The sequence below is a fragment of the Microcebus murinus genome, chromosome 6, assembly GCF_040939455.1.
Source record: "Microcebus murinus isolate Inina chromosome 6, M.murinus_Inina_mat1.0, whole genome shotgun sequence".
Lineage (NCBI taxonomy): Eukaryota > Metazoa > Chordata > Mammalia > Primates > Cheirogaleidae > Microcebus > Microcebus murinus.
In genome coordinates, this window is record NC_134109.1 from 7,072,641 (window position 1) to 7,143,694 (window position 71,054).

General features: G+C 51.6%; 1 long non-coding RNA gene across 1 annotated transcript; it reads right to left on the bottom strand.

Annotated features, from left to right (window-relative positions):
• Positions 1-9,577: 9,577 nt before the first annotated feature.
• Positions 9,578-27,515, bottom strand: LOC105864079 (uncharacterized). Its single transcript, XR_012919608.1, has 5 exons — positions 27,417-27,515; positions 20,712-20,852; positions 11,759-11,902; positions 11,160-11,233; positions 9,578-9,729 (listed from the first exon to the last, which is right to left on the bottom strand). It is a non-coding gene; the product is annotated as an uncharacterized LOC105864079 (long non-coding RNA).
• Between the last annotated feature and the right edge of the window lie 43,539 nt (positions 27,516-71,054).

Consider the following 71,054-nt stretch of genomic DNA (forward strand, 5'->3'; position numbering starts at 1 on the left):
CCAGAATGCTCGGATCTGCTTCCTGGCTAGGACCCAGCTCCTGTGCTCCCTTGCTGGGTTCCTGCTGTGGCCAGACACACCTCCAGGTCCAGGCTGGCTATGGGGTTCTTGGGTGCTGCCCTGTGCTTTCAGTCTGGCCCCCCACCACCTTGACAGGCCTCCTCCAGCCTCCTGGTAGGATCTAGACCCAGCACTGACCATGGACACACAGGGGAAAGAAAACACAATATTCTTGTCCTTGGGGAGGGCACGCCAGCACACATAGGCATGGATAGGCATTACGAGTCCCTTGTTCCGGCCTCCTAAGCCATGCTGGTTCCTGTTCACAGGCTGCCGATGGGCCTTGTATCTTCGTCATCACCTGCGTTTCTAGGGATGGAGCCCACCAGCCTCCAGGGCAGCCGTTACATTTCAGACCAGCTTGCTGATCCAGGGCTTTCGCGCTGTAACGCTCTCACTGTCGTGTTTAGGTTCCCCTGAAAGCAGAGACTGGGACAAGGACTCAGGTGCAGAGAATTTATTTGGAAGGTGACCCCAGGAATCAGAAGGATGGATTGGGCAAGTGAGGAGAGAAGGGATAAAGTCAGGAGAGGGGCTTCGCCCGGCTGGCCACCACTGCAGGCAGCTGGGGTGCCATCTCTCTGGGGACTCCAGGGAAGCATGCAGGACATGCCTCGGGATGTTCCCTCAAAGGATAGCAGGCTGGGACTCCTCTCGGTTGATGGCTGTCTCCAGGGATGCCACCTCCCATGCTCTGGGCTGCACCTGCTCGAGGGCAAAGCAGCTTCTGGAGCTGCAGAGAGCTCCCCACGGCAGCGGTGTGTGGAGACCCCACCGTGCGTGCTCGTGGTGGGGCACTGGCAAAGCGCACGGAGGTAGTGACCAGAGCTGCACGCAAATCGGGGGTGAGCGTGAGGCTGGGGTGGGGGTGGGGGCTCAGTGTGTGCTCCATCTGCACAACCACCCTGGGGGGGGGCTCCGAGGGGCTGAGATTGCGGAGCGTGTGCCCGCATCAGGTGCTCCACGTGGCTTTCTCTCCATTCTTCCTCTCCAAACCACCAAGGTCAGTGCAAGACCCCCGGAGAAGAGATGTCAAAGCCATACCCGAGCAGTCTTTCTGGGCTCCCTGCCTGGGTACCGTGCCACCCAGTGTGGGGTCTCAGCCCTCCACACCCCTCACCCATGGCATTTCCTAAAGCAGAGCATCAATATCAGGAGAGAGGATTGAGTGGCCAACTAAGGCTGGGAAACCTTGCATTTCCTGAAATTCACATAGTAAAAGGCCCTGAGAAGTCCTGCAGACAAGAAAGGAGTTCCACTTTGTTCAGTCCAGTGTTGACCTCTCTTGACTGACTGAACATCAGCTTTGTAGCCTATGAGGAACACGCTTGGCAAAGCCTTGGTCTGTGGTGTAGACCCTTCGTTTTTATGTCATTGTAGTCATGATTTCCGCTTCACAGTGGAGACCTATTTTTGCCGCTCACCCTCCTGGACAAAGCTCACGTGCCGCTCGCTGCCAGATCTGACTTCACAGAGCCTGTCTGGGGTGCAAGGCCTCCTCTGAGAGCCAGGGGTGGCCTCGCGCCTGTCCAGAGGGGCCACTGTCCCTGCTCCTCTGCCAGCTGGGGCCCTGCCCCGTGGCCTTGTTTGTATTCCAACATGCTGGGGCTTTGGAAGGAACACAATGCTTGGTGAATTAAGCCTCATGCCAGCGCGCCCTCTCTCCACTGACCCGGAGCCCCTCTCTCCCGGGCCAGTGCCCGGGTGGCCCCCCGTGTCCTCCACTTCCCTCTGTCATTTCAATGAGTGACGAAAGTGCTCGAGATCAAACAGGGCTGCATTGCTAGGGGCAGAGCCACCACACTGGTGACCTCGTACAGCCGAACTCGGCAGCAGGTGCCAGCTGCCAGGCTGGGGAAAGGGGCAGGCTTTATTCAGTGCTGGAGAGTGAGGCCTGGTGACAGGCGGTTCTCTGGGACCCTGATGGTTATTCGAGATGGGCTGGCCACGGTGACCCTCTCTGCTGTTTCTGGATTTCTCTTGAGCTTCAACCGCTGCTCCAGAGCTGAACCTCCTCAGTGCTCATTGTGGCCAGTGACCCACTTTCTTCGAGCCTGTCGGGGTGACCTCCCTGCTTTTCCCCACTCCCCGGCACTCCTGAGCTGCAACCTTCGCCTCTTCTCAAGTCCTGGAGTGAACACAAGGGCAAAACCCATCCCCATGGCAAGCACGGCCTTTGCAACCCTGCAAGCTCTGGGGGTGAAAAGCTTCTGTGGAATAGGCCGGGCCTCCCTGGGAGGCGAGGATTCAGGACACAGGCGTGCAGGGTGTGTAGGAGCCCCACGCTCCCCAGGAGCCCTCTGGGCCCTGAGCCCTCCCAGCCTCTATGGCCCTCGGTCAGCCCTTTCAGGCAGTTTCCTGCCCCCAGTTTTACCCCTGCCGGGCTCTGAGCTCCTGGAGAAGTTTTGCGCCCCCAGAACTTGCTGAACGTTTTGCCCGTGACTAATGACTGAATGCCTGTTGGGTGAAGGAAGCCCTTGGGGAGAGAAAAGGGCAGGGGACGGTCTGGGGGAGCCCGTTGCTCGGCACTCGCTGCGTTCTGGACTGCCCAGGCCTTAGTCGCTCAGCACACACGACCTTGGACTGCCAAGTATCTCAACCTGGTGTCCTGAGGACTCTAGATAAATCAGTTTCAATGAAGCAACCCAGGCAGGACTTGCACCCAATTCCTAATTGCCTGGAGGTGACAGACAATGGGAGCCTGTGTGGATTAGCAGCTGGTCTGGAGGCCTCTCTAACCATCTCTTTTGGTAAGATGCTGGTTGCGTTTTCTTTCTTGCATGTGCAAAACAGGTCTCAGTTAATGAAGATGGGTCCCCTTATGGGGTGGTGCCGTCCCGACTCAGGGGCTGGGCGGGGCTACTTGTCCGAGTCACTGAGGGCCCGGAATGGTTAATGGGGCTCTGGGCCAAAAGGACTCGTTGATTTACATTCTTTGAGGAATCCCACTGTTTTTTGTTCTTTCCAGATAATTTTCTTCCTTTTTTTAATGCCACTGGCTCAAAGTGATTACTCGAAGGTTTTTGTCTTCGAAAGTCCTGAAGTCAAAAAGAAAGAACCGGGTTTGAAACTTGTCCTGTGCCCTCCGTGTTGTGATGGGCAAGTGACTCTCCTCCCAAGGGCTCCCCACGCTGAGCGGGGCTAACATAGCTTACGCTGGAAACCTATTTTGAGCATCAGATGAGACAAGCACACAAAAAGGCTTTCCAAATTAAATAAAACCAAGCAACACTATATAAATTTTCTCAAGTACTGCTAGTTAAATTGCTCAGAAATGAGCTGTCTTTTGGAAGGCGTGTCGTTTTGTCAAAAAGAGTGACTCAGCATGTTTCGTTTAGTCATTCTGCAATTATTAGGCACCATCTGTTTTCAATGAAGTGCTGTGTCTGCTGTTGAAAATAAAATGGTGTGAGATGGCATCTCATCCTCTGGTATGGGAAAGGGGACACGGCATTGACAATGGCAGTGTCCCTTCACCTTGAGCCATTTCTTCATTTGTATTTTACCTAAATGCATTTCGGTAAATCCATTTAGAATCTGTTTGGAAGAGGGCTGGGCACAAAAGAATTTGGCTCGAGTGTTTGAAATGATCAAACATCTGGAAGAAATATGGATTTTTAAAATCCGGTTGTGTGCTGTGAGGTGTGGGGCTTTCTCGGCACTGGGGAACCCTGGGGAGTCCCAGGTCTGGGGGCGGGCGGCTTGTCCATGCAACTGGTTGAGAGTCCAAGGCTGGCTTCACAGGCATGCGACCTGCGCAGTCAGTCAAAGCCCTGTGCTCAAAGGCTGTGCTTTTGATGCTCTGTTCTGGCTGTCTTGAAATCACTAATAATTTTACCTCTGAACTCATGTTTTGGAAGCGAAGTGGGGAGGCCAATGGAGCATGCACCTGAGACAGTGCAGTGTGCATGTCCCTGTTCCCTGCCGCCCCACGTAGCATTCGTGATGCCTCCTTGCGCGGAATGCCAGTGAACGCACGATGCGTAGAAGTTCAGCAAGATTTGGAACAAGAACAAGATGAGCATGTTATGAGAGCTACTGGTTTCCACGGAGCATTGGTGGAATGTGTGCATATCAAGGTGTGAAATAAAAACAGTGCAGTTAGTTTTCTGCAGTGCTTCCGCTTTTCTGGTAAGAATGAAACATACATGCATGTACACGCTGGGAAGTACGAACTGTGCAATTTTGATTATTCTGCACATGAATTAAATGCTGTTATATTTGTGTTTAAACTGGAATTGCATGACATAAAGATGAAGGATAAAATTCATGCTAATAATTTAAAATTTTAATTTTTCTTTACTTAGAATGACAATACTTAGCAAACGAAACACCGTGACAAGCAGAGTGAGAGACACTGTGGAAAAAAAGAACAACAAGCAAGCTTATATTTGGGTACCTTGTAGAGCATGCTTTTCCTGTTTTTTTTTTTTTTTCAATCAGTGTCTCTGCTTCTACATTATACTGGGCCCCACAGATTGTGTAGCCACCTCTGGCCAAGTCTTTTGTTGGGATTGTGATGAAACAATATTAAATTATGTCCTACTAGGATAAGGGCTCATAGAAGCTCACACAGTGGAGTTCAGAACTGAAGTTGAGCCTGCTCTGCTAATGGTTCATGGGAATAACCCATTGGTGAGAAGGAATCTCTTCCCTTTGGCAGGTGAATTTTCTTTGGGATTGTGCATATCTGGGATGCTTCTTCTCATGGTGCACTGAGGCCCAAAAAGACGCAGTGAGCTGCTCGAGGTCACACAACTCATCAGTGACAGAGCTTCAAGAGTTATGCTACACCCCGTTGGCCAGAGTCCCCATCCTGTCTTTTCTACACCACTCTTGGAAGTCAGGTGGGCACATTCCCTCATCTGCACCTTTTTGGCTGTGTCGTGGGTGTTCATCTGCCACGAACAGCGAGCACCACCTTATATGGGGTCGCGTGCCTGGTGCTGGGAAGAGAGCTGTGCGGGGAGGCATGTGGGCGAGTGGTTATGAGCTTGGTTTCTGGAGAGGGATGGAACTGGGGTCAGATGGCAGTTCTCCTCTCACTAGCCAAGTGACCCTGGCCACATCTGCGGGGGATCTACGGAGCACCTGCTGTGCACGAGGCCCCGAGAGTGGCAGTGAGCAGATGGATGCCCTTCCCTTCCGGAGAAGTCAATTGCAACAAGAAATAGACTTGCTGTTGCTATCTACAACACAACTACAAAATCAACAAAATGACTACAGAAATGTTTATTTACTATTTTGGAAAGGAAATGTACAGGGTGTGAGGAGAGGCTGTAATAGAGAAAGTTGCTGAATTTTCTAAGCCTTAGTTTCCCATTGGCAAAATGGGAATAATAAAACAAATCTCAGAAGGTCATGGGGTGGATTAAAAGAGATACTTCATGCATTATGCCCACTTTTTATAGGGAGCTGTTATTTGGGAAGTGCAAAGTTGCACCACTGAACAAATGTTACTTTCTTGCCTTATTTTAAGATAACCACATCCATACTTTATCTTTGAAAGAAAAAGCCAACTGTATTTACTCTTAGTAAACAAAGTTCTTCCCTTTCAATTGCTAATTATTTTTAGCCATGTTTATTATAAACAGAGTACTAGTTTTAAAGAATCTAGAAAAACTTCAACCACTCATAAAATATTTGACCTAAAAATTTAAATTGCTCAAAAGTTGGGCATGATGGGATTTACTTGGATCATTTGCCAGTTACATGTTATTTCAATTTAGCAGCATCATCTAGAGTCCTGTGTGAAGGCTGTCGCTATGAGCAATCTCACCTACATCTGATCTGATTCAAGCCTCGAGTTTGTATGTAATCTTATGACCAACGCTAATACAACGGTCTATCATAAATACATCCAATTAAAGGGTATAAAATATACAGTTTTCTTATGGATATTTAATCTTACGTTTATAGTAATATTTTTCTTCTAAGGACTATGTGCTTATAGTATTTATTCTCACTAGGAGTTATATTTTGTGTCATGGATAGTCGTAAGTTGGGAAAAAGATGAGGAAAACTCAGTCGTTATCTGAGGAATAAAAACAGAACCACATGAAACTTACCTGAAAACAAAATATACTAAAAACAAACATAAAATGTGAAAGCATACCACTTTAGAAATGACCACTTAAAAGGATTCAAAAGGAGCATTTCCTCTATTTCTTGTTGCAATATATAATTTGAATTTTGCACCTAACATTTGAAAGTAATATTCAGACTTCTTGAACAAAGATAATGGTTGTACAACTTTGTGAAAATACCGAAAACCATTAAATTGAATGAATGAATTGTGTGGCATGTTGGTATGTGAATTGCACCTCAATAAAGCTGTCCAAAAAGAAAAAAAAAAACCATGAAAAATACCTTCCAAAAAGCCAAGTGTCACTCTCCTCCCCTTTCTATAAAAACGAGCAGAGGGGCTGCTGGTGACTCTATTCTGTCCTCTGCTGAACCTCTTCTCTGAAACCAATCAGCCAAGCAACCAAACGACCAAACCTAAGCCCGTCTTCCACGACTGCTGTGGACAAGGAGGTGTAGGGCCCGTTTCCCCTGATCTTACAAGTGGGGTGAAACTTACCCTCTTCTCTGCCAGTGAGTTCAGGTATGAACATGTGACCCAGTTCTGGCCAATGAGACGTGACCTGAGGGGGCCTCTCCCTGAGGCTTCTGGGAAAAGTCTTCCTGGACGATGAGAGGAGGCTCATGGGAAGCAACAGTGGCTCCTGCCGCCATCTTGCTATCAGCCCAAGGGTGACACTCACACATCAAGCAGGACCCCGAGTGTCACAAGGAATCAGAACCAAGAGCATCTGGGATCAGTTGAGCTGCTTTTGGCAACATTTACCAGAAAATCCAGCCCAGAGAGGATGACATAATGAGAACTGCCATCCTGCGAACAAGTCTAGAGATCTGTGGGGTTCAGGTGCTGAAGATGGGGGGGTGGGCTTTTGGTTCTAATTCTTTGTGACTCTCTGGGTCCTGCTTGATGTGTGAGTGTCACCCTTGGGCTGATAGCAAGATGGCGGCAGGAGCCATTGTTGCTTCCCATGAGCCTCCTCTCATCGTCCAGGAAGACTTTTCCCAGAAGCCTCAGGGAGAGGCCCCCTCAGGTCACGTCTCATTGGCCAGAACTGGGTCACATGTTCATGCCTGAACTCACTGGCACTGGTGCAAGGATGGGGTTGCCTCAGTGACATAGACCAATCAGGATCGCCATGGGGAGCAGGGGCTTTCCCTGAACAGAGTCAGGGCTCCTGCCAGGACGGGAAGAGCAAGGGGAATACATGCCGAGAAGCCGCCTCGTGTTCTCTCGGCTGTGTCTCGTGTTGCCCCGTATACTCACTGTCCCCATTTCCAGATGCCTTAAGGTCAAGGCCAGGGTCTTGCTTATGTTTGAGTCTTCCTCACTGCCTAGCACACCAAGTGTGATCCTGGGAGTGAGATGATTAGATTGATTAGATTTCCTTTTTTTTTTTTTTTTTTTAAGAGAGGCAAAACAAAAACCCAAATGCTACAAGCACATCATGAGTTTGTAGACACTGCCATCCGCCGTTGTCGTTGGTGGTACTTTCGGATTCTTTGATGGTACTTTTAATTTTAAACCTTAACACTGACGGCATGTTCACAAGCCCGCTGTATCCACAGTGAGCAAACAATTTGATTTTGCAACAGTATAATGGGAAACTCCTGACACTAACAGCCTTCTTCCGGGAGGCACCATCTCCCCTCTGTTGCTGAAACTGGCCTCTCCTCATCTTCCTGGTATCTTCTCCCAGATTCTATATCCTGGGTGGGGGAGGGGGGAGGGGGGGTTGCCCATGGGTCTAGATCACAGCAAATTCCCTCTTTCTAACACACAAAGGAACAAACAAGAAGTTAACACTAAACCAAAACCTACTTGTATCTAGATCCGCCTTTATCTGTAGTGTTCGTCCTCAAACTTCCAAAATTAGTTTTCAACCCATCCTTGAAATCCAGAGGAACTTTCTCTGGATCATTAACGATGGAATGTCAACAGAAAGCTGGGCCTGCCACCGGGCATGAGAAATGGATGTGGAACCAAAGGGAGGCAAGAGAGGGAGAATAGAAAGCTCCTCGTCCCCTCCCTGCAAAAAGTCACATTCTACCATTTCTCTCTCATTTTCATCAATCACCGGGGCAATACCCCCTAGATCAATGCATTAACTTGTTTGTTTTTTACAATGAAGGAAAACTTCATAGCCTCATCATTCATTCCAGAGTGTGGGGGAAAAAAAAAAACAAAAGCCAGCCACCGAAATTTGCATGGTGCTCAATTATACATTAGTGAACATCACTTGGCAATCTGTTCATATCAATTTAATTGGATTTTAATACTGCCTCTGATCTTGTTTTCTAATTAACAGCAGCGCTTGGAAATAAAGCAGAACCATGCACCCAGCAACACCTTTGATCTCAACCATATGGAGCTCCACCAAGCTCTGGGAAAAATTCTCCCTTGCCTCCGCAGCCGGCCGAGAGAAGTGGAGGCCCCCAGATGGCCGGATACCACGGGCGCCCGCACCCCGTGGGCCGATGCGCCTTCCGATTGGTCCCCACGGCAGAGGCAGAGGACTCGCTTCTCTCGCTGGAGGCAGATCCACGTCCCCGACTTTGGTGGGGTCGATGCTTTTGGCAGCTCGGTTTTTGGGGACAAATATTCGAATAAACAGACCTGACCCCGTGGGGTTTGTTTCGGAGTGGGGTCTCACCACCAGGACAGAGTGGGTATGTCACGGGCGGATACAGGGGACAGAGGCTGAGCCATCGTCACATCCCTTAGGCCTGCCTGGACAGTTCCCGGAGCCGTTCTTCCAGCTGAGGCTGTGGCTGAGGGAGGGCTCGCGTCTTTTTCTCCTCTTTCGTTTACGTTTCTTACATCCCTGGGTCTCCCACTGCACTGATCACCATCTTGTGAATCAGCCACCTGGGGAGACTCGTCACACACTGAGATGACCTGAAAAGGGGAAAGTGAGACCCAGGGGGTCCAGAGGGAAGCTGCCTGGGGCAGAGGGAGCAGGGGGGACACAGCTGGGGCCAAGGACCCAAGTCTGTGTCGTCCTCCTTCCCCTGGCGTGGGGCCTGGGCAGTTAGGAGGGGCGAGTGTGGAGCCCTGGGAAGTGGACCGGCTCTCCCCAAACAGCCTGGTCCCTGGAAGCAGTCATGGGACCTTGGGGACATCCCTCCGCCTCTGTGTGTGGCAGTTTGCCCGTGGACTCTTCCTCAAGAGCCCCCAAAGCCAGCTCTTTGGTGGTTTCGTAGCACACTTAACCTGGCAGCAAGGCCCGACCGTGAGACCGCGGCCGTCTTTGCTTACCCTGCTTACTGCAGACATGCATCCGTTCCTCGGTGGAATGGACCTGTCTCGGGGGTGGAGGCTGTCCCAGACTCTGCTGGGATATCATGCATTTACCTTTGTAAAACTCCCACTATTCTGGGTTCTAAACCACACTGTGCCCCAAGAGTTGGAGACTAGGAATTGAGACCAGCCCTTTCCTGGGCATGTGAATTAATCCACCTATATAGCAGTGCAGGGTGGGTCTTTTCTCCGGGGACATTTGCCAATGTCTGGAGACAGTTTTGATGATCACACTTTGTGTGCGAGGTTGGTTGCCGCTGGGTAGAGGCAGGGGTGAGGAACCCGATCTGTAGAAGAGCAGAGATTCCAGCTGTATTCTTACCTCGAGACTCTGAGCTCCTTTTTCCTCATGTGCTCATTGCAGAGAATGAACATCCTGCCTGTGAGGGTTCTGGGGAAACAGTATGAAACCGTAGACGCACATGCACCTTCTGAACTTCTCCACTCTATGAAAACATGGAAGCCCATTTAATCACCCAAAGAATAAAGTATGTTTTCTGTAACTCTTGTCTTCATGCTAAACACTCACCTGTCTACACCATGGATGTGAGGCATGTGCGAGGCGTGTGGAGAGAGAATCATGGTGTCCACTTGTACAGAACTTGCAATGTATGTACTATCCTGTTATAGGTAACCATTTATAGGTTGCTCTATAATTTAGACTGTTCTTCTGTATTTCCCTTGGCCTGTGTTAACCTTTAGACTTCCCATTTTCCAAAGAACCCCAGCCAAAACACACACACCCCTTGTTACTAACTAGAGAACTTTGATAGGCAGGATAAAGCTCTAATAGAGAAACTAAAGTAGCAGATCCTGCCTGGCTCCTGCCTCCCTGAGCTCCTCTCCCTCTAGCTGGGACCCTTCACCCCCACTCCCAGGCCTAACTCCGATGCTGGACCCCAGGAACAGTGTTGCCTGTCTGGTGGGGGCCCTGGAGCAAGAGCTCTCTATTCTGTTAGCTCAGCTGCAAGTCTCCAGGGGGTTTCTCTGCTGGAGGTGCTTCCTGGTGACCCAGGTCACTCCGGGCCCCTTGGGCTTCGCCTTGCCCTGCTCTGGCATGGGGTCTCCCCCAGGCATGGGCACTGGCTCTAATCAACCAAGGAATGACAGACTATGCAGATGTTGCACACCTGTTCCTGGACCCCTGTCCCTTGCTCCCACAGCCCTCACCCTCTGCAGCGAGGCAGGATATTTTATGGATAGGTCATTCTGGGATGCAAAGGTCAACTCAACTCAAACTGTCAAGTGACTTCTGCTTGGAGGAATTTTTTTTTTTTTTAAGAGACAAGGTCTTGTATGTTGTTCAGACTGGTCTCAAACTTCTGGGCTCGAGCGATCCTCCAGGCCCAAGCAATCCTCCTGCCTGAGCCTCCTGAGTAGCTGGGACTACAGGCATGCAGTATGTGCCCAGAGGTAGCTTGGATTGACCACAGTCCTCACTACAGTGTCCCACACTCACTCTGGTGTCTGGCCCTTTCCACGCCACCTGTGCCCTGCAGAAGGCATGTGAGGTCTTTGGGTGTTGCCCAGCCTTGGTGCAGATGTCAGGTACACTCATCCCAAGCTCACATATACTTCCTTAAATCTCACCACCTGTATCAGTCAGTATAGGCAGTACTGGTTGCTGAAACAACCAGCCCTCAAACCAGCTCTCAGGATATTAATAGAAGTTGATTTCTTGCTTACATCTTCATCTGATGAGAGTCAGGTGTCTTACCTGGACGGCTCTTCTTCAAGCGGGGACTCAAGGCTCTGGCTCCTTCTACTGTGTGGCTCCACTGCCGTGGACTCCTTTGCTTCCAGCCCCATGGACCAGACAGAAAGAGACAGTGGAAGGTTACACGGGACTATTTAAGGACCAGGCAGAGGACTGGCCAGAATTCAGTCACATGACCCAACCTGACTACAACTGGGCTGGCAATTATCATCTTCCCATGCATCCTGGTCATTTCTGGTCATCAAATAGCCCAGCCTTTTGTCTTGGCTCAGATGTCAGATGCACTCATGCCAGGCTCACACATCACTTCTTTAAATATTACCGTGCGTATCAGTCGGTATAGGCAATACTGGTCGCTAAAACATCCAACCCTTAAACCAGCTCCTTTTTGGTTATCAAATAGCTTTCAAACTCTTCCTCCGGCACATAGAAGACAGCCACCCCCTCCCCGAGGGGAACAACCCCCATTGCCCGTCTACATATCCGGCGTAAAGACCAGGACTTCCGAGTGCCACAGAACCCTGTGCACCTGGTGCAGAGGTGGCTCCTCACGACCTGGTGGCCTATGAACTACAGAGACAAGTGCACGCCCTGCATACATGCAACATCCAGTGGTGGAACAGAGGCCGGGCAACTGCAATGGACACGTCCTGTAGGAGTATGGATCGACGGGAGATAATCGCAGTCCCTCGCTTGCAGCAAGTCTGAAATCCTCAGCCCTGAAGGCTCTCTGCACCTGAGGACTAGGGAAAGGACTGTCATTGGTCAGGTCCTGATCCTGGTCTCCCAGAGAAACTCCGTTCTCCGTGCTGGGAGCATCTCCGAGCTGGGACCATCCTTCAGGGCTCCCCCTTGCCCGTTTCTCTCCCTGGCCACCTCTGAGGTTACTGTTGAGGGGCACCCCCGCTTGGGTCTGTGCAGCCTTCAAAGCCTGCATCCTCCCCAAGGAGAGGTTGGGGCTTCAGTGTTTTTAATGCCAATTAGTTATTGATTGCCTATGGTCAGCTTTTTTTCTTCTTCATATTTTTAAATGTTGCGGTATAATTTAAGTATGGCAAAATTCACCTTTTAATAACACAATTCTGAGTTTGGACAAATACATATGATCATGTAACCACCACGACAATCAAGATTTAGGATAGTTCCATCACCGTGCAAATTTCCCTTGTTCTTCTGTTGTCAGCCCTTTCCCCCTTCCCTAGTCCCTGGCCACCTCTGGTCTGTTTTGGGGTCATATAGCAGGAGCCTTTTGAGCCTACCTTCTTTTACTTAGTGAAACGCATTTGGGATTCATCCAAGTTCTTTTGTGTGTCAACAAAATAACTTATTCCTTTTTGTTGCAAGTAGTGTTCCATTGTATGGATGTCACTCCTTGAAGGATATTTGTGTTGTTTCTGGTTTTTTTTTTTTTTTTTTTTGGCTGGAAACATGCATAAAGCTCCTATAAACATTCACATATCGGTTTTTGTGTGAACATAAGTTTTCGTTTCTTTGGGGTAAATATCTAGGAATGGAATGGTCATATGGTAAGTGTATGTTTAACTTTATGAGAAACTGCCAATGTGTTTTCCAAAGCGGCAGTAACGTTTTGTATTCCCATCAGTAATAAACAACAGTGCCAGTTTCTTTCTTTCCTTGTCAGCACTTGGTATGTCTTCTTGATTTTAGCCATTATAATAAGTGTGTAACTGTAGTTTTAATTTGCATTTCCCTAATGATTGTGCGTGTTTATGTGATTATTTGCCATCTATCTCTCTTATTTGGTGATATGTCTCTTCAACTCTTTTGCCCTTTTTGTTATTGAGTTGTTTTCTTATTTTAAGTTGTGAGTTCTTTACATATTTTGAATACAAGTCCTTTCTCTGACATGTGATTTGCAAGTATTTTCTCCGAGATTTTTGGCTTGTCTTTTAAAGTTTCTTAACACTGTCTTTTGAAGAGCAGAAGTTTTCATTTTGATGAGGTCTAATTTGTCAATTTTTTTCTTTTAAGGATTGTTACTGTCGGTGCTGTATCTAAGAACTCTCTCGCTAAGCCAAGGTCACAGTTTTTCTCCTGTTTTCTTCTAGAACAGAATGTGTTTTAAGTCTTGAACAGTGAAAGGTTTTTAAAATTCAGACTTTTGGTTTCTTTGGCAATGCGTGTTGCTTAACAATCTAATCATGACTTTCTGATCGATTTGCTTTGCCGGGCTCTGAGTCTCAGTGCCCACACCCCAAGTCCCTCCTTGGGTGAAAATTCTCACATGGGTTTCGTTTCTTTGCTTTCTCTCCTGTGCTCTCTCACTCTCTCACTCTCTTTCAACTTACTGGTGTTTCCTTGAAGTTCAACAGGTTGAACAGAAGGCCACACCCTTCATCTGATCTTTATTGTTAGTCACTTTGTCCAACCCAGACTTACTGGGTCTTTGACCCCCAAACTCTCTAAAATCCCATTTCTAACTATTGAGGATGAGAAGCAGTTGGCTTTTCCAACCCAGTCAGACCCCACATTTCTGGACTCTCTTCCCCTTCCATTTTGCAAACTGGCCAATTCTCCCCTCAGCTTCTCTTTTTCTTTTATGTTTTTCCAGCTGTACCTGACTATAGCTGATATATGCAGATTATTGACGCTGTGTTTCCCAGCCTCTTCCCTAGCGCTGTAAGCTCAGCAGGCACAAGTCCTGCCTTTCCAATGACCAGCGGCAGCAGTTCTAGAGGACGCTTGCCCCTCGATAACTCAAACATCCGTCTGTCTATGCTATCGTATTGGTTCCCTCACTGCCTGCCGCTTGACTGATAAGCTCTTTTAAATTTTTAAGAAATCTGCATTTCTTTTTTGCCTCCTATTTCTATATATCCTTCACGATAAGTAATAGTAGCCGCTAAAACAAACAACTTGGCATTTCAGTGGCTTCACATACAAAAATTTATTTTTTTACTAGTGTTAGAGTCCCTGAGGGTTGGTAGATCTTAAACTGAGCATTGACCCAGGAAAAACTGGGCTCCTTCAGTCATGTGGCGCCACTCTTTCCAGAGTCCTTCACCTTCAGTCACAAGGACAGAGGACAGAGAGCAAAAAGGATCATGTAGAGTGGGTTAGGGCTGGGTTCAGGGAGGTGTCCACATGGCCACTCACATCCCATTGGCCAGAACCAAGCACATGGCCCTAAGGTCGCTGTGAGGGATGCTGGGAAATGTAGTCTTTCCGTGAGTCCAAGAGGAGGGAGCAAATGGGAGTGGTGGGGCTCTAGCTGGATCTGCCCTGGTGTGTTTTCTTTGGTAGGGAGGTCGGGGCTATTCCTCAAGTTAGAGCTCTCCATGCTCTAAGGATTGCGTATTGAGTAAAATCTCAGCATTTTAATTGATTCCATCCGTTCAGTGATTCCTTTAAATAATCATGAGTGAGAACCTCCATGTGCTGGGTGTAGTGCCAAGCATGGGAAGGTGGGAGGGGAGAGGGTGTGGCCCTTGCATTTACCAAGTGGCTGCTATGTTTCTAGCCCTCGAAATGGCCCATTCCCACAGTGATCGAGATCCCTATTTTGTCCCCCTGATACAGATGAGAGAACTGGTTCAGAGAGGCAATCTTTCTTGTGGTCACAGAGCTACTAATCTGATCAACCGAGATCAAATCCTACATCTATTCTATGTGGCCAACCTGTATTTGTACCACAAGGAGGTTTATAACTTCCAGTTGTAGTCTGGTGAGGGAGATGGACACCACCATCCAGTGAGACAAGTGGACATGGTATTGTTGGAGCACTGGCCATTATAGCCAGGGCTGGAGGAGACACTGGGAAATCTAAGGGAAAGGACATTTGAGCTGGGGTTCTGCAGGATAGCTAAGAGCTTACCAGATGGAGGAGGACAAGGTACTTGCTACATATGGTTCCCTGTAGCCTCTGCTCCAGGCCGGGCCCCACAAGGGAGGACACCCCTCAAGTTTTACTCGGGGGGCTCTTGTTTCAATCTGCGATGCCTGTGATAGGGGCTTCTGGAGGGAGATCTGAAGGAAATCGCTGTTCTGAGCCTGCTGGGCTGTGTCCTCAGAGGTGCAGATGTTCCGATAAGGTGCGGAGATGGCAGCCGTGCAGAGCAGCCTTGCCTGGAGACAAGGGCGGAGCTGCAGAGCGAGCATCCTGCGGTGCACCGGTTGGCTGGCCCGGGAGCCGGCTGCCTCAGCTGTGGGCTGGGCCAGCCCTGCGGAAGCGGCCGACTGGGGCGGGGAAGTGCTGAGGCTGCACTTCCTGCTGCACCCTTCATGGCCGTGCCTCAGGGTCACCTACCTGGTCAATGCGGGACTCCAGCAAGACATTAGGGGCCGGGGAGTAAACAGGGTTAGGGGGAGTCCCTAGAGCTGGGTTCCCGGGACCCTTGGGAGGGTCCCGTCACCACTCGGGGCTCCCTTCCTCCCATCTGTGAGCGGTGCTGTGCGCCCCCACTTCAAAGGCCCCTTCTGGGACTCTGCAGGTGGTGAGCCCGAGTTCCTACAAGGGGGTAGATCAGATGCTCAGTGAAAGTGGCTGCGCTCTGTATCATTGTCATCATGACCATCACCACACCCTCCTGGTCTGATTTCAGCCTCTGCTTAGAGAAGCATGCATTCTAGATCTTTCTTGAGCTCTGTAGTCTTGTGCCACGATCTGGGGATGCAGCTAATGAGTCCTGTAACAGTGTCTGCCGGGGAACCTCTGGGCTAGGAGAGGAGACTGGGTTTAGCAATGACTCCAGCCCCGACGCCATTCATGGGCCGAGCTCCGTGGAGGTGAAGCCGTGGGCGGGAGGCAGCCAACAGTCTAACCCAAACCGGCCAGAGAGGGTCTGCCCGGTGTTCTCAGCCCAGTAAAAGCGGAGCAGGACTGACCCCAATCTGCCTGACCCTGAGGTTGCTGCACTCTTTGGCACCTACACAGTGAGGTCACCATGCTCGTGGAGCCAGTATTTGTCTTATTTGCTGTCACCAGAGCCCTTTGTATTCAGTCCCTGAAATAGACAAGGGTAAAGCCACCCCTTCCCTAGGTTGGTCAAAATACTGAAGGTTTTTTGCTCTTCCTTCCTGCCTTGCTTGCTTTTTGTTTGTTTGTTTGTTTTAGACAAGGTCTTGCTCTGTTACCCTGGCTGGAGTGCAGTGGTGTCACCATAGCTCACTGTAACCTCAAACTCCTGGGCTCAAGCGATGCTCCTGGCTCAGCCTCCTGAGTAGCTGGGACTTTAGGTGTGCATCACCATGCCCAACTAAAATTTTTAAAAAGAATTTTTGTAGAGATGGGGTCTTGCTACTGCTCAGGCTGGTCTTGAACTCCTGGCCTCAAGTGGTCCTCCCGTTTCTCCCTTCCTTTTGGTGCTGCTTCACAGTGTGGAACTTTGTGTCCCTGTGAGCAGGTGATTTGTGCACATTGCTGGGCGCTATGCTCGAGCTCCAATATCACCTCTCCTCCATGTGCTCCGTGAAAAACCAATTTGCTACCTAGAAAATTCCAGAAACCTCCAATGTCAATAGAAGCTTCTCTTTCTTTTTCTTTCTCCCGTTTTGTGGGAGGACCCATGGCTTGAGGAACTGGCACATTCAAAGGGACAGAGAATAGATTTTTCACTCATTTACTAAGGAGCAGCTCCAGGCCTGGCCCCGGGCCCTGCTAGAAAGAATAACCCAACATAGGCTAACAACTCTCCAGGAATTAACGTGTAATAAAATGAGGGGTGGTTATTCTCGTGGACTGGGAACAATAATAAAAACTGCTGGAATATTAATTGGTGTGCACGCTCATAAAATGAAGAGAGAGAGAGGAGCTTGAAAGGATGGGGACATTACGGTAACACAGACGGTCCCTAACAGGAAACGTTAAGCACACACACGGCAGCAGCAAATTGGAGAAGCTCGCGGGAGATTCCTACTAACACCAGTTGGCTGTCAGCCTCTGTACAGACAGCCGAGTGAGGCTGGCACCTTGGTTTGCACTAAGTGGAAAATTTTAACCCTGGCAGGGCATGTGGGTTGCTACAGACCATCCTCCCTCCCCGACAGCTGATGGATCATCTTGTAGAATGCAAAAAGCAGGCTAAGCCACCCCTAATCCCTGGTTTATCAATTCCAGTGTTCCTCCCGTCTTCTGCTCTCATTACACAAACGCCCCCTCCGCAGTACTTACTGCAAATTTTAAGTGTTGATTTATTTGACGTGACGTCTGTCTCCCAGCCAAGCTGTGGACGAGTGTTTTTGCAGACATTCTAGGAGTTGGGTGTTTGCTCCACTTCGAAACCTCTGAGATCTTCTGTTCCCACTGAATGCGGCCTTGTAGCCCTGTGGCCCAGCCCCCAAACACACTCAGCTCTGGCGTCACGTCTGGGACCATGCCCACCCATGTTCATTATCCATGCGACCCTGGGCAAGTCATTCCGCCTCTCTGCATGTCAGGTTCCTAATCTGTGCAGTGGGGGGTAGGGAACGGGTGGCACCGGGCGGCACAGGCTGCGGTAGGGTGCAGGTTTCCCGGCCAGGCCAGCACTCTGTGCCACACAGTGGAATGTGCTGTGTCTCTGGCTTCCAAAGGGGAAGTGCAGGGAGTTGTCACTGGGATGTGGAGAAAACACTAGAACTTTTATTTATATTTAATTCATCTCAATATATGTAGCAGTACTTGCTTAAGAATGCGTGTGCTAAATTTACAAATAAGTACACACGCAGAAAGTCTACACCTGAACATCCTTTCTCGGATTTGGAACCGTTTGAACGCTATGCTTGGTAGCAGAAGCTTAGCAATCTAGGCGCTGAGCACCGTTTCGTTTTAAGGACTTCAAGTGGAAAATAATTTCCTCTTACGCAGAGGCAGTGGAAACAAGGTGGCTTTGTCTGCTGAATTCTGGGTTCTGGTTGGGAACATGAGCTACTACCACACTGGATCCTGGGTGGCTGTGCTAGGGGATTGCTGATTTTCATCCATGCTAAATGGCCCCAGACTTCTGTCCCCCCCCTTTTTTTGTTTGCTTTGCTTTTTGTAGTTGCTCTCTTTCTCAAACCGGATGCATCCAGGTGAGAGCCAGAGAGATTTAGGAGATTTGAAGTATTTTGGGATTCAAGGCTCAGCGTGGCCACTAACTTCCTGGGTGACCTTGGGAAGGTCCCTTCTTCTCTGGACGGCATGGGCCGTCCAGGTCACCATCTCTAGGCCCTGCCAGCCCAGCCATGCTGTGGCCCCTTCTCTCTCCCCCTCACTGACATCTGTTGTGAGTTGGGAGAAGGAGAACACACACAAGAAGTTGCCTTAGGTCTTTATGCATGAAAAAGAAGTAAATAAGCAAGATTATTACAAAAGAGCCAAAAAGTAGGATTTGAGGAAGAATTGGAGGGCCCGCTCCCTGGGAAAAGCACATGGAGGCTCCTGCATGTGTTTTGTTTGTTCTCCATCCAATTTTTTAATTGTGTTAACATACACATAAAATTAATCATCTTAACCAATTTTTAAATATACAGTTCAGTGGTATTAAGTACATTCACAATGTGTAAGCATCACCACCATCCATCTCCATAACTCTTTTCATCTTGAAAAACTGAAATTCTGTGCCCATTAAATACTAGCTCCCCATTTCCCCCTGGCCCTCAGCCCCTGGCAACTGTTCTGCTTTCTGTCTCTGAATTGGACGACTCCAGGTACCTCATTCAAGTGGAATCATATAGCATCTGTCCTTTTGTCATGGGCTCATTTCACTTAGCATAACATCCTCAAGAGTCATCCATGTTGTAGCATGTGTCAAAATTCCCTTCCTCTTTCAGGCTGAACAATGTTCCATTGTATGTACATATCACATTTTGCTTATCCATTCATCCATTCATGCTGCGGTCCCCAACCCTGTGGCCATGGCCCAGTACTGGTCTGTGGCCTGTTAGGAAAGAGCCATGCATCACTGCCTGAGCTCTGCACCCCCTACGTCATGTCACCCCACCATCCCCAGTCCGTGGAAAAATTGTCTTCCATGAAGCCAATCCCCGGTGTCAAAAAGGTTGTGGGCTGCTGCACGAATGGACACTTGGGGTGCTTCCATGTTTCCCCTATTGTGAATAACATAGGTGTACAAATCTCCCTTCAAGAGCCTGTTTTCAATTCTTTTTGGGTCTACACCCCGTTTTAGATCATTCAGGCTGCTATAACAAAATACCTCGGACTGGGTAATTTGTAAACAATAAATTCGAAATTTATTGTTCACGGTTCTGGATGCTGAGAAGTCCAAGATCAAGGTGCCCGCAGATTTGGCATCTGGTGAGGGCCTGTTACTTACAGATGGCAACTTCTAGCCGTGTCCTCGCTCGGTAAGAGGGAGCAAACTTCCTCAGCCTCTTCTATGAGGACGCTAGCCCCATTCACCAGGGTGGATTGCTCTGTTCACCTCTCCGAGGCCTTCCCTGTACAGCATTGCACTGGGGATTAGGTTTTGACAGATGAATTTTGAGGGGACACACACATTCAGATCATAGCATACCCGGAAGTGGAATTGCTGGATCACATGATAATTCAATCTTTGATTTTTTGAGGAACTGTCACACTGTTTTCCACAGTGGCTGCACCATTTTACATTCCCACCAGCAGAGTATTAGAGTTCCATTTTCTACACATCCTTGTCAACACATGTTATTTTCTGGGATTTTTTTTTTTTTTTTTGATGGTAGCCATCCCAATGGGCATGTTAACAAAAGACCATGAGCTCTACAGAGGAAAAAGAGAGAGCTTTATTTTCTATATTAAACTATCTGCAGACTGGGGAGACACAGCCTCCCATACGAAAGGAAAGTGTGCTCCAGGGAGCAAAGGGGGCACCTGGCTTAAATAGGCACATTTCCTGCTCTGGTCCCCAATCAGGTCTGTATTTGCAAACAGAAGATTTAAACTGGTTCAGTCCAGATTGGTCGACAATAACTGAGTCCTGACTGGGTAGCTTTTCAGCCCCAAACCAGAGGTCTCTGTTGAACGCCCCTTGCAGGAGGCTGGTGGGAGGAGTTCTCCAGCCATGATGTCTCAGAGGCCCAGACAGGACCTTTTCCTGGCACTGCCCTCTCTGGGAACAAAGGGTGCGTGACCACTCTTCAGTCACCCGCCATGGCTGCCTTGTTGCTGTTATAAGAATTTGGCATCTCTACCAGTTACGGGGAGGCCATGGCATGTGGAGAGGTTTGGTTCTTACTTACGGTTTCACGTCACAGGTGTAAGTTGTTATCTTGTAGTTTTGATGTGCATTTCCTTAACGATTAGTGGTGTTGAGTCTCTTTTCGTGTGTGTTATTAGCCATTTGTTTATGTTCTTTGGAGAAATGTCTATTCAAGCCCTTTGCAATTTTTGAATCTAGTTGGTTTTTTTGTTGTTGGGCTTTAGGAGTTCTCTGTACATTCTGGGTAGTAATGCCCTAGATATATGATTTGAGAATATTTTCTCCCATTCTGTGGTCTGCCTTTTTACTCTGTTGATATTGTCTTTTGTTGTACAAAGTTTTAACATTTTCATGAAGTCCAATCTATTTTTTTCTTTTGTTGCCCACATGCATGCATGCATGTTTGTACCAACTTTGTACACAGCTGCCTTACCTGTTGGCAGGGCCGGCAGTCTGATGGATGTGGGCAGGGACAGTCTTCTTTGTGAGCAGACAGTACCAGAATGCACATGCTGCATGTGAGCCTGGAGCTGCAATTGTGTCTGAGCTCCATGTTCTGAAGAAACGTCCAGAGCTGTTTGGGCAGAAAGTGGAACGTGAGTTGCACAGAATCAGAATAGAAGGGCAGGGTTGCAAGTGAAATGTCAGAGCCAGCTGCAAGGACACTTGTCTGTGATGAGGATCTTTTTTCAACTTGTGATATAGAATGACGGGCAGAAACACCAAGACGTTCATTCATTTGGAAGTTCTCCAACGGTGTAAGACCCACGTAAGTAATTCAGGTGAAAAGGATGGGGCTGTGATTTCAAAAAGCCCGTGTACAGTATAATTTTTTTAAACAGCTTTAGTGATGTATAATGGACACATTGTAAACCATGCAAGACTAGAGTGCACAATTTAAGTTGGGACATATGTATACCTCCACGAAATCATCAGTATATCTCAGATAGCAAACATATCAATCACCTGCTAATGTTTCTTCACACTCCACTGTAATCTCTTCCTCCTGTCCCTCCCTGTCTCACTCCCTCTGCCCCAGCCTCAGGCAACCGCTGATCTGCTGTCTGTGCCTATGGATTAGTTTGCATTCTCTAGAGTTTCATTGAAATCAAGTTGTATGGTTTGTACTCTTCTACATCTGGCTTCTTTCACTTGGCATAATTATTCTGATATTTGTCAATATGGTTATGAGTGCTAGGATTACAAGCATGAGCCACCACACCTAAGCTGAAATTTATATATTTTTTGCACATAATTATTTAATTGTTCTAGTACCATTATTGAAAAGACTGTCCTTTCCCCACTAAATTACCTTTATATCTCTGTTGAAAATCAAACAACCATATATATGTGAGTTGATTTCTCAACTATAATCTAGTTGTCTATCTAAACACCAGTGCCATATTGTCTTAATTACAGTAGCTTTATAATAAGTCTTGAAGTCAGATAGTGTTAGTCTCCCAACTATGTTCTTCTTTTTAACAGTTGTGTCTGCTATTCTAGGTTCTTTTCATGTCTATACAAATTTTAGAGTTAGCTTGTTCATTTCTACAAGAAATTGGGATTTTGAATGGAATAGCATTGAATCAATTAGGAGAAAATTGCTATCTTAAAATTATACGTCTTCTGATTCATGACAGTTAGCCACATAGGCTCCTGCCTCAGTGGATGGCAGACACTTGCAGATTCCTCTATGCCCTTGTAAAATATTCTGCACAAGAGACATAATTCTAAATCCTTCCACTCCTTGCATCCTCTTAGAGTCTTGGAGTGTAGTAAAAGGGAAAAAGGGAATTGTTGACAGATTTGTTGATACTTTGAGACTGTGCTACAGTAAGTAGAGGCAAAATAAAGCCTTTTTCAGACATACAAAAGTTGAAAGAATTCATCAAAAGCAAACCTGTGCTATAAGAAATGTTAAAGGAAATCCTTCATGAAGAAGGAAAATGATACCAGATGGAAACCTATATCTCTAAAGGGATGGAGAACATCAGAAACAATAAACTATGTGGGTAAATGTAAAAGCAACTTTCTTATTTAAAACGCTAAAAAGAATTTGGCTGCTTAAAGGAAAACTAGTAACAATATATTGTTGGGTTTTAATAACACATGTTATTTTACATACATGTAAAAACAAAATGTATGGCAACAATAGCACAAATGCCAGGAGGGAAAGAAAAAAGAAGTATACCGTTATAAGCAGCTCATACTATATATAAAGTGGTAGTAGACCATAATAAATTAAAGATGCATATTAACCATAAAGGAACTACTAAAATAGCTAAACAAAAAGTTATACTAATAAACTAATAAACAAAAGGAGATAACATGGAATCATTAAAAAAATACTCAATCCAAAGGAAAGCAGAAAAGAAGATAAAAAGGACAAATAACAGATAAGAATAATAGAAAACTGATAGCAAGATTTAAACCTGATCATATCTATAATGGCATTAAAAATTAATTATTTAAACACCACCATTAAAAGGCAGAAATTGTCAGCTTAATTTTTTAAAGAAACAAATAAGACCCAACTTTATGCTGCCTACAAGAAACCCATTTTAAATATAAAGACACTAATAGTTTAAAGTAAAAGGATGGGAAAATATATCATGTTAACACTAAACAAAAGAAAGTGGGATTACATTAATAATTAGACAAAGGATATTTCAGAGCAAAGAATAACAAAGGGATACTGATGATCATTTCATAATGAAAAGGGGTTAATTCATCAAAAAACATAATAATCCTAAATATTTATGTACCTAGTAACAAAACATCAAAATACATGGAGCAAAACTGTTAGAACTGCATGAAGAAATAAACAGATTCACAAGTTTAGTTGTAGATTTCAATATCCCCTTTTCAATAATTGGCAGAACAAGTAGACAGAAAATCATTAATAATACCTGAAGAACCCTATCAACCAGTTGACCTAATTGACATTTGTAGAACATTTCACCCAATAACAGTGGAATGCTCATTCTTTTCAAGTACAAATGAAACAGTCACCTAACTAGAACATATTCTGGGTTAGGAAACAAGTCTCAACAATCCATGTCACACAAAACATTTTCACTCACCACATGGAATTAAATTAAACGTTAATAATGCAAAGACATCTGGAAAATTGTCAAGTACAGTTGCTGCTTGGTATCTGTGGGGGATTGGTTTCAGGACCTCTCCAGCAGATACCAAAATCTGGATGCTCAAGTCTCTGACATAAAATGGCACAGTATCTGCATGTAGCCTACACAGATCCTCCCATATATCCTCCCATATACTTTAAATCATCTCTAGATTGTTTATAATACCTAAGACAATGTAAATGCCATATAGATCATTATACTGTATGGTTTAGGAAATAATGTAAAAAAAACCACTAAGTCTATACATGTTTAATACAAATGCAATCTTTTTTTCTTTTTTAAATATATTCAATCCATGGTTGGTCAAATCCATGGATGTGAACCCCCAGATACAGAGAGCCAATCGTATTTGGAAATTAAACAATACCCTTGTAATAATCCAAGAGTCAAAGAAGAAATCAAAAGGAAAATCACAAAGTATTTTAAACTGAATAAAAATAAAAATACATCAAAATTTATAGAATGCTGCTAAAGCAGCACTTAGGGGAAATTTGTAGCTTTAAATACATATAACAGAAAAAGAAGAAAGTTCTCAAGTCATTTGTCTCAGCTTCTACCTTTAAAAACTACTTAAAGAAAAAAATGAATCCAAATTTAAGCAGGAAAAAATGGAAATAAAAACAATCAGGAGCAGAAATCAAAGAAATGGAAAACCAATAGAAATAAATCTATAGGAAAAATCAGTCATACCAAAAACTTTTTATTGACAATGTCAATTGAAACTGTGGTCAGCCTGATATGGGAGAAAAGGGAGAATAAACAAATTACAAGTATCAAGAATAAGAGAGGTGACGTCACTACCAATTCTACAGATATTAAAGGGCTAACCAGGGAACATTATTATAAGTTTTTTGCCAGCAAAGCCAATGACTTAGATGAAGTGGGCAAACTACGAAAGTTCACTTGTCTAGAGGGCATCTCTGTCCTCTGCACATCAGATGCCAGCAGCTCTCATGCTTGGCCAAATGTGCACACAACTGTCCTGGTTGGGAGCCACCACTCTGAAGCAAGCCAGGTGCTTTTTCCAAATTTTATTCCGAGCTGTCAGTGTGTGGATGATTTTTATGCAGGTGGAAAAGATTTGGTGGAATGATAAAATTCAAAATAATTGTCTTCCTAGCACAGGCAAATCAGTAGGCTGTTCCCGGTAACTGGTGTGTGTGTTAACTTGAGTGTCCGCTCTCCTGGGTCCTCTGGCAGAGGCCATCCCCGCGCAGGTCTCCTTTTGCACGGCTACCTTGAGCAAGTAAAGGGCTGTCCCTTTTCGTCTCAGTGTGACCCTGCCCTGGGAATGGCCACGGGCTCAGCTCTCGGCTCCTGCAGCTCCCCGAGCCCCCAGGCTTCGGACCTGACCGTGTGCAGCTTTGAGTGCGCGAGGGCCAGCGGGAGGTGCCTCTGCTGGTCAAAGTCGCCCTGGGCTCTGCTTCCCTCTACCAACCCACACCCTGGGGGCTCTGCCGGTGTCCCCCGGAGTGGTGGCCCCAGGACATTTTCCAGGTCCATGGTGGACGGTCCCTCTGTCTGGAGAGGCCAGCACCCAGTTGGCTTCCACCTACGGCGACAAGGGGGCAGGAGGGCGAGACCCCACTCCCTCCACTGGGTAGAGGAGGAAACGGAGATTTGGAGAGAAGTGGCTGTGTAAGGTGACACAGGTCCCCTCTTCTTTCTGCCGGTCATGAGCTCTCCATCCCTGCAAGGGTCCGGCACTGGGGACCCGGGCACGGGGCAGGGAGCGTGCTGGGCCATGCTACCGGGTCCTCTCTCTCTGGAGACCACGCTCGGCTTCCCTCCTGGGAGGCCACCCAGCTGGCTCTGGCTCTTTTCGTTTCTTCCCCCTCTCCAGGAACCTGGTCTCCGTCCTCTCTCTGAAGTGAACCTGCTTTATAAGTTCTAACAAGAAATAGGATGATCTAACTTCTTGTGGCTTCAGGAGATACAAATCTGTGGCAACACTTCAAATTAAGTGTCGTGAATGAGTAATTACTTTTTGAATCCGAGGCATTCCATTGAATGGGGATCATGATTGCGTTAATTAAAATCCCACTGATTATTAAAATTATATTCAGGTGTTTTAATAACTCCATAAGGGACACGCAGATGAAGCCCAGAGATACACGTTGGTGTGGATTCTTGTTCAACCCCAGTAAATATTGGTATTAATTCAAACATGCGCTTATCGGTTCATGAAACTCACATGGAATCTGTGCTGGAGAAGGGCCTGGGTGTCGCAATGAGGCCCCGGCCTCTTTGGAGCCTGAATGCAGGGATTTTCATAAAGTCTGAGCTTGGGGAAAGCTTCTTCAGAGTGCAGGGTGGCTGGGGAGACCAAAGAGGAGGTTCCGGGTGGTTATGACATACTCCCGTCAAATTCCTTCCGGGCTCTTGCAAGGACCAGAGTAGAATTAGAACTTGGAATCCTCTTCGACTCTGACTAGTAGTAGATCGTGGAACTGAGCACTCAGGGATGGTAGGAATTCCAAGTCATTTGTTCACCAAGCCCAGCTGCTTGTCACAGTCATCTTGGGGGCTTTGAGAACATTCGCCTTTCCTGCAGCCCCCCGGAGAGACCCTGATGGGTATGGAGGGGACCACGTCTGGCCCCCTGCGCTCTCTTCTCTCCAGGGCCTCCGTTGTCTCGGATGCTTCAGGGACATTCCCACACCTCTGTCCTACTGTCCTGCCTCTCCCTGGGGCTGTCTCCCCCAGCCTCCCTGCCACTCTGGGGGCCGCAGATGTGTTTTCCAGACGTGGGCATTCACAGTACCGGGGACATTCACACGCCCCTGCCCTCGGTAGGGACATGGGCTCCAGCGGTGCCCGGCCTGCCTTGCTATCCTGCTTCCAGAAGCTGAGTCCACCCCGGACTTCTCGGACGTCTAGGAAATTGTAACCCCGGGGGAGAGAGTGGTGCCTGGGAGCTGGATGGGGAGGCAGCGGTATCTACCTGAGTGAAGCAAGGCTTTTCAACGTGGCCATTTAACGTGTATTGGTCAGGCCCTGGCAGGACATAGGACACCCTCAAATTGGGGCATTTGGGGAGAATTTAACGGATTTGGCATCTGCAAAGGGTGAGCAGGGGAAGGGAAATCCTAAGAGACAGTGCAGTGCCCCAGGTCGCCGGGCCTGAAGTTAGGATGCGAAGAAGGTGAGATTCCTGGGACGGAGGCAGGGCCAGCTGGGGCAGGTGCAGTGTGGCCCAGGCAGGGGACTGCGGGATAAATACCCAACCACCTCTCTCCCCTTCCCTGGAACGGCCCCTCACCCTGCCCCATGTGGCCCTGGGGCCATCAGGTCAGGCTGTGGCATGCAGCGGGAGCTCACCAGTGGCAAAGGGCTGTTCCTCCGTGGGGCGTGGCCTTTGCGGTGGCCTGCGGGTGGGCCCAGTTTGCACCTGCGGAGCTGGCCACAGCAGGCCGGGGCTGGGGAAGGGGGACGCTCCAGCAGCCGAGGGTAGGAGAGGGGGAGGGTAGGAGAGGGGTGTGCAGGTGAAGAGCAGGGGTCTCCTGGACGGGAGCCTTGAGGGTGAGGGGTCTCTGACTCCAGGGACACGAGCGTCCACTGGGGGGCAGTGGGAGCTGAGCCCTGTTCTGGGAGGAGGACGGCGGCCAGGTGGGCTGCACTGGGGGGATCGGAGCTGGGGACCCGTTGGGGGTTACCGTGTTGGACTAGGCGAGGCGTGACGGAGTTTGGATCCAGGGCAGAGGAGAAGGGAGGGAGGGGCCCGGGGCTCTAGCCAGAGGAAGGACGGGCTGGCTAACTGATGGGAGGGTGGAGGGGTGGAGGGCAGATGGAGCGACGCCCCAGCCCCCAGCCCGGGGTACCGTCAGAGAGAGGCGAGGCCTGGCCTGAGCCTGAGGGGCTGCCCTGCCCCGGTGCTCTGCTGCTGGGGGGGCGCGGGGTCTTCTCCGTGTGTGCCCAGCCCGGCTTCCCACCAGGGTGTCCTGAGGGTCCATCAGCACAGCTCCAGGCCCATGCTCAGGTGGCCTCACCTGGCGTTTCTGAGCCGCCCCCGGAGAGTCTGCTGAAGCTGGGCTGTTGATGTTGCCATCTCCCTTCCTCCTCCCAGCTCTTCAGAAGGTCTGGGTGTGGAAACTGAGGCACAGGGAGGTGAGCGGCTCGCCCAGCCTCACACGGTGTGAGCTCAGGCCTGTGTCTGTGAAGCCTCTATGAGCCCTGTGCTCTCATAAAGCCAAGACCTGGCGGGGCTGGAGCGGGCGGGGGCCTGGCTTGGATTCCCTCGCTCTCACCTCTCAGGCTATGGGCGACCTGCTGGGAGGCCGTCTCCCGCGGGGCAGGGCAGGGCTGCCAGGCCCTTCCTGGTGGCCGGGACTTTGGCAGACAGGGCCGCGGGGCCTGCTCGTCCTCAGCAAGCCTCGCAGACGGGGCTGGGCTGGGGCTGGTGCAGGAGCCGGTCAGCCCCTGGGTCCCTGGAAAATCCGTGTGGAATGGGTTATGGATGATGAAAGGAGCTTCTGCACCTGGAATCCCTGCCAGGTAAAACCAGTCTTCTCGCCTTGGAGGTTTTGCTGAATTAACCGTGCTCGCCCAGGGCAAGGCACGTGACCTCAGCTTGCCCAGCCTGTGAAATGGGAACCAGTGTGGGGGTCCAGTGTCGCACAGTCAGACAGACCCGGTTCCACGTCCCCAAACCCGTGCCCTTGGGCAACTGCCTCCAACTCCTCATTTCTTCTCCTGCGAAACGCAGCGGCCGCGCCTCCCTCAGTGCGTTTGGTGGGCGTCACCTGGTGCCAGGCGTGCGGCTCGCGGAGAAGGGCACGTGGGGAGGCACAGGCAGGTGAAAGCTGCTGTCGCTGCTAGTATCACGAGCACCTGGACACAGACGATGGGCTGTGCACTCGTCGGTTGAGCGAGCACTCAGTGCGCGTCCGCCGAGTGACCGTGTGCGTGGCTGTGTGTGACGCATGGGCACGTTGGGAACGCGGCAGCCAGACCCCATCATCCAGCGGGATGGAGACAGCGGGGAGACCTGCGTTCTGAATACTCCCTGTGCCTTCAACACTGGCCCTTTGGGATCTGGGAATGTGAACGAGAGAGAGAAGAAATTTCTTAGCTTTGTGGGAGCCCTGCCCTCCCTCGTGTGCTGGGCTGCCCCATGCGGTCCGCCGCACGGGACTGCTTGGCAACCGTTTCTGAGCTCGACCCACACTCTGAATGACTGTCTCCTCGCGGCAGGGCCCCCACTGTGAGGGCTCCCGGCCCGCTGCCTGGGGAAGGTGAGGATCTGACCCCCACTGGGCCGCAGGTGCTGTTGACCTCTGAGTGCTGGTGCGCAGCCAGGACAGGGCGCCGAACCAAGGCCAGGTGCGGTAATGGGTGAACGGACACAGGGGCAAAGAGATCCCAGCCCTGCTGGAACCGGCTGGTGTGAACGGGAGTAGCTGACACGTGGGGGCGCCCAGGGCAGCGAGCGCTGTCCCCCGGGGGGCCCAGGAGGAAATCCAGAGCCCCTGAGATGGGCCCCCGAGGCCGTGGTGATGACTTGATCCTGGGTCCATTCTTCTCCGTCTCACAGGCGAGGGCCGGGAGCCCAGCTGGAGCTGGCGTGGAGGAAACGGCCCCTCTCCAGGCCGCTCCCTCTCTGTCAAGGATCAGGGGCACTTCTTGCCCAGCAGGAGAGCGGGTCCCCATCCTCCGCGGCCCCACTGGCCACAACTCACCGCTGACACAGTTGCGGGTTTACCGCCAGGAAAGGTGCAGCCGGAAGAGCCGAGGCAGGGCCAAAGGAAAACGACACCAGGCAGCAAGAGCCAGGTCTGCCCAGGCTCGGGGCTGGCCCCCACCGCTGGGGGCTGTGGGGCAGTGGGCAAGGACGGAACGTCAGGGGGTGTGGACTATCCTGGCATGGGAGCTGTTCCTGCCATCACCCCCAATCCAAGCTGCGGGGGCTCTTCCCATGGCCGGCTTGAGGGAGCAGGTGGGCGAATCACACTCCCTGCCCCTGGGAGGCCCCAGACGCAAGAGGCAGACAGGTACCGAGGTGATCCAGTGCTTGAGAGCCTCCTGGAATCTCCGGGAGTTGACTCTCCGGGGGTAGTCTACCAGGAGGGGTGGCCGACCACGCACGCGTGTGCACTGAACACTCCTATGTGCCCAGCCCTGTGGACAAACTGTTGAAGTCCTGCTCCCAAGGGGCTTACCTATCAGCAAGGGAGCCTGTCGTTAATCAGAGCACCGCTCGGAAGAGAGAGGGATGCTGGTGGGAGTGAGGTCTTCCCTGGTGGGGGAGGCCACGAGCAGAGATTTTTGAAGGTCAGAAGGCCACGCTGGGCAGCAGCATCCCCAGAGGAGAGAGCAGCATGTGCAAAGACCCTGTGGCAGGAGGGCCTGAAAGAGCACCATAGCGGCTGGAGTGGGGGTGTGGGCCAAGGGGTGCAAGGTGGGCGGGGGGCGGTGCAGAGAGGGATCGTCCCCTGTAGCAGTCACCGCAGGCCACATGGAGCCCACCTGCCACCTGCCTGCACTCCCTCTGCCAAGCTTTTGGTCGTTCTGACAGGGAAAGGCCAGGCATGTTCAGTGACTGCCGGGGCCCCTGGCTCAAGGACGTCACAGGCAGACTCAGGGACGGCGTGAGAAAGAGGGAAAAACAGAAAGGTAGCACAAGCAGGTGCCTGGACCCCGAATGCTGGGCGTCTGGCTGGCTCAAGGCTGGGTAAGGTTTCGGTCCCCACCCCAAGAGCACTGGGGGTGGGGGGACACTGGCCTGTTTGAGGTCAAGGTGTGTGACATGCCCAGACTGGCATTTGGAAGAGAGGATGCTGGTTTGGCGTGGGCTGACGGGAGGGGCAAAGCAGCAGCGGCCAGAGGCGGGGGCAGTGGCGTTTCCCGCCTGAGTTCACTTCCAGATATGTTCCGCGAAGCGCCCATTCACCCGCTCTTTACCCCCCCTAGAGGCGGGGGACGTGCTCTCTGCCTCCTGCTCAGTCCACCAGCACTGGGCGCCAGCCAAGGCCAGGACGGTGCCCGGGCTCTGGGCCAGTCTGGTCCCGGGGGCTCCCGGCCCGGCCCGGGCGGGGCACCGGCAGTGCCATGGAGCCCGCCCGTGCTCTGGGAGCCCTGCATGGCCCCGGGGGAGCCAACTGATGCTTGGGATGAGGGTGAGGACAAGATGAGGGTCTGGGGCAGCAGGCAAGGAAGGGCATGCCAAGTAGAGGGGACGGCAAACGCGGAAAGGCGGAGGCCTGTGGGAGGTGGCACCTGAGGAGGGCGGTTGGGAGTTGTTCGAAAGGGAGACGTGAGTGGGAGGTGCGGGTGGAGCGATGCCCCAGCCAAGGTGGGCTGTTTGAGAAGCCCAGGCTCTGGCAGGAGGTGGGGCTGCGGGCGCCGGGCAGGACGTGGCCTGGGCCTGCTCCAGGCGGCGGGCGCTTCCCGCAGGTGGCCCTTTGATCTCACAACAAATGGCCTATTCAGCATCTCCCAGGCTGGGCGGGCTCCTGGCAGCTGGGGTGGGAAGGTGGGAAAACACAAGGGGATTGTCTGCCCAGTTCAGAGCCGGAATCTGCTCTCGGCAGCTCCGACTGCACGCGCAGGAGTAGCCAGGTTCCAGCCGCCGCTGGGGTGGCCGCTCGCCAAGGACTCCCCTGGCGGCTTCAGGCTGGCCTTGGGGCCGGGACGCCCGGCCTCCCCTGCCTGCCTTCGCAGGTCCCGGGGCAGGAGTGGGGGTGTGGGAGGGGGTGGGGCTGCTCGGATTGGGGGGGGGGGCTGTTGCACGTGTGTGCACAGAGCCCGGAGAGACAGGCTCTTCCGAGAGGCGAGTGGGCTGCAGCCCTGGGTGGAGCCCCCGGAGGAACCGGCGGATGCAAACTCCCTTCCTGCACTGGAAACCTCTGTGTGGGCAAAGGCCCATTTGTCCAGAGAGGCAAGGGTGGGTGCTGTGGCCCTTCATACTGAGAAAGTTGGGTTCTCTTCCCCACGCTCCACCTGCAGTTAGAAATAAAGTCAATACTGAAAACCGCAAGGTACAACTGGATTTCAGTTTTTTGAAATGACCCCAAACTTGATGAATGCTGAAAACAGAGCAATTTCTTTCTAGACTTTTGGGTTCTTTATCGATTTGTTTTGGGTGTCTCTGCTCTGGGGTTCCAAGCACAGGCATATTGAGAAGTCCCACCGCACAAGGGTGGTGCTGGGGAAAAGGTCCCTTGCAGATCGCCAAGTTCAAGAGTGAAAGCTTGGTTGGGGGCTGAAGGGTGTTCAGGGCAGTGTGAGTAGGTCACGTGTGGACACACACAGTCTTGGCCTTTGACCTTCCTGGGTTCACCAAGCTGTATGCCCTCAGGCAAGTCACACAAACCACTGTGAACCTCAGTCTCCTCCTCCGCCCTCTTTTGCAGCATTACTGATCTGCACAGAAGGGTGTGTGTACATGTAGTAGCTGCTCAGTGAACATCCTTTCTCTGTCTCTTAAGAAGGAAGAGTTGGCTTGGGAATAAACTTTAATTAAGATATTTTTGTTGTGCTAAGAATGGGTCAAAAGCCACGGTATCATTTAGAGATTGTTTTCACTGAGTTCAAAAATCCAAGAGACTATTTAATCAACAGTCTGTTTTCTTCTCCATAGCCTCGCGATGGACTCATCTTTGAAAACTCAGATAAAGCAATTTAAGTTTCCAAATTCATTCTACCCATTTACTCACTCATTCATTTATTCTCCAAAGCAGCAGTCAACACCTACGTGTGAGGTCCGGCCGCTCCCAATTATTCAGAAAGAGAAGGAGGCCTAGACCTGTGGGGAAGGGGAAGCTCAGGTCCAATAGGTCCCTGCAATTTACCAAGCATGACCTCCGGCGAGTCATTTCAACTCTGCAGCCCTCGCTTTTCTCATTTGTATAATCAGGATAATAATATTTCCCTTGCAGGGCTGTTTATGAGGATTAAAGATAATGCATGTAAAATGCCTGGTGCAGGGAGCAGATGGGAGCAGCCGTGATTGCTGGGACGTGGTCCCTGCCCTGGTGGCTGGCGGTCTCTCGATGGTGACGGATGAAGGGATACAAGCGGGAGTGGTCTGTCCCGTGTAGAAGTCCATCTCTCCATCCGCATCTGTGTGTATCGGCTCCCAAAGACAGGCTTGGGGACTTTTCGAGGGAAGGTGACCCGAGAACCTCTCTTGGGTGGGCCTTTTGTCCTGTCCATTTGTAAAAGACCACTGAAAAGGAGCCACGTCCTCGACGCCCTTGCAAAGCTGTTGCCTGGAGTCGTGGCGGCATGGAGAGCTGCCCGTGGATCCCCGTCTTAAGTGAGACCCTGGAGCCCCGAGGCAGGTCCTTGGGAGTCTGGCTGTTTGGGTGCTTGGCTTGGAGCAGTGCAGCAGTTGCAGGAAAATGCAGAACGGGTTCCTCCAGAGTTTGTTTACCCTCCTTACCTGACCTCAGAGGCCAACCATCTTAATGATTTTTAATGACTCTGATGTGCCTCCCGTCTTGACCGGACGCCCTGGCGGTGCCATCCAGTAGCCTCTTTCCTGTGTGTGCTGCCCAGAGGAAGCTGGCCCAGATGCCAGGTGGGATTGCCCGGATTACACAGCTGGACTTTCTGCTAAAAAGGCTTTAACCCAGTACTCTGCCCGCACCCCGGGCGATGGCCCCAGCCAAGCCTGTCTGTTCAGCCAGGGGATGGCACCACCCTGGGAGTCAGACCTCAGGTGTGCCCCTGGCTGGCTGAGCTCTCTCAGGAAACTAACTTTGCCTCTCTGGTCTCTCCTTCCTCATCTGAGAAACGGGCACGGTCATGAGATCTTCCTCGCTGCCAGGATCCCTCGCCCTCCGCCCTCTTGGGGCCTGAGTTTTGCCTTTAGCAAAATGGACAATTTCTCAGGCGCCTCCCAATTTGTAATCCTATGACTCTCTTGCCGGCCGGCTTCTTCCTGTCTACACCCATTCCCACTCACCTGAAAAATACCTGCCCTTGGACGATGCGGACCTGGCCAAGGAAATTCTCCAAGAAGGGCTGCAATGGCCTCAGGTTGCCGCCCACCTGGGGCCTCTGGGGCCTGGGCGGAGCGCCGGGTGAATAGCGTGGACCGTCCTGGCTCCTGTCCCCACCAGACAAACTGGACCGGGAAACACCGAGGCCCCGCCTCACCCTAACAGGCATGATGTAGTAGTCACTGGTGAGTGCGGAGATTTCTAGAAAGTGAGAGCTTCTCCATTAGTCAGTGAGGGGCGGGAACCTGCGGCCTCCTGGTTTCAAGATTGTTCTTTTTGAAGCACCAAAGAGGCAAGAGAAGCTTCATCTTTCTCTGCTGCACCCCTTTTAATAAAAGGATGGGTTCTGTAAAGTTTGGATGCAGACGCAAGGCTGCACTCAAGCATCCAGAAGGTCTCATGTGGCCCCAAGGCCCCGAGTCCCCACCCCTGCCGGGGGATCGCTCAGATCAGCTCTCTGCCATCCATTCGGGCTCCAGCTCTTGCATCACTGGAATCCACCCTCTTTTGTAAGGAAGAGCATCACTACCAGCTGAGTCACTGAGCCCGGGGACTCCAGCCAGAAAGGGGTAGCGGCCTGTGGCCCAGACCCCTGCCTGAGGAAGGGCCTTGCAGCTTCAGGACCGGCCACGGGGCGGGAGCCCCTTCTCCCTGGGGCAGTTCCCCCCTTTCTGCAGATGGACACCCTCGGGGTGGGGGAGGGTTTTGTGCACGTGCTTGAGGCTTCGTGGCCATTTGTGGCCAGGGACCGATGGGGCAGCTTTGCCCTGGGGTCTGACCTCACAGCCTTTGCTGTTATTATTCACATTTCTTAAAAATCTTATGAGTGTGTTAAATGAGAAAGTTGAGGATCTGAATGTGAAAGTGTCCCTTATTTCGGGATAGTGGTTTTCAACTTGGGCGATGTTGCCCCCCTGGGAGGCATTGGTGATATCTGGAGACAGGTTTGGTTGTCATAACTGGGGGTGGGAGCGTGGCTGGCATGGGGGGGGAGAGGCAGGGATGCAGCTGAACATCCTGCAGTCCACGGCAGCCCCCACCGCAAAGAATCACCTACATTGCCGAGTTGGGAATTCCTGACACCAGGTAGCCAAAGATGTCCCTTTTCTTGGAATCAGACCATGAGGTCTCTGGAGAGTCTCAAACATAGTATATAAAACCAAACCAACAACCCCCATTTTAATCATAAGACAAATAATTGTCATTTTAGAGGCTAAAGGGCTCAGGGCTCCCCTGCCCACCCTGCGCTGTCCTGATTCCTGCCCCAGGGGGCTGATGACCGGTCCCCGCTCCAGGCTCAGGGAGGCTCCCCACTCTCGATCTCCAGCTCCCATCTCTCTCTGGGGCGATTCTCCCACGTTTCCACTGCTGGTGAGGCTGTGACACCCAGGTGTCCCACCGGCAGCTCAAATGGCAGCGAGCCCTAGCCCCACCTGTGCACCTGCCCGCCCAGCCCGCTCCTCCCCTCCGGCCCGGTTTACCCAGGACCCCCGTCCCCGGCCTCCACGACCCCCTCCCCACCTCCTCACACCCCACGCTGTTCATTGTTATCCATGACCCTCTTCTGCTCATCCTGTCTTTCTGTGGCTCCTGCGCCCTGTCTCACCTGGAACCCTACGCCACCTTTGTTCTTCCCGTGTCTCCGCCTGTTGTGTCCAATCTTCTGTCGCAACCCCTGTGAAATTCATCTTTCCGAAGCGGGTTTTTACGAGTGCTGCCTTCCTGGCCCCAAATCCTTCCCGGCTCCCTTCGCTAACTCGGCGAGGTCTGTCCACCTCCTTAGCTTGGAGTCACAGCTGTGCTGTCTCTCTTCCACGCTGCTGCCTGCTCTGGGGGGCTGGGCACACTCCTGGTGGCCAGAGCTGGCTACGTGCCCTTGGCCGTGAAGTCCGTGGGGCGGGAGCACGTCTTGACCGCTCAACACGGAAGCTGCAGCTCAGAGGCCCTCAGCCCACTGTCACCAAACGCTGGAGCACATGACAGACGTACTGAGTGCACGTGAGGAAGGCACTTCCTCCCTCCTGCCGTCCTCCCTGCCCTCCTCCACCCCAGCACCTGCCCCCGCACACCTCCACCTGCGAGTCCCATGCAAAGCCAGCTCTCTGCTCAAATGCCATCTCCTCCTGCATGAACAGTTGGGTTTTTGTTCCCAGTGAAGCCCCACGGACAACACTAACCCTCTCAACAGCGCTCACTGCTCTCAGCCCTAAATTATAGCGATTTGTGATAAAATAAATAGGAACGTGGGTCGATGCTGTGTATTGCGTGCAGCCAGGCTCTCTCGTGGACAGGAAGGCGCCTCACTGAGTCCGCACAACGCCCTGGTGCACAGGGGCAGCGATGGCCACATTTCATAAAGAAGGAGAGCCACCGTGCAGAGACGCCGGAGACTTGCCCCAGGGGTACGAGGCCGGTTCATTCCAGAGGCGGCGCCCCTCTGCTGCGGGAGCTCCGCGCCGGGTCCGTGTGGCTGAGCGAGTGTCCACCTCTGTTAGAGCACCAGGCTCTGGGCATAGGACACCCATTCACTCATAAATGCACTTATCGGGGAGGAAATGCATGAAGCAGTGAAATGAATGGATGCATTCCTTCACTCAACTAATACTGAGCATTTTTCATGTGTAGGGTGCAACCTAGATGCTCAGCAAAAGACTTTCTGCTGGTTTTTTTTGAGGAGCAGGAATGAACACATGGATACTTCCTTGGATTAGGAAACAAGTGACTTAAAGACAACTTTGGACTTTTAGACCATAACACGGCATTATTGGAAGGTACGCGAGTGGTTATTCTCATCCGGTGGCCAGTGCTGGGGGCGAGAACAATGGCCCTACTCAGGGAAGCGGCTTGCTCCAAGGCACCCAGCAGCCCTGGGACCCGGCCTGGGCTGGCCCCTCTGGCTTTCGGCTTATACCTGGGTGTTTTCCTTTCATTGAATAACTGCTCTTTATCGCGTCTTCGGGGTGGACGTGCTTAATCTGGGCTGCCAGGACAGGTGTGACTCAAGTGAGACGTGGACTTGGAGGTGGAGAAGAAAAGGGAAGGGAGCAGAGATTCCTGGAGCCCTGACGAGGTCCTTGTCATCAGGGCTCCCTGATGACCGGTCCCCGCTCCAGGCTCAGGGTGGCTCCCCACTCTCGATCTCGAACTCCCATCTCTCTCTGGGGCGATTCTCCCACGTGTCCACTGCTGGTGAGGCTGTGACACCCGGGTGGGTGTCCGAGGAGGCTGAGGGAGGGAGGCGTCAGGGTCCCGTTTCGCAGACTGAGAGCTGCCGCTCAGAGAGGAGAGGTGCGCTGGCAGGAGCAGGCGGGCTGGGGAGCGCCCAAGCCCCCGTGAGGAGAGTGCTGGTGCTGCCCAGCGAGCAAGCGGGTGGGCCGTGCTTTGCTGTAGAGCCAGAGAGCTGGGGGGGTTGAGCTCTGCCCTCCCCTCTGCATGGCCTGGCCTGGGGCAGGTGTTTCACCTGGTTGCGTCTCCGTTTACTGCGCATAAAATGGTAATAATGATGCTCCCTACCTCGGCTTGCGGTGGGGATTAGATGAGTAATACCTACCGAGGACGCAAACGTGTCCTGGCCCAAGTCACTGCTCAAAGCTAGCTGACATTATTACTGTGGTTCTAGCCCAGAGCTGCCAGTCAGTCACTCCTGGGGTGACCATGGGCAAAGCCCTTTAATGTCTCTGAGCCTCGGTTTCCTCGGGCATAAAATGGGGCTGACAATGACCCCCGCCTGCACCCCAAGATGCTGGCGCTGGGGCCCGGCATCCTGCCTGGCACAAACTGCTGTTTCCGTTTCCGCTCCTCTGCGGAGGTTGTTAGAGTTAAGGGAAAGGGGTTTCGACGCTGAAGAGAGAGAGGGCTGGGGGACTGGGGTGCTGGGAGTCAGCTCCGAGGAATTCTGGCTTTTGGCAATTTTCCCCGAGCCTCTTTGGAAACGTTGGGCAGACACCAAACGTCCCTCTTGCTTCATCGGGCTGGGCGTTGCGACATCGGCACAGCGTGAAAAATACAGCTGTCCTGGGAGCCGCCTTAGTCATGGGAACCTGGGGGACCTCTCCCAGGAGTGTCCCGCAGTAGTCAGGGGCCGGTGGGGGAAGACCTGGCTGTGCAAGTAGCCACCGGGTACGAGCAGCCCTGGCCTGTGGGGGGACACAGAGGTGTGCCCCAGGGAAACCAGAGGGGTGTCCTTGGCCCCCATAATTGGAGGAGGCACAGCCAGGTCTTCCATGGCCTCTGAGCAGGCTGGGAGGCATGGACCTGGCTTCTGTTCCTTGCTCCTGGACCAACCTGCTGGGTGGACTTGGGCAAACCTGGGCCTTCGAGCTCCCCTCTGCAAAGGAAGTGATCAGACCGGGTCTCTGCCCTCCCAGCCCAAGTTCAAATTTCTCTAAGTTCAGGCCTCAGCTCCTCATCTAGCCAGAGCCTGGTGTACGGCGGGCTCCCAGTAGCTGCGATGTGAAGAAATGCATGAACAAATGATAGACCCAGACGCAAACTTCCCCACTTCTTTGCAGCCCGCAGAACGCTCGCTGCAAGACGAGCTCGGGGCAGAGCCCTGGGCACACGCACGGCGGCTGCGCGGTGAGCTTCTCTTCCAGAGCCTCCAGTCGGCGGATTAGAACAAACCAATTAAGGGCGTTTGTGTATTTAGCATTTTGCACTCAAAATACTTACAGGGGAAGGATAATCCTGTGAAATCAAACACATCTTGTTGGTTAACGTCGGTGTAAGTTTTTTTTGCAGGTAGGGCCCGGACGCGGAGGCCAGAGCTCACGTGAAAGGGCGAATTGCCGATACATGAGGTTATGCCTAATTACCTGAAATACCCTCCTCTGTTGAGTGAAAAACACGGTTTTCAGCAGTCCCGTATTAATTACGGCTGCAGAGAGCTGTAATTGGCAGGGGCGTGCTCGCAGCCCGTGACTCGGCGCTGACTCACCGCGGCGGCCCGAGCTTTCCGTGGCCTCGAGCTGGGCTCCCCTTTTTCTGGAAACGCCTGAGCTGTTCGCCAAGCCCTGCCGAGGCGTCCACCTACCCTGACCGGGCTCCCGGCTTCCCCGCCGGGGCGGGGATGGGGGTGTGGCCGTCTGCCTTCAGCCCCCATCGCGGTGGCGGGGGCTGCCCCGGCGGCCGGCCTGGCACCTGTCTGTGTCCGCCTGGACACAGCCCCGAGAGGCGGGTTTGAGCTTCTCCTTCCGGAAGGTGAGGAAACTGAGGCTGTAGCTTCAGCAGTTTTTGACCTTGAACCCTCCTTTTCCCCCTTCAGTGTCTGGAAGCGTCACTCAGATTCCCTGCAGGGCGCATGGTGGCCGTCCCAGGAGCTAAGTGGTGCCACGAAGGCAGATCTTGCCAGTAGCAGGGCTGCTCAGGTGGAACTCGCTCCTGGGTCCACCTGACGGGCTCTGAGGACACGCCAACTTATAAAACAGGGAGGATTCTCTGGGTCGGGAGACAGGACCTTGTCGTGAATGCTGGCCTTGCGTCTCGATTGGTGGATCGACTGGCTGATGGTCCGGTCGTGTTTGTGAGACCATCTTCCCAACTCACAGTTCACGCACGGTCATATCTGTTCTCGGGTTGTCTCCCTGGCCTCGGAGCGCCAGAACACCGTGAACAAACGCATCCCAGCGTGTGACATAAACGTCCGGAGAGCTCCCCGTCCAGACCCCTCAGAAAATGTCCATTTCCCTCCCGGCCGCCCTGGCTCTCTGAGAAGCCGAGTTCTCCTGGCCTGCGCTCTTGCCCCTCTCCGTGGTGGGAGGTAGGACTTATATTAAGACCCATTTGACAGATGAGGGAGCTCAGATGTAAAAGGGCAAAGTGACTTTTCCCAGCCAAGGTGAGAGACCAGGTTTTGGTTTCCCAGGTCCAGACCTGCACGGTCTTTCTGGAAAGAGTGAGGTGAGGGTTCCGTTGAGCTGGCTCCTGTCTGTGCACCGCGTACCCTGAGCAGCACTTTCCGCTGCCCTCCGGCCACGGGGGCCGGCCCAGGAGGGGATGAGCCAGGTGAGTCCCCCTCGAGATGGTGAGAGCCACACAGCCACCAGCCTCTTTGTCTCCAGGGACCCTTGGGGTTTTGTGGTTCCGTTTTGTCGGCGAGTAAACTGAGGCATAGAGGGAATGAAGGCATCTTGTTCACGATGACCCATCTCGGGGTCCCAGTCGAGACTGCAGCCCGGTCCCAGCCCCCGTGGCCGGGTTTCCCCTGTGGTGTGGGCAGAGGCTCTGGGGGGCCCTGGGGCCGGTGACGGTGCCCCTGGGTGCGTGGGGAAGGGCCGAGAAGCGCGGGATGCACGAGCAGTGCGGACGCTGCTTCCTTTTGGAGACGAGGAGGCCGGCTAGCACGTGCTGGCACGAGGGGACCTGCTGTCGAAAGGGGAATGAATTGTGCCCCCAAACCTGGCTGCCCCACTTGTCTCACCACACAAGCCTTTTCCCCTCTTCTTTTTCCTTTTCTCTTCCTTTCCTTTCCTTTCTTCTCTCTCTCTCTCTCCTTTCTCTGGTCTCCCCTTCCCTGTCTTCTCCAAAGCCCTGTGGGAAACAGAGCTCCGGGACGCCGGGGAGGGAGCAGCTGAGATTCAGCGTGCGCACCTGTGTGTTTCTGGGCCTGCTCTGGGCCTGGCGCTGGGTTACACGCTCGCTGTCCCTCACGGTGGGGGCACCCGGCTCCAGAGGCAGGTTCCTGTCCTCGCACCCCGGGCAGCGAACACACAGAGGCTGGGAAAGCGCGGGGCGGTCTGCAAGAACGCCTGGCGCTAGGCACCCCCTCCCTGGCTCCTCTCGTGACCATGGGCACTTTCATGCCATTGGCTGAACTCGGGGCTCGGCTGGCCTTGCAGCTGCAGCTTCTGCGACACCCGGGCAGCCAGGTTACCCCTTGCTCAGCTCCGTCTCCCCACGCCGAGCGCTGCCCTGGCGGGAGAGGCCCGGGAGCGGGGCGGGGAGGAGGCCGCCTGTTCCTCTCCGGTTCATTTACACAAATTAGCCGGCCAGTTGGCACTTGCATCCATTCCGACCACGCAACAGGAAAGACGAGATCCACGGCAATTGCTTTCCCATCTTCTTGTTCCTGGTCAGAGCCGTTCCCAACTGCCAGGCTGACGGAGTGCTCCCTGACACAAGAGCCGTTGCGACACCTTTTTTCCCACTGCGATTTGGAGCGCAGGCACGTTTTCAGCTCGTTAGAGAGATCTAGGGCTGACTCAGAGGCTCAGGGGCATTCAGGACACAAGGCTGCACCCCCTTTCCTCTGGCCGTGAGACCCACTGCTCTTACTTAACCTTTCTTCCTGGATCTCAAAACATCTTTTAACCAAACAGTGATGATTCACCTCTGGACAGGCCAGCAGAGCTAAAAGATTAAGATTTGGAGTTCCGTCCTGGCCCAAGCCCCTTACCTCCTCATCTCCTCCCCTTTCCTCCTCTCCCACCTGGCACACCGTCCCCCGGCCTCCTCCCCAAGCCCCAGTTAGCACACAGGGAGGGCCGCCTGGTCGAGGGCGCCATGGTGGGTGGTCCAGACCGCCAAGGGGGCTTTCCCTCCACATCTCCGGCCCTGGGGAGACGGGTGGCTGACATCAGTGGGGAAATCTTCCCAGGAGGTTTCAGAGCATTGGAAACTGAACTGTTGATGGTGAATTAAAAAGAGAAAAGAGGCAAAGTATCCCAAAGGCAGTATTTGGACAGGAGCATCTGACCTCACGCCCTCCCTGGCCCCTGCCCCGCCAACACTCAGATTCCATGATCTCAGGCTTCCCTGGCCCCGCAGAGTTTGCTGTTGGCCCAGTCTCTGCTGACGGGCAGGAGGCGCCCGGAAGGGAGGGAGAAAGACAACCGGTGTTTGTGGAGCACCACCAACTCTGTGCCGTGTCCTTTTTTATTTCCACAGATTTTGTAACTATTTGGGCCAATGATAAGCATGGTGATGATAGCAAAAGCATGGGAGGGGTGCTACGTGCTGGGCCTTATTCTCGGTGTTTTGCATGCACTACTTGTGAAGTGGAAACCATTATTATCCAGATTTTACCATTGAGGGTTTTGAAGCTCAGAGATATGAAGTAACCTGATGAAGGTCACACAGCTCAGAGGTGACAAGAAACCAGAAATCAAACCTAAACAGTCTCACTCCAGGATAATGTTATGCTGCTGTTCATTTTGTCAGCCTGCAGTTTGCTTACCGGGGAGTATTCTCCCCTAGACTCTCACAGCTGTGGGGGTGAGGCGGCGCTGACTGGGGGTGGCGGGCACGGGAGTGCTGTGCAGCCAGACCTCAACTGTACTGCCAGCAACGCACTTCTCCCTGTCGTGCCTGCACGGGCTGGACCCCGAGCTGGGATCCACCTCTCTCAAACCAGGGAAGGTAGGGGGTGGATGTGTCTACGCCACAAGTCAGCACCTTGCTCTGCTTTGAGGACGTGAAGGGGTCCCCCAAGCAAATCTCACGTGGGTGGGGATGGACCACCGTTAGTTATTGCTGCTGATACTGTTGCCATTTCTTAGCAAGGAGGCCCTAGTGCTGGATCTCAGAATCTGCAAAACGTAGTTATGTTCACGACACAGCAACTCCATGAACTGTGTCTTCCTTGCTCCGCGGGCAGCTTGCAATTTTTATTAAATCGCCCTTTGGTTGTCTGAGCTTCAGAATCCCCGCCGATGTTGTTCCCACTGGCGAGCCGGGGAGCAGATGGCAGGTCTCCGGAACGGAGGTGCAGTCATCAGCAGGGGCAAGACTTTGGCAAAATCCAATAGGTCTGTCCAGAGAGGTGCATGCCTGGCTAGGGGTGTTTCCTGACGTGCATGCACATGTACTTTGTTTCATTTTATTTCCCTCTTACTGAGTATTTCCTCTTTCCCACAGTCCGTGGGAGGGATGTTGGTTTCCATTCTCCCAAAGACGAAGCAGAGGCTGAGCATCTCGCGGCACTTTCTGTCCCACGCCTGGCGGGTCACCCGAGCGAAACCAGGACCAACACTTTCCTCCCCATTTGTCTGCGGTTCCAGGTGCGAATCACCACCTCCAGCTTGTCCCTCCTGCTCAAGCGCGCGGCTCCTCCCCCTCCTCCGCCCGCTTCCTCCTGCTCCTCCTCCTCCTCCTGCTGAGGACCAGGGCGGAGGAGCTTGGAGCTGCTTGGACGGCAAATCCTTTCTCCGCGGTGACTGCAGCGGCGGCTTTTGCCAAGCTCTACTTGGCCTTCGAGGGTCTGAGTTTGGAACTGAACACAGCAGCCCCTTTGGAGTCAAAATTTGGTTTCCTCTTGGAAAAAGGGGTACTTCCTGATTGATGGAGAAATAGAAGAAAGTCTTTAAAAGACTCTGGCATTCCTGTTGGCCTCCAAGCCATCGGCCTACAACATTTTGATGATTTAAGTGTCGATGGATTAAAAACATGTGGTCCGCGTTTCCCTTGAATTCAAATGCATGTTGAACTTAAAGGAAAGTTAAAAAAAAAAAAAGAAAGAAAAAAAGAAAAGATTCAGAGGAACAGTCTGGGTTTTAGTCAATGCCCTGACTTTGAAAACTTGGCACAAGGTATCTGCAGATCACACGCTCCAAATGGGCTCTCCTGGGCCCTCTGGAAATGTTTTCCATTGGCCGGGAGGCCGGGGGTAGGGGTGGGGGCTCAGATCCTCCCAGGGCTGGACCCAGGTCAGCTTTGTGCAGCTCCAAACGCTGAGAGGGGGCTAAGGTTGGAGGAGAAAAATAAAGCTTCAACCTCCTCTCCTCTGGAGACCTCCCCCTTTTATTGTCATTTTGCCGGAAGGATATCAGTGTCCAGCCCGCCCACAGCTACTGAGCACCTCCTCTGCACAGTGCTCTTGGTGGATGCCGTGTTCACCTGCTCTTCCTTCTCCCCAGCTCCATCCAGCCGCCCCAGCCTCCCTGTCTTTGCCTGTGCTGAGTCCCCTTACCTGGCGTGCCTTTCTCCAATCTAGGTCCGTCCAAAGCTCATCCATCCACACCCATGATGTTCGCTGCAGCACTTTGCCCGGAATCTGCGCCCATCAGGATTTGGGAGTGGTGGCTCTGCCTGCTCCAGCTCCGGGCCTGGGGGTGCGATCCGCAGTCCCTGCCCTTCGGACGGAGGGTGCAGTGCCATGCAGAGGCGCATTAGGGCTCCCTCCTGCTGCCAAGCTCCACCCATCATTTTTGCAGGGTTTTCTCGGGCCTCTTCCCTCTCGTGCCTTGTTTACTGCAGGGAGTGATTTTAGCTTAATAGAACAGGGAAGGAATTCTGCTTTCATGTGGTTGGGAAGCAGAGGCCCACTCAGATATCCGTGGAGTTTTATGGCCAAGCCGGGGAGTTGGTAAATTTGTTGGGGAGAGCCCTGATCCCAGCAGCTCACTGGGAACAAGGCCTATAAATAGTTCCTGCCAGTCAAAGCGTAATGATTTCAACATTCCCGCTGTATAAATAAACAGTATTGTTCAGGAGTTCTCCTTGGCTGCAGTTTTGGCCTGCACGCAGAGGCTTGCAGAGGTCCAGCTGGAATTTTCGGCAAAGGCGAAGGATCTGAGATTCGGGGAGTAACTACTGTGTGCCCGGCTTGTGAATAGGTCATCCTGTTAGACCCTCGTGCCAACCCCGAGAGCCGGTGCCATCCCCAAGGGACAGACGAGGAAGTGGATGGAGCTCGGAGGTGGCAAGACGGGAGCCGGGGGTCACGGCCCCGGAGAGGTTCGTGAGCCCAGGTGTGCCGGGTGGCAGGAGCCTGGCACCGTCCCCGCCGGCCTTGTCGCGGTCATCCTACAACAGCACTTACAAGAGCAGTATTTTTGTAAGGCTTGTGTTTTTCCTTCGCAATATAAATAACACATGTTCTTTTCTTTACGGCGAAGTTTGGAAATTTAGAAATGCATAAAGGAAATTAAAATCACCTGTATCCTTGCCACCCAGAAAAATACACACGAGTATGTTTTGTTTATATTCTTCCTATGTTTAGACAGATAGGAGGAGAGATGACCCTACAGAGACACATATTGAGAAATAAATTAAAAAAAAAAAAAACTGAGGTCATGGAGTCGATTCTGTTTGATAGGGTTTTTTGTTCACCTAATGTTGATGATGCAGTTATTGTCTCATTTTCCATATGAGGCCTTTGAGACCCAGAGAAGGAAATGAGTTGTCCAGGCTCACACAGGCTTTAGGCAACTCTGATTTTGGTTTCCTCCGTCCATAAAATGGGGACCCCTTGATTCAAAGCTCTAGTGAATCCGGAAGTGTTTTTTTGGGGGGTGGGTGTGCTCTACATATTGCCTCTCCAAATTCGGGCGCATGCTCGAGCTGAGGTTTGTGTTTTGAAGCCAAGTTTTGCCACTTATTTACTGCGAGAGCTTGGGAAAGTTGTCGAACCTGTGCCTCAGTTTTCTCGTCTGTAACACAAGGCATCCTTGTCCTGGCGCTGTGTAAGACATCACCACGGGAGGGGTTTACTGAGCGCTTGCCACGTGTCACGGGCCTTGTTGGGGTCTCTCCATAGATTCATGCATTTGGTCCTCACCACGACTCTGTGACGATTGAGATGGTTATTATTCCCATTGTACAGATGAGCACACTGTGACACGGAGTTAAGAAACTGAGGATTGAGGTCATACAACTGGGAAAACGAACTCGAGATGGGCTGAAGACCCTTTGAAATTGGAAACCCTTTTCTTAGATAAGACTTGAGCTAGGCTTCTGGTGGAGCAAAGTTGGTTTAGGACATTTTTCTCTACTTCTGTTCCCTGAAATGTATATCGGCCAACAAATAATGAAAATGAAAAAACTTTTCACTTTCATCGAATCGAGGAGAACCCACAATCTGGAACCAGAGAACACAGTGCAAGTCTTCTGAAACCTGTGAAATGCAAATCAGCAGGAGGGCACTCAGAGCTGGCACCCAGCTCTTTGGACTTTGAGCAGCACGCAGCTCTCCCTATGAGTGAGTGACCCAGGGTTAGGGTTACAGGGCATAGCCAATGAGCCACTGATTTTGACAACATCGTCTAAGGTATGGGTAGGCAATGTCCTTGGGGAGGGCCAGTTTGACATCATGCAGGGACGAGATGGTGGAGGTATAGGAGAATTGGACTTGGCATGCCATTTCTGGTCCCCAGGACCAAGCATCCTGGCTTGGGGAAAGCACTGGGCATAATGTGATTTGGAGGAGGAGGAGAGAGAGGCAGCCAATGCCCAGTCAAAGTAGACACCTCCCATGGAAAAGGAAAAGCTCCCCTTCAAGGCCAAACAGGAAAGTGGTGCCTCAGGGTAAAAGAAATCAATGAGGGGTTCCAGACAACAGGCCGTGTCCCAGTTATGATGTCCCAATCAATTCGTTACCTTTCTCACTCTGTCTCCAGTCAGCCTGTGGCCAGCTCCACTCAGAATGAAAGGTTACATGCAGGAACCAGCCTGTGACCTACACTACACTATAAAAATAAAATAATTATAAACACAGAGGAAACAAATTCCTTATCAAAAGACAGATAAAGGGAATTTATAGCATAAACTGCCCAAGGAAATAGTGGAAAAGTTTAAACAAATACTTCTCCATAGCATTGAAAATATTGTAGAAAGTAGGCATGCTCCTTTTAAGAAATTATAAAACAACAGAAGGAGACGAAAAGGGAGCTGACGGAACTCAAGAAAAAAAAAACTGATGTGACGAAGAAAAGTGTTACATAAATGAAAGCCTCATGAGAATCGAAAATTGGAACCCACATGATAGAAAACCTTACTAAGGACACAATGGCCGGGCTGACTCTAGAAGGTTCTACCGGCATCTGAGCAGGACAGTCACATGGAGTAAGACTCCAGAGTATAGAAAGACATTTAGGGTCCTCAACTCCCAGCCCCTCCAGTTACTGTGTCAGCCAAAAACACCACTCCCCGTTTTCAATGGATAACAATTTAAAATGATTATAAAAATGATATGTCTTTATAGTAGATAGGCAGGAAAGAGAAACAAGACGAATGTGTAACTGATGTACTTTAGGAAGAGACCTGAACAAAGGACACAGAAAAATGTTAAGTGATATAACTAAAGAAAACTTTATCAAACTAAGGGCTGCAGATTACAAAACCTATGAGCTTCTCAGGGAAAATAAACACTCTCCCAAACTGAACTGCCCAGCTAATTTTGTCTTTTATATCTAGACAATACAAATACGAGGAGCTAAAATAAATGATGCAGGAATGATGACACCATGGTGAGATGGTGAACATAGTGGTCATTAAAACTGATGAAAATGAAATTTTGTTCACCGACTGAAATGTTATAAAGCTCGCCAGTAGTAACACAGCTAAGAAAGAATTTAGAGGTAGGGGAGGAGAAGTATATGGCTGCTTCTTTCTTCATAGCAGGGAATTAATAGTCTAAAACTGAAATGTAATTTAAAGAGAACTCAAACTCAATGTGTGTTATAATCTCTTTTCTTAATTTAGAGGAGTATTTTAGGAAGGAAATCATATCCTGCATACTGAAGAAAATGGATCTGAAATAAGTCTTCCAATTTTACTGTGGTTTCCTTTTTATTCCATTAAACTCAAGCAAAATAGAATTTAGTACTCAAAATTAATAAGACTGTGCATATGTTCCTATTTTTGTCCCTTTCTCTCATTTTTTCATTGCTATTATTTTATCCATTTGTATGTATAGCATAATGTCTAGAATGATGTTTACCAAATACCGATGACCGTTGTTTTAGTGGTAGAATTTTGAATAGTTTGGTCTTTATCTTTTTTTGGCTCTTTCTGGCTCTTTCAAATATTTCTGGAGTAGTTTTACAATTACAATGTATCATACTTACTAAACAAAATCAATATTCTAACAACAAAAAAAAAACACCCCACAAACTATCACAATGGAAGAAAAAGGCAAAGCTAATTTTGTTTATCCTTATTCTATAATGGGAGGTACGTCTCTGGGCTGCCCAGGCTGGGCTCTCAAATTCTAATGGCAGTTGCCTGGTAGTGTGGCGCATGCCTGCAGTCCCAGCTACTTGGGAGGCTGAAGCAGGAGGTTCACTTGAGCCTAGGAGTTTGAGGTTGCAGTGAGCTATGGTCATGCCATTGCACTCCAGCCTGGGTGACAGAGAGAGACCCTGTCTCTTAAAAAAAAAAAAAAGAAAGAAAGAAATTCTGATAGTGGCTGCAAATTGGCCTTACCTAGTCCCAACGTTTTTTCTCAAAAATATCTGAAATGCTTTTTAAAACTCAGGCTAGGTCTAAAGATAAAGGAAATGGAGCCATATAATGGAATAAAGGACACGTGTACAAACATTTAAGTTAACTACAAATAATGCATTTATTTAACTGCTGGGGAGGGTATTACAGATCCCATGCCTCTTGGGATTTCTCAGACATGCAGGCAGATAGAACTAAAGTCACTGTGTTTGGTGTGGACTTGTTTAGAGACTGATTTGATGTCATCCACTGATTGACTTCCCCTAATATTCCATTATAATTCGCTTCCCATAATATGCCATAATAATGTGTAGTTTAATTCTAATATGATATAATGCTTTTTTATTTGTGTTTTGCTAAACACTTTCATTTATATTATCTCAATTTAGTAACGTTCTATGAGGAAGACAGTATCACACCTATTACACAGATTAGAAAACAGAATTTCACAGAAGTTTGAATGACTTTAAGCCTGAAATTTGAACCAAGATCTTGAATTATAAATGAATTGGTGAGAATTAGGATTTCAGGGATGCGCTTTAGAATTTATTTACTAAGCCAATGGTTGTTACTTACGAAGCCCCAACACACTCGAGGGTATGCCATAGCCCCTCTCCCCATCCATGTCATTTGGATGGGGCTCACCTCATTCTACAAGTCCGAGAGCATGCAGGTGACCCGGACTTGGGCACTCAGTGCATTCTGTTGCTCTGGGGACCATGATTATTAGTTTATGGATGGGCATGACTCCTGGTTGGCCACGGGAGCAAACACTGGGACTTTTCTGGTGTGACCAATGAGAAGGATTCTATTTTCTGTGTTACAGCAGCACAGACGATGCAAGTCCGTACTGCTAAAGACCACCACATGGGTCCCAAGAATAAGGCCAACGCAGAGAAAAACAGGGACAAGAGAATGAGATAGATTTGTTTCCATTGCATTGTTGAAACTTCTGGACCCAGCCATGCCTGAATCCAGTGCACCATGGACTTTGGAGATGTACAAGACAGTGAGTCCTCTTTAGACATCATCCAGTTGGCTTTTGGTCAGTTGAGGCCAAGTGGCCCTTATGTATTTGGAAACACTATACAAGGCAGAACAGAGGTGGTGGGTAGATCTTCTGATGCTCAGTGTGGACTCCCTCCACCGGACTCTCTGGGGTTCCTCTCGGTAAACTCATACAGCATCATTTAGGTCCCCCGAGGATGCAGCTTTGTGCAAGAGGAAGCCTTACTCACTCACTCTGCACCCCGTATCTCAGATATAGCTTTCCCCATGAAAACCGAACTCCGGTAGATGAATGAATTACAGCTAAAAGGTTGTCACCTGGAAAGTTTTGTTTTAAATGATCTAAATTAAAGGAATGGTCTTTCCCTTTTAATGTGCATATAAAATCACTGCACTTTTCTGGTTAACAATATAGTTTCCATTCTCATTATCAGAATCATAAAAATGAGTAAGGTGACAGTTTCTTTTTAAAATGCAAAGTGTTTTATGTCAGAAGTTATGAGAAATTAGATGGGGACTCTTCGCCTAGGTGGGTGTAAAAAAGGTGACTTTCTTTCTTTCATTGGGTATTTTCCACAACTCTGATCCAATTCTCTTGCCTTAAAAAAGAAGAATAGTTATATATACCATTAACCAAAGGAAACAGGAGAATCCACACACAAACCCTTGCATTTTTATGGAGACAAAGAGAAGGCAGTGAGATGTTCAAAAGGAAAGTTACAAATGCAATGATGGAAGATCATGTGATGCACATTAATTCAAAAGGGCCCCTTTATTGGATTGTGATCTGATTGTGTTTACAAATATATAGCCAGAAGGCTTTTAATTTTGGGGCAATTTCATTGTTCATAGATATATATCTGGCTACAGATATACATCTATGAAATTATGTGCTTATGTGTTTTAAATGAGATACAGCCCTCTCCTTTAACGCAATAATGTTCCTACTTTATGATCTACAGTTGCCCAAAGTTGGAGCAATTTTATAACAATCTTATTTGAAATACCATAATAGATGAAAGATGTAAATAATGTGATGTTTAGAGACCCGGTTGAAATTTGAATTCATTGGAATTTAGCAGCCGCTGGAGCTAACAAGGACAGACTTTATTAAATTGCAGGGATTGGGTTCTTCTTGCAATTTCCAGCCACTTCTTGCCTCCTTGCTGTTTATTTTTCTTTTAAGCCTGAGTTCAATAAATAAACCCAACTAACAATTAAAAAGTCCCCAAATGATTCTAGATTGAAAAAATGCAAAAATAGCCCGGCTGGCACTGTACTTGCAGTAGAGTTTGATTAAATTCTCTAATTGCATTCGAACGGGTGGGGAAGATCACAATGTGTTGGTGCTTTCAGCATGAGCCACCGATGAAAAACTTCAATTACCACTAAAAATGGAAAATGTTCATAATAGATAAATGCTCTTCCTATTTGAGAGCTGCCTTTTAAAAAATTACATAACCGATTTGGGTGAGATACTGTTCTATTTCCTCCAGTACACTGTGGACTGATTTATGCCTCTGCCCCAAACCTAGGACCCCTCTTTCTCCTTTAGGGGAGCCCCTTTGCCTGTGGCTGGCACAGCTCTGCTCCTAGTCAGAGACCGGGTGTCCTGTGTCAGGGACGACAGCACGAGAGTTCCTCTGGGAGGAGGAAGAGCACAGACTGAGGAAGATGTTGGCAGGATGTCTCTGGGGCAACTGTAGCGTCTATTGTTGATCCGGGCTCTGCCATGGAACGTGGGCACAGAACAGGATAAACGGGCGGAGGGCTGCCCACTTCCAAACACTGCCCTGAACCAGATGTGCCTTGATCTGTGAAGACAGATGCTCACTTACATGCCTCAGTTCAAATGTCACCTCCTCCAGGAAGCCTTCTCTCACCCTGTCTCCTCTGTGCCCCTGGGCATGCTGTGTGTTCTCTGTCGTGGCATGGGCTGGTTTAATGTGATCCATGTTCATACTACCCTCCTCCTCCCCCCTGGGGTCCGAGCCCCTATTGGGGTTTTGTGTGTCTAGCTCAGGGTTTGAGCCCTTTGGGCTCGTATTGCATGGGCCCTACTCGGTACTTCCCTGGTGCTGTCCAGCTCCTCCCTCTCTGTGTCTCCTCCTTCTTTGTTTCTCCTTCCACAGTAGAAGGCAGGAGCTTCAGGGTCACACAGACCTGAGTTTGAATCCTACTCTACTGTTTTTTTACTGGGCAGGTAGTAGCTTCACCCTTTGAGCCTTGGCTTCCCCATCTGTAAAATGGGGGTAAGTCTACTCGTTTCATAAAATTGCTGAGCAGGGTTAATGGGAATCCAAAAGGTGAAGGCAGCTACAGGTGCCCAGAGCATATTGTAGACACTCAATCCATACTACTTTATTTCCTCTCTGCTTCCTTTTCCTTACCTCCCTCTTCCTTCCTGGTTTCCCTCCTTCTAACCACTACCATCATCATCCCATTCGTTGGATGTTTACTAGGTACAGGGCCCCTGTTAAGTACTTTACTCAGATCATCTCATCTAATTCTCCATGTCTTAGGTCTCCCTCCTTCTTACCCTCTTAACTATGTCCTGGCCTCAGTTTCTCCAGCTTCTGTGTTCCCATGGTTCCTCCTCATGTGGGGCTTCATGGGTAGGACTCAGCCCAGACTTGCTCCAGGCTCTGTGACAATCCTGGCTCCAGCCTCGGCCTCACTGTGATGGGGCTGGACCTGGGCCCAGTGTCCACTCCCTCAGGGAGAAGCTGGAGGACCTTCCCGTGACATTGGATGGACCAGACAGCACTGCCCAGCCTCCCTGCTCCGCTCGAGGGGCTGGGTCTCTGCAGCGCTCCCCTGCCCTGCCTAGTACCTTCCAGAACCTCCCACCTGCCCTGGGCTCCCCATGTCGTGAGCCCACCTGACCCTCTCAGCCACGCCTGTGTCTGCACCCACTCACCACCCCCATCACCTTGGCTGCCACCCAGGATTCCTCAGGCTCACCTGTGCCTACCTGGTGCGATGCCTTCCCTCAGTCCCCTCCTCTGTTCTTTCTCCTTCCCTCTCCTTTTCCCACATCTGCTGCCCTTCCCACCTTCCTCCTTCCATTCTCTCCATCTCTCCCCTTTCCCACCACCTCTAACCAAACCCTGACTTTTTTTTTATGGCAGGTCCTGGCATTCCAGACGCACACAAGATGCATGGGGGTACAAAGGCCAGGCCCTCTCTCTTGAATTCAGGGCACCTCTGATGTGTACCCCAGATGCAGAGGTCCCCATCGGGTGGGCTGAGGCCCTTGTGGTGGCTGCATCACAGCCCAACTTCTCCCCCTGCCCAGTCCTTCTCCCCTTACTCCTTCACACGTGCTGTTCCTGAGAGCTCTCTTCGGGACCCCGCCTGCATGCGAAGTCATCCCACGATCTATGACCCAGCAGCCCATCACACAGCCAGTCACTCTGGGGTGGGCCTAGGATGCAAACTCCAGAATGGGACTTTGGCGCTGGGTCAGCCGCTGGCCAGCTGGCAACAGAGGCCCCATCCCCGGGCGTAGGTGCTGTGCGGACAGACCCTGGCACGCAGCAACGTGATTATCAAACCTTTTGCTGGCAGTGAAATGGGCTGGGACCTTGGAGGAAGCGCTACCCTGGCAGGTGCATTTCTCAGGTGAGGAGGGAGGGGACAGTAATTAGAGGTGTTATGGAATTGTCACTGGGCCAACAAATGCATTACAGAGAGACAGTGCAAGGTTCAGGGTGATTAATCACCAATTAAGGGCTAAGTGTGAAAGCCAGAGGGCAGCGTATAAAGGGACTCATCCTCCTGGAGGACAGAGGGTTGAGGATCAGGCGCAGGTCATAATTATGAGAGCAGCAGAGTGTTCCAGAAGAAGCTGAATTCTCAAACCCTGCAGGTCTGCTATGCCAAGGTCAGGTCCCTCATAGGAAGGCGTGGGACCTGTCACGGTTCAGCATCTCCCCACTTTGCCCAGGTCTGCTTCCCTGACTCCTTTAATTTAAAATTGTCCTGGTGGTGAGATGGGGGTGCCACTCCCTCCAGTGGCCCCCTGAGCAGCAGCGATGCTGGCAGACGGTAAGAGGGATACAGGACAGGTGACACAGGAGGCTCCGTGGGTATCACATATGGCCGATACCAGGACAGCAGCTGTGCTTGTGGTTTGTGCCATTAACCTTCCTCTTGTAAACCCTCCCAGGACAGCGGACCCACCAGAAGTCTGGGACAGCGGTCCTCAAGCACAGAGACCTTAGTATGTGAAGTACTCGGGTCCAGGTGGCTCGAGGGGTGGCCCAGATCCCACTTCCTTAGGTGCCTGGAGTGTTGCTATATCATCACCCTCGGCCGAAACACTGCCTCTCCGGAGTGGATGCAGCCCGCGTCCAATGTCCAGTCAGTGCCAGGTGCAAGTGCCTGGCCCCTTGCCTTCGACTTGGGGCACACCTGAAGGTCCCCCCCCAGCTCCAGAGCTTCCTGCGAGGTCGGCTGAAGCTCCCCTGGCCGCTGAACCACAGTGCAATGCTGTTTTCTGCCCAGTCCTGCTTTCCCCAACTCCCCCGCCCCTCCTGATGGGCTGTGGCCAAGAGCACCCCCAGTAAAGCTTCTCCATGCCACTCTCGGGGCTCGCTGTCTGTTTCCCGGGAAACGGACCGTTGCACACACTGAAGTATGGGGCTCTCATCCCCTCCACCCCTCTCCTGGGTTAGTCACCAAACACGAGGTCCCTGCTCACTGTCTGCCGACGGCCTGAGGACGCTGCTGCGATTCTGTCCCTGCCGTCATCTTCCCTGGGCCTCTGCTGCTTCCTAAGAGCCCCGGGCTCCAGGCTGTCCCGCTTGGCCCATCCAACCACAAGATGAGCCCTGGTCTCGCAGAGAGGACAGGAGAGGAGGCAAGGCGGCACTGATGGAGAATGCACGATGGGGGCGGCTGGGGAGCCCAGGTGCACGCAGCTGTCCTTGCTGGCACTTAGGGGCCATTTGCTCCTCCTTTGCTTGGGGACCGGCACACAGGAGGAAGTGAGGTGCTGGCGGGCGGTGGTGTCGTGGGGCTTCTCTTTCTGAAGACGTGGCTATTTGGGTGGAGCATGCCGGGAGGGCTTCCTCAGTGTTCCAGTAGCTTCTCCCACGGGCACCCGGCGTCCACTCGGAGTTGCAGGCTTAGTGGCTTGGACGCCAGGCCATAGTTAAAAGGCTTTCCAAACGTCTGGGCTTGGCAAAGCCCCAAGTGCAGTTTTTGTTTTGTTTTGTTTTGTTTTTTGTAAAAAGGATACTTCTCTGCTAAGTTCCGAGCCTCCTGCGCTTTGAGGCATCTTTAAAGTGCGTGTTTTGGATTCATTTGCATAAAACCCATCAAAGCGCGATTTTGTAAGACGGTTTGATGTCCGAGCCGTCATGAAAAGCTGTTTTGTTTTTTTCTCCCTGATGGAGATTTACGCTCTGCTCATCCCGAAAGGCGGCCGGTGCGCTCCGGGAGGGTCCGGTTCTTCCCCAAAGGCGGACTGTCCCACGTCCCGGGGAGATCTCAGAGCTGGCACCCTCTCTTAGGCCCAATAGTTTCCATGCTTACCGTGTCATGAGAAGGAAGAGTATTTCGGAAGAAAGTGACTTTCTTTTTTCTTATTTATTTATTTTTAATTTTTTTTTTATTTTAGCATATTATGGGGGTACAAGTGTTAAGGTTACATATATTGCCCATGTTCCCCTCCCCCCTCGAGTAAGAGCTTCAAGCGTGTCCATCCCCCAAACGTTGCACATCTTACTCATTGTGGTCGTATACACTCATCACTTCCTCGCCCCTCCCACCTTCCCGACACCCGATAAATGTCACTCCTATATGTCCATTTAGGTGTTGATCGTTAATACCAATTTGCTGGTGAGTACATGTGGTGCTGGTTTTTCCATTCTTGGGATACTTCACTTAGTAGAATGGGTTCCAGCTCTAACCAGGAAAATACAAGAGGTGCTATGTCACCGTTGTTTCTTAAAGCTGAGTACTTTTTTTCTTTCTCTTTTGGGAGCCACAGGAGTCTGTGCTGTAGGAAGAGAGCAAGGGCAGCAGACCACATCCCAGCCTGTGGCTTTGCTGCTTGGGCCCCTGCTCGGCCCCCTGCTCGGCCCCCTCTACGCCCAACACACCCTGCCGCTCCGCAGGCAGAGCTGGACCCCGGCCGCCGGTGGCTGACATGGAGTTCGCTTCTCCCTGGGATGCACGGTTGGTCTGTCGTAGCCACTGGGCCAGGCCAGGAGCAGCTATGACTGTTTCCGGACTGAGCACCTCTGTGCTATGGCAGCTCTCCCACTGGCCCTCTAGCTGGATCCTCCCAAAAGCACCTTGCCGTGGGCGTTCCTGTGCCAGTTTGCACACGGAGGAGGCAAGCCGTTGCAAAAGCTTGCCTGGGGGCTCCAAAGTGCCCCTTTCTCCTCTTACAAACGTCCAAATGCCCCAGTGGCCGCTGCCTAGTGCCTGGGGGTGCTGAGCATGCTTTGAATGGTGATGGCGTGAGTGCGCGTAAAGGGGCTCAGGGCCGGGGACCTGGGCTCACCTGGCTTCTGAGCTTGTTGAGCTACAAATATGCAGAGTCTTTGTCCAGGGCAAAAATCCTTGAACTTGGACCTGGCTCCTGGCCTGGTGGAGTGCAGGCTGGGCAGACCTCTCTGAGCGGTGGTTTTCTGCCTGTGAAATTAGGTTGTTGTGAGGACCAGTGAGGAAGAAGCAGGTGCAGGGCCAGCCACACAGTGCAGGGCACTGATTTCCGTGACTTCGGGGGCAGGAGTCTGGTCTCTTTCCTTGCTCCTTGGCTGGTGACCATTGGGATCGGACCACGGTCGCCTTGGAGTGTTTCATGGCAGTGAGGGGCTTTGTTCTAACGGCACTGAAGGTGGATGGATAGGAGGAGATCCCACAGGCTGGCTCCACTGGAGGGGGAGACGTGGCTGTCTCCGCACGTGCACCCTGGGCAGGAAGGGCTGGAGACGGTGCAGCGTCAGGACCTAGAGAAAGGTCCCCGCTGTTGCGTGCACTGGCCTGACCGCCCCGACGGACACACTGCGGTAGAGCTCTCTGGGGCCATTCAGTGGAGACAGGCTTGAGGTCCACGTTAAGTCACTCGTACAGTCCTGCCACACGGGGTGTGTGTGTGCACGTGCGTGTGTACAGAAGAGGGGGGGTTGCATCACCCAGAGACACCGGTGCTGTTGGTAAGAGTCTGTGGCTGCTTCTCCCCATGAGCCCTGCGTTGATTGTTTCTTCCTCCATCTTCTCTCTCTCTGGTTTTTAGCAACTGATCCTTTTCCACTTGGAACATCTGGTTTATTTTCAATAGGGCTGGAAAATATCATCTGGTTAGGGAGGGATCTGCCCTCTGTGTTCGGAGCTCAAAGGGCTGTGAACCGGGGGGCTAACCCGAGTGATTTTCTAATTCAACCTGGGCACCAGTGAGGAAACTGAGGCACCTAGGGCCTAAGGGGATCCCCAAGTTGGTAGCAGCAGAGATGGGATGATCTGCACCTAGAATTCTTTTCCTAGCATTTTCCTCCGGGACATTTGGAAAAACGAAAGAGGTGCAAAAAAATTCACAATCATTTTATATTCCCCCCACCCAGAATGAACCATTTACCTTTTCTCATATTCATTTCAGTTATTTTTCTGTATATGTAGTGGGACTATTCTGCAAGTAATATGTGAGTGCCCTAGACACTTCAAAAACTATTAGAACCTTACAGATAAATCTACAACCTACCCCGGCCTCCTGTGGCCACTGTCCTCATCCTGGTCCCTTTCCTGGTCTGCAGAAGTAGCCATTATTATGAGTTTAATGTCCTTCCTTACAAGCCACTGAATATTTGCGTAGATATTATTGTTTTGTGTTTAAACATTTACGTAAGTGGTGTCATGTATCTCATTGTACAGAACCATCGGCGATGGATCTTTATTTCCCCGGCGATGTGTTTTGGTTGCCTGTTTCTGTTGACGGGCAGAGACCAGGTTCACGCCCCTCGGAGGCTGAGCAGGCTCCCCTGTGACACCGGCCACTTCTTAGTTGCCTGCACACTCAGGGGTCATCACCAAGCTGTGATGCTTTTCAATGAACTTCGGAACAAACAACCTGGAAACCTGGACTTCTGCCCGTGGCCTGAAACTGTGCAGGGACCCTGGGTCAGTCACTTCTCCATCCCGTGCTGTTTCTTCATCTCTCCAGGACAACTTCCCAACGCGTCGTGTGGGTGGTGTGCAGCCCCGCGTAGCTCCGGCTTTCCCCGCAGCTAAGGGTATGAGTACCAGAGCTCTTGTTCCCATTGTGGGGCTTGTTTGGGATGAAATAGCCACCTCCTATCCCCCTATCGCTCTATTTGTGGGTGTCACTTTGGTCGTGGGAAGGCTGTGCTTTCTGTGACGTCTCATGATACGATGTGTCTGAAATGGGGACGTCACCCCGGAGAGTGGAGAGGGAGGATTCCCTCTTAAAGGGAGAGGTCGTTTCTAGTCTCTGTCATTTTGGGGACAGGTAGATCCTCACATAGAAAAAGCCCTGGGCAGAGAGTAAACACGAGGAAGTCTGAGTTATTTCTATGGTGGCTCCAAAAATGGGGAGCCCCTCCTCTGTGGGAAGGCTGCAGGTGGGGACGAGAATTTTCTGGGATGACACAGTAAGCTTGAGAAAGGCCCCGAGGTCACACTCGGGGCTTGGTCAGCTGTCTGCGAGCCCTTCCCTCTCTGCCCATTGGAAGGGAGGGCTGGGCGAGGAGCCCCGGGCTTGTCTCAGTGGGAGGGGCTGATTGCTCACGGTGGAGTTGCGGGCAGCGAAGGAGTCTAACAGCAGGTGAGAGATAATGAACTCCGCTGGGGCAGTGGGCAAGCCTTCACATGTGGGGTGACATGAGAGCTGAGTTTTGAAGTATAAATAGGAGTTTGTCGGGTGAGGTAGGGGAAAGGCCATTCCGAGCAAAAGGAGTGCATGGTCAAAGATATGCAGGTTTCTAAAAGCAGGGAAGATCCTGGGAGTGGGAAATGACTCAGTGCGTACGAGGATGGGGAGGATGGGAAACAACCAGGCGGCTGGGAAGGTGGGTCGGGATCCGACTCCATCCCCCATGCTCCGAGGAGCTGTAGGAGAACCAAGCACAGGGAAGCAGCAGAGTGGCTCAGGAAGGTGACCAGGGCGGCACGGGGTGGAGAACGGGTTGGAGGGTGTGGCTCGAGTCAGAGGGACCCGTGGGTGAGGGTGTTGCACTGGTGCCGGTGAGAGACGCCGGGCACGGGGCTGAGAGAGGGGACGGGGACTGGTATGGGGGTGTGTAGGGTCGGGAGGGAAGGGAGAGGCCCTGACAGTTACCGAGTGGGTCTGGCATGCATTAGCTTATACCTTTTCACCATAATCCTGTGATCCGGGCAGGGTTGCCCCCATTTCACAGATAGGACAATGGAGACGCAAGGGTTAAATGAGAAAGTCTCACAAGTCCTGTTGATACATGTCTGTGGGCTCCAGAGTCAGCTCTGCGGCCCCTAATTCCTGGCAAAGGGTCAGGGGGAACATTCAGCAATCTCAGAAGACTCAGGTTTCACCCTTGGGAACCTGGGTGGATATCAGTACTCGCAGACGTCCCTCCTCCCGCCAGTGTCCAGCCTCCTGTCCTGTGGGTAGCTGTGGTTCATGACTAGCTCCGGCCAGCGGGTTGTGAGTGAAGCTGACAGGTGTCACTTCTGGGCTGGAGCATTTACTAGCTGATGTGAGACCCTCCAGCCCCCACGGCTGCTCTGGTGCCCAGGGAAACCCATGTTGAAGTGCAAACTGCATCAGCTTGGGTACCTCACCCACCGGGGTGTGCAAGACCCCTCTGCTTACCCGCCTTGCCACGGAGTCTGAGTGGGAAATGAATCCCTGCAGCCGTAAGCCATGGACAGTTAGAGCTATTTGTTACAGCAGCACGGCCTGCCGAACGCTGACTGCTACTGCAACGCCATTCCTTGAGCAAGGGCAGAGAGGAGGAGCTGGCTGAGGGCGGAGGTGGGAAATATCATGCTCCTGGATTTGGGAAGCCTGAGCTGGGCAGAACGTTCTAGTAAGAGGAAGTCAGGCTTTAGAGATTAGCACGCTTGGGTCCAGTGTCATCTTGAACACCTACTGTCTGCGAGGTTGCAAGCGAAGGCCCCCAGCCTCTTGGGCCTCAGTTTCTGCGTATGTGAAACGGGGCGAGTTGCAATCACCACCTCCTTGGGCCATCAGGGTGAGCGGAACGAACTCGTTCAGAGCATGTGGCGAAGGCCCGTCCGAGGACGTGGGCAGCAGGCGGTGGCCGTCAGCCTCGGAGGACGGTCAGAAGAGAGGTGGTGCTGTGAGCTTCGAGGGACTCGACATCCTCTCTGCCTTATTCCCCTGAATTTCTCTCGTACCGAGAGTGGTGCCGGGGCGCGACAGGTGCTCACTGTATACCCACCGGGTGAGCGAGAGTGTGAGACGTAACTGCAACTGTTTGCTTTGTGTGCCCTTTTCTCTCTCGACCAGACCCTTCCATGGCAGGGCCCCAGACATGCCACTTCTTCTGTTCCCTCAGTGCCCAGCGAGTGTCAATTTTCCTTGAAAAAAAGAGCCACCCCGGCCTTTAGAGACAGCCGGGTCCGGGGGCCATTTCTCTCTGACACATCGACGCCCGGCCCAGCCTTGGTTTTGCAGGGGACCCCCGCTCTCCCCGGGGAAGCAGGGCATTGCCCCAGGGTCCCTACCTCACAGGGGCCATAGCTCCCAGCCACTTTGTCCCCAAGGCTGGCAGCGTCTCGGACACCTCCCCACCCGCAGACCCCTCCTGCAGGTGGCCGGGTGCGGGCCTTGGCAGGAGCAGGCTGGCAGGAGGCCCCTGTCCTGCGCAGGCAGCCGTGTGCGGAGCGAGCCTGTTTATCCGGCCACGCCTCGCCGTAGCCAGCGGTGGTGGCTTAACAGTGGCAGGAACGCCCGCGTTGCCTCACAGGCTGCCAGTCCCTGGGATGCGCCCTCGGCCTCCGCGGGCAGATAAGCACCTGCCTTGGAGAGGGAGCCCTTGATCGCGGGCAGATAAGCCCGGGAGAGAAATAAAACAACAACGGCAGCGAGGAGAAGCCCAGCGACCCGCCGGCGGAGGCTTTTTCATGTGCGCATGGGCGTGCCGCTTGTCCCCGCCAACACAGGGGTGGTGCAAAAGCTCTGGTTTTAATTCAGTTTGGTGGTCACGCGATCGTGGAGCGAGAGCATGTCAGAGCTGGAAGGGACTCTGGGGATTGTCTGGCTGAACCCTGTAATCTTCCAGGTGAGGACACTGAGGGCCGCAGAGCTGCAGGGACTTGTTCGGGATCACCCGTCGAAGTTCTGGCAGAGCCGGGACGGAGCCCCGGGCTGCAGACCCTGAGGCCTGCGAGCTTTCCAGCACAAGGGATTGCTTCCCAGGCTGCCCCCTGATTGCTCAGGTGCAGACTGCAGGTTGCGCGTTGGTGCCCAAATAATCCTCTTTACTGTCGCTAGCTGGCCTCTTCTGCCTCCAGAGTCGGAGAGACGCCCTGGCTTCTCCCGCTCCCCGGCCCGGCTGTCGGGGTTGGCTCAAGGCCACGGGGTGTGATGTGTCAGACCCCAACCACTGTCCCCAACACCATTATTTCGTATTTGAAGAAGCGAGGCCCAGATAAGAGAGGTGACTCGCGTAGGCTGTACAGCCAGAGAAAACGAACAATCCGGGTCCCAAACCTCCAACCTCCTGACATCAGTTCTTCCCACAATAATGTATTGCAACCCAGGTGTGGGTGAAGGTGTGCAGAAGCCCATGTGGCCTCTGCACCTCTCCCCTGTGGCCTGGTTTTGGGGCAAAAGCCCAGATGTTTCCTTAAGGACGGTAATGGAGTCTGGCAAGCCTCTGTATTGGAAACCTCATTGCTCTTCGTAGAAGCTCACGGAACAATGGTTAGATTAAACCAGTGAATCCGTAAGGGTAGGGTTTTGGTGGGGTCTTCATACCTCGAAAAGTGTTTTCAAACTGCAGGTTACTCACTTATTTTTCTCTGTGAAACTTGCTTTCTGGGTCTGATGTGGGAATGGAGTGAAACAGAGATATCCAGATTTTAGTTTAAAATTCCTTCTACGCGAAAGTGATTGCCATCAACAGCAGCAGGCGCAAACTAGCACCGTCCCAAGACTCCTAAGCATCACCGGTCCATCCCCATCTCAGTTACCCGTGACTACAGCGGGAAGGCAAAGCGAGTAAAAAATGAGATCTAAAAATATTTATCAAATACCTGCATGTGATTTAAAACAATCATGTCGTTGAGACAGATTTCTAACAAAACGTCATAGTCCCTTGTGCCACCACCCTTCACTCTAGTTCTCTTCTCCTGAGTAAACCGGTGGTTAATTCCCTTCACCATTTCAGCTCGTTTGCTTTCGTCTGTCCTGGTGATTAACTCCACACGTCTGAATACGCTAATGGTGCTAATTTTGAATGATCAAGTTTAGACATCATCTACTGACCTCCTCTAGTAACAGATTAAGAATTTGTCCTTTTGAACCAACACCCGCATCTCTCTCTCTGCCCCCAACTCATTTTACACACGCTGCGCGCACACACGCACACGCATTTGTTAGTTCTCTTATTAGCTGTTGCGTTTGTAAATTTAAATAACTTATGCGTGCACTTTTTTTATTCCTTTAACTTACACAATAGCATTTGACTCATTGTTTATAAGGCAAACAAATTATCACTGCAGCCTTTCCCTTCACCTCTTCCTCCCTTCTACTTCTCATTTCTAACAGCTGTGCTTGCTTTTAGATTGTTAAAGTTGATAACATTTATTTTTTATCTTATAAATATAAGTCTATCATGCTTTGTCTGTATTTTAGAAGTTCATTATACAAGTTATGTTAATTGTACTCTGGAAATATTGCATTTACAGCCTAGTGGGGTACTGTGTTTATTACAATAAATACTGTCCATTTCTTTTTTCTTTCTTTCTTTCTTTTTTTTGTTTTTAATTGTCTTCTTTCTTTTTCTTGCTTTGCTTATATTTATCACCTCCTTGAGGTATTTCAAATTCTCAAAAAATATATTCAAATCCCTGGAATTCTATCTCCTTTTCACAAATCCTTCCCACTCCCCCAAACTCTCCGTTCTTCTGCTCTAACCTAGACTAATTACTCTGGGTGCCACGGAGCTGTCAGTTCCTGTCCTGGGTTGGATACTACATCTTATTCGTCACTCTTGTTTCCATACTCCTTGTATTGCACAAGCACAGCCTCCACAAGCTCCCTATAAATCTTTTCGTGTCTCGTAATGTCTGTCTTCCTCTCCCACATTTCACTCTCACTTCAGGGATAGCTTAGCAGGATATAGAATTCTAAGTTGACACTTAGAACTTCAGAGGAATTTCACCAATGTGTTTTCAGACCAGAGGTGCTAATGTCAAGTCTGATAGTGGTTTTTATTCCCTTCCCTTTGAAGATGACTCCTGGGTGGCTTAAAATTTCCTCTTCGTCTTGGTGCTCTAAAATTTCATAATGACTGTACTAGCCACTCAATGGGCCCGATTTCTCTGACAACTTTTGTCCTTCACCTTTGGAATATTCTCATGTATTATTATTTTTTGGGGAAGCGACCCTCTTCTCTTCTTCATTTTAACCTGCTTTCTCTTTTTAGAACTTTTATCAGTTGGCTGCAGAATCTCTTAAATTGTACCTATTTTCTTTTCTCTCCTATTTCCATCTCGTAGCTTCTTTGTTCTGCTCTCTGCGTTTCCTTAATTGTCACCTTCCAAGCCTTGTATTGGATTTTCTTTCTTTTTGACAATCGTCTATTTCATTTCTCAGAACTCTTTCTTGTCATCTGATTGTTCCTTTTACATGACATCGTGTTCTTGCCTTTGAGATACAATGTCTTCTTGCATATCTCTGAGAATACAAGTTTGTTTTACCTGAATTATCTTTGTTTCAACATCAGTTTTTCAGTTTGTTTTATTTTGGTTTCTCTTTCATTTTCTGACCTCCCTAACATGTCTGACAATCCTGAATTAATCATGTAACTAAAACAGTTATAAGATGCTGGTCTCAAAGAGGGATCTCTGTGTGCTCGGGCAAAGCTGATGACAGACAGGCAGGCCTCCCTGGGGGTGGGGGAGTGGGGGTGAGTTCTGCTCTGGGGGGCAGGGGCTTATTCCTCCAAATCTAGAGTTCTTTGCTCTCAGGGACTGGTGATTACACCATCAATCCTAGTTCTTCTCATTTTAATTTCTTTAAAGAAAAATTATCCACTTAAAAAATAGGGGCAGACATTTGGCCACTGTTCTCTGTTCAATTCGTCTTCCATTTGCAGCTCTGCTTCTGACACCTGCCTTTTCGTGGGGGGTGTGCGTGGTCCTGAGCCTCCCGGGCTTCCTCAGCGCATCTTATCTGTGCTCTGCCAAAGCCCCCCCTGAGAGGTTCCTTCTACTCTGGTTCTTTTGTCAGTGCTCCTCTCTCTCCTCCCGTCATGAGCACATTTGTTGAAGTCTCGTGTCTGCTCATGTTCCTCCTCCAGTCTTTGTGGCTTGAAGCCATCTTCACCATTGCAGCCTCAGTTTGCCAGTCTCACAGCATGGAGGTGGTCTGTGTATCTGGCCGAGGAAACTTTCAATTTGCAGGCTACGGTGACACCTGCCTCTTTCCAGCCTGGTGAAAGGACTCCGATCTTTTACCAGAATCTCTACAAAATTTGTGCAGAAGGCTTCCGCACTCCTGAGTCTGTCTCTGTGGTCTCCAGGCATCTCGGCCGCTCCTGCCCAGAACCCTGGTCAGCATTTTCTGCTTGCTGGGTGGAGCCTCCCTCTGGCACAGTCCTGGAACTGATCCCCTTGGGTTGGGCCAAGCCTTTTCCAAAAGACAGGGAGAGTGGGTCAGGATGTCACATGGGGAAGGATGCACAGGCACCCTGTCTTGCCAGGTGTTCTAAGCACTTAAGAAGACGTTTGGTACATTTTACCTTAAGATTTCCATGGTTTCCAGCAGACCCGGATGGCTCCATTATAGGAAACGGAATTCTGCTGTGGGCTGGCTCTACAGCCAGAGCGAGGTGCACTGGGACCTCAGTTTCTCTGCTCCAAGTGTGGAAGGAAACAGCACTTTCTTTGCTAACCTGTTATGACGATCAAATGAGATCAGCGGGCGTGATGTTCTTGCAGCAGTGCTGACGCTGATTTGCATTATTTGCATGGCGGGTTTGGAGTTTAAACAACACTTTTGCATTCGGTCTCCTCCAGAACTCACGGCAGCGATCTCATTTGACAGCTGGAAGTCTGAGCCGCAGGAAGGAGAGGTCAGTAGCCCAAGATCACCCCGTCGGGGCATCAGGACCAGAAACTGGTCTTTCAGATTCCAAATCCCCTTTGCTGTTCTCTAGACGGGCCCTTCCCTCTCACCGTGAACCAGGAACCACTCTGCGAATGGGGCTGATTAGCTTGACCCCACTCAGGGGCATAGCTGGGGTGGCCAGGTCTACCCACCAATCTCGCTGGGATTCCACGAACGGATGGTGGCCTGGTGCTCAAATTCCCATCATCTGTCTCCGCCTGAGAACACTCAGGATGGGGCACGTCCTCCCTCTTGGTCAAGGACAAGGCTGGAGGCTGAAGGTGAACGCTCGCGCCCCCCCCCCGCCCGTCGGGGATACCTGGCTACAGGTGATTGGCCAGGAGTCCCCAGACCTCAAACTTTCTCTCTAACTCTCTTCTTTAGGTAGAAATGGATGGAATATGGGATTACGAGGACTCCGGAGGAAGAAGGAGTCTCTGACCATGGGACGCCTTAATAAACCAAAGACGCGAGACGGAGTGAGAGAAGTCCGCATCCTAATCGCCCTGTACAAGACCGATTCTATTACAGATGCGAGAGCAAGCCTCCACCCTGCTAAGACTTAATTTGCTCTTCTCATGTCAAAGCAGAAATGGGATGCAACTGTCTATCCGCCAACTCTGAGAAATTATTTATGAAGGTACAAATTCCCCACAAGGCCATCCAGAGAAGAAGGGGGATACAAGGGTAGCAAGAGGAAGAAAGGAAAGGGGGGTGGGCAACCAGTGGACCTGGCGCTTGACACTAAAGGCTTAACATCAAATGCAGCCAGAAATCCATTTCCACAGTTTTATTGGCCATTCCGGACGCCTCATTTCAAAGGGAAAGATTTGAATTCAGAGACATAACGTTCCCTTTGTTCTCTTGCCCTCCAGCCTTTGGTGCCAGTGTGGACGGCACTACAGGGAGAGGGTGAGATCAAACCCCTCTCCACTCAGCCACCTGCCCCAGAGCTGGCCCTTGGCATGCCTAATGAAATCAGCTTTGCTATAGATTGACAATGCCCTGTCAATTATAATCATTTATCTTGGTGAGCAGAGCGTTGGAACACTTAAAAGAGCAGGGCTTCGGCAGGCCCAGAAAAGCCAGGGCAACATTATACTGCATGGTAATCAGAGCAAGAGGAGATTGCGCACGTACAATGTTCCTTTAGCTGTCAGAGGGACCGATAGGGTCTTACGTCTCATTTTCTGCCCATACGGTGTTCGCGGTTGCATTTGGGTCACTTTCTGCTGACTGTGACGTCATGGGGATTTGCACGGTGGGAGAAGCAGGGCTGTATAAGTGGCCGGGGGAACCACCTGGTGCACAGTGACGGTTGGGGTGTTTTGTCATTGCTGTTTGCTGGGGACACCAGCAAACAGGATGGGTGTGCAGTGGCCCATGACACAGGCAGGGAGTGCAGGATTGGAGAGGAGTCCTTGTTCTCCACGTCTTGGACACGTGGCTCCACCTTGGAGGGTCTCATTATGTCCTCTAGGTGTGCAGATACAGAAAATGTCCCTTGGTAGGCCACTGCGGCAGACACACACACACTCACAACACCTTCTCACACAGTGTTATCATAAACCCCGATTTTAGCTGGGCGTATGTGCACCCAGAAGGCACGCCTGCCCCCTCCTTCGATCACCTCTGGGAGGAGCAGCTGCAGCAAGCCTAGGTCAGCGTGGGGGCCCCACTCCTTTCTCGCATGTGATCTGGACGGCAGGGGGAGGCCCCTGCTGGCTGCGGAGCAGGGAGCTGCCCATCTAGGGCTCTCACGGTCCTGCAGCCCCTGCATGGCACCTGTGCAGAGGCCCCCTGAGGTGGAGGGGCTGCTGGGAGAGGGCTGGGCACCCAGGACAGGGCAGGCCCTGCGATTAGAGAGTGCGGGAGGAAGGAGGACAGAGGGGACGAGGGCTGTGCGCAGGGCTAGTGAGACCTTCTCTGGAGAGGGGAGGGCAGGGGAGGGGACGCACCCTGGAGGGACCCGGCATCTCCCCCAGGGAGACTGCAAGTCAGGAGACGCCGAGTCACCCAGAGCTGAAGGTGTTCCACCATGAGCAGAAAGGAGGCCCAAGAGCTCGCCCGGCTCCCTCAGCGCCCTGGGACTTGGCTCGGGAGCACATGTGGACCTGCTACATCATGCTTCTTGTTCCTCTGCTGCAACCTGTTGGGGAAGTTCTGCTAAATGAAGTAAAAATAAAACCCATCTGCGGCAAACCAGGAAGAGCACTCCTGTGCCGTACGGCCGCGTCAGCAGGCATCCGTGGAGCTGCCAGTACCTGGCTCTCAGCTGGAAGCTGTCCGTGGAGAAGCACCAGAATTTGCCATTTGTCCCCGGGGGTGGGGCAGAGACAGGGGCGTATGTTCCTGGAGGTCTGGGGGCCGGGAGGAGCGGGGTGGGCGAGGCAGTAGCAGGGGCTGGGAGGGTAGTTTGGGCTGGCCTTTTGAGGGACGCGCTCCCGGTCAGGGCTCGCCCTGGGCTGCCCAGTGTCCGGTCCCGCCTCCCCACCACCACTGTGCAGCGTGGCGGGAGGGGATTATCTGCACTTTATGGTGGGGGAAACTGAGGCTTGGGTGGGCAGAGGAAGCAGCCCCCTCCCTCTCCTCCAGGAAGGCCTTTAGTTCCCTCTCCCCTCCAACCCAGCCCTGGCCCCACGCCCCAGCCCTCCGTTTCCAGGGCCGTGGGCCAACTTAGCAGCGCAGGACTCAGCCCTGGGCAGCTGTGGGCAGCTGTTTTGGAAAAGGGCTTTACGAGGCCAGAGTGCCGGCCTCTGCAGCCTTACTGGGTTTCTTCACTTGTGCTTCTGCCCACGGGGGCCCTGACAGCTGAAGCCGGACAGTGGGGGGGTGGGGAAGAGCTGCTCTCTTCCCAGCTGGACCCCCCCCCAGACGGGGTGGGGCCAAGGGCCAGGTCCCCCAAAGGGTGCCTCCCGTGTCCGTTATGGTAACAGCCGTGTCTAATTCACAGGAGTGTGTAATGGTTAACAGAGACGCTATTTGATGAGATTGGGAAGCCACCCTTTAGGGAGGCCCAGAGAGGTGAAGTCCTTTGTGCAGGTCACACAGCACTCTGGGGGCCACCCTGCAGGCTGGAGACAGCTCTCTTTGCCCCTGGCTCACTCGTTTTTCCTTCACACTTACTTTCTCAGTCCTCAGACAAGAAACAGCTCACTCCCTGGGACCTTTCTAATAACATTTCCTTTCTCTAATTCATACATCACAAATGTACTCCATAAATTAAAAAAAATCATACTGCCAGTGGGATGAATGAAGCTATTGTAAAATGACGTGAATAGGAATTAAAATCTCAAGCTACATTTTTCTTTTCAGGGGCTGGGAGGGGACACTAAATCTCCCAGTGGCGAGCGGGGCGGATTGTCACGAGGGGAGGGAGGCAGACGCCGGAGTGGGAACGGTGCCCCGTGAGGGGATGCAATGGGAGTGCCAGGGTTTATATCACGTCCCCCCGAGACCCCGTGGAACAGGCTGTGGGACAGGGGGCGTTCTGTGTAGGGTCAGGCAGAGGGGGAGGTAGTGTCAGCATCGCACTGGCCATGGATGGGGCTTTGGGAATTGGTCTGGACCCTGACATTTCCCATATTATCCCTCTCTCCCTTCCTCCTTCCTCTCTTCCTTCCTCTTTCCTTTCTTTTCTGCAACCACCTGCTGTGCTCAAGACACATGCTGGCTGGCCTTCTAGAGTCTCCCCATCTGAGGATCATCCGGGACATTGGATCGTTGCCTGAGTGGCCCCTTTCTGCTGTCCTGTCTCTGGCTGTCCCAAGTCCTGTCTTCCTTCAATGCCACCCCAAGCCCCTGCTCCTCCAGAGAGCTGTCTTAGCTCCTTCCGCTCTGAGTATTTTGCAGCTGAGAGACTCTGCTTGTACGTACTGGCTGGGTCCCCGGTGTGTGCAGGTGTAGCCCTAGATTCTCTCACGTAACCCTCCCCACAGCCCGAGTGGCGCTTCGGTGCCGGGTTACGGCCCAGTTCCTGGGCTGCACGGGGTGCGCGGTCACTGCCGGTGGGGACTTCTCCACGAGCGGGCGGAAGCTGCTCTGTCTTGCAGAGGACGGAGGGGAGAGGAGCTAGGCGGAAGGTCGGCTCGTCAGAGTGGCACAGGCAGAGCCTGAGCCCACGGCAGTCTCATTCCATCAGTTCTGTCCTTCCCCCCGGCCCAGGCTTCTGTGATGTCCCGTTTGACCCTCTGCGCTAGCCCTTCGGAGAGTCTCGTGTCAGAGTTATTTGCGGCCATCTGGGAGTGGGGCTGAGCAGAGAGATGGTGTGATGGGACGTCAGTCTCGTCTCGGCCGCTTGTGAACTTATGTTAGTGGAGAGGCTTCACACAGAACTCTCTGGGGTCACGCCCCGTCCTAAGACCTTTGTGGCCCGAGGAAGCTGGCACCACCTACGAAGGGGCACTAGTGCCGTCTGCCTCTCCTAGGTGGGAAACCAGGCACAGAGAGGCCACGCCACTGCCCCAGGCTCACACAGCTGGGCCTGGCGGAGCCGGGCTTGGCTCGCAGGGGCCCCACCGCAGCACCCGCTCTCCTAACCCCGGAGCTGCGCCCAGCCTGAGTGTCTGGGGTGAGAGTGAGAGCCGAGGCCGGGCAGGTGCTGGACACAGTGGGACTGTCCGCTGGAGAACTGGCCGGGGCAGACCTGCTCTCCACTCTTCCCTGCGTCCCCAGCCAGGCACGCGGCCGCTGTCCCGGTGCCTGGAGCTCGGCTGGCGCTGTGCACCGCCGCGGCGTGGCGACTTCAGAGGAAGCACACGTCACCCTGGGAGGGCTTGCCAGGAGCGAGCTCTTGACAACTGCGGTTATGTGACACTTGGTTGCTGAGCCCCCTTTGGGGTTGGTGGAGGAAGTCGCCCCATGACATTCTACTTTAATGATCCCTAAACAAAACGAAACGAAACAGAGAGCTGTACGGCAGAGAACCCACAGGCGAAACTGGTCATGAATTCTGCCTGTGCCTCCCCAGTGGAATGCAGGACGCAGGAGTGATTGCTCCGCGTGCCCGCATCCTCACGCTTTCCTCTCTGCGGAATATTCCGGAATAGGGGTGCTCCCCTGTGTGCTGGGCATCCCCTCCCTGCCCACCTTGTGTACATTGCACTATTACTATGGTGCCGTGTGGCAATTGCGGGGCACAAATCTCTGCCATTCGGGTAATCGAAAGGCAGATTCCCTTGATGAAATTAACTGGTTCAAAGGAAATTCTGTAAGTTTTAAATACACTTTGTCATCTGTGAGGTGTGGATTCCTGGGCTCTGCTGAGCGCGCACTAATGGAACATCCTAAGGAAAGAAAAACAAAAGCATGGATTGAGAGCCTGAGCCGTCAATGGTGCATTGCCATTGATTCCACTAGGAGTCCTGGGTGTTTGTATTCCCATTATACAGACACAGAAACTGAGGCCCACCGGAGGAGAGCCACAGCAAGAGGAGGTCATCGTCCAGGTCTGTCATGTGTCTGGTCCTCCAGCTACCCTGTCTGGGGGGAAGCCGTGGGCAGAAGAACCACGGCACCGAGGACGCCCGCTCCCCGAGTGGGAGGGACTGTCCCCCCCCCCAGCGACATGTGCCTTTTTGTTGTCCTGTTGACTCCACGAAAATATTTACTTTGCGATCCTATACCAAATGAAGAGCATGTTGCCACAGCAACCACCAAACCACGAAGGCTTCACTAATGACTCGGAGCATCTTCCACCTGTTTGATCTAATTTTCTGCGGAGGAGCTTAGCTGGAGAAAGCTCCCTCCCTTCCTCCGCACCGTTATCTGCACCTCGCAAGACCAAACCCGCCCTGCAAGGGCCATTTCCTCCTTCTCCAAGGAGTCACTTCAGCCGGCACCAGAGCTCTTGGTTGGTGGTGAAATGCGCTTCCCAGTGACGCTCATTAAAACCCTGTCGGTCAGTTGGGATTCATTTGTTTATTTACCTAATCATTCATTCATCCACCCATCCATCGATTTATGCATTCGCAAGTGTCTGCTCAGCGCCGACTCTGTGCTAGACCTTGTGTTGGATGCTGAGAACACCAACCAAAAAAAAGTCCCTACCCTCAAAAGGCTCATGGACTAGTTGGGGTGGCATTGAGAAACCCGAGTTCAGAATCCGGTTAGAACAGGGGGAAGGGAAGACTCTAACAGGGCATGACGCAGGGGAAGCGGTGGGTGGCTTTGTTCGTGGGGTCTTAGGGAAGCTCAGAGAAGGGATCGCCGAGCTGGTGCTGACGGACGTGTAGGGGCTTCCAGGTCAGCCTGGGTGAACAGTGACCTTCAGGCCTGCCACTGGCTCTGTGGTGCTTCCGTGTGAATCAGAAAACGTCGGCTCTTTGTGGGCACCTCTGTGTAGTCGACAACCTGCACAACCCTACTTGAAGGCCCCGAAGGTCACTCTTTCTCCTCTGCTGTCTCTGAGCACATGATCCAAACGTCTCTGTGGGCCTGAACACAGAGGCCCGCTTGGACTACGTACCTGGCCTGGGGCTTGTTTTCCCGGGTGAGGCAGTGGCTCCCAGAGGACAGAGAGCAGCTTTCCGTCTTTGCACTGTTCAGGGCCCCGTACAGAGCAGCCCTGGAAGCATAAGTGCAATATCCCTAGCATCAGAGAACTTCGTGGCACTCACAGCGGTTCCTAAGTGCCCGGCCAGGGACTCACTACTTCAGAATCATTTGTGGGGGATTTAGACACATAGGCACACGTGGCTCCCACCTCTGGAAGATCTGATCCAGTGGCCTGGGGTTGGGGTTAAGGGTCACGTGGTTTTAAATGTTGCCAGGGTATTCCTGGCGGGAATTAGTGAGACTCAGACTTGGAGGCTGTGCCGGTGCCGGGCACTGCTGTCCTGTGCACACTCTCTCCGTTACAATTCCTCACGGTGGCATGAGGCAGGTGCTGCTGTGACGCCAGAGTGTGACAGAGGAGGAGACAGACGCTTGGCAAGGCTAAGTGACCTGCTTACGGTTGTCCACCCGGTAAATACTTGGGCCAGGTGTTGACCAGGCAGACAGAGCCTGGGACATGCGGGCTCGTGTGCCGTAGGTATTATAACTCTGGTTCGTGGTCCACAGAACCTGGGAAATCTGGGAATATTAGGTTGTGACCTATGTGACCAGTCCTTGCCAGTCACATCTTTCAGCCTTCCCATTTTAGAGGTGGGAACACTGAGTCCCCAAAGGGCAAACAGACGTGTTCAGAGTCTCCTGTGAGTCAGCCGCAA